We start from the raw sequence: 71,449 nt of genomic DNA, 5'->3' as shown, positions 1-71,449 counted from the left end.
TAAAAAAGAAATCAAGGCTTTGATGCTATGCTGTGGTTTTTCATTGGGTTAAAGGTTCAGTGGTGATTGTGCACGCTTGAAAGAAAGCAAAATATTGAGGTTGAATTACTGTACATGATTCTGCAATATAATACCAAACTACTCTTCTGATATTCCTCCCCCCCCCCCCCCATAGTCTTATTACTTTGACTGGGATGATGTTGCCCTGCGTCACTTTGCTGAGTTCTTCAAGGAGCAGTCACATGAGGAACGTGAGCATGCTGAGAAACTGATGGAATTCCAGAATCGGCGTGGAGGACGGATCATCTTGGCGGACATCAAGGTTGGATACAATAAAGGAGTGGCTTTCTGTCCGGCTCCCCTTAGACTGAATGTTCCAAATACATTGTAAAGCAATTATTTTCCATTTACAGGACTCTGGACATTTGGCCAAACTGGTCTTTGCTGCTGTTTATATTTCAGCGAGCCTCCTCCCATATTGCTTTATCTCACCCTCCTCTATCAGCATATTATTGTTCTGTTCCTTTCTCCCCATGCACCTGCCTAGCTTCCCTTTAAATACATCTATGCTTTTTACTTGACCAATATGATTCCAGTGGTTGTTAGCTTAACAGCAATTTTATATTCTAACACATAGATTCATGTTAATGTATACTTTTGATTGCATCCCTAATTTCAATGCTTTCTAATGTTTGCACTGACAACAGATTAAACAATGTTTGAATTTTTTTTCTCCAGAAACCAGAGCAGGATGAGTGGAGCAATGGTCTGGAGGTGATGCAGAAAGCTCTGCAGATGGAGAAGAATGTGAACCAGAGTCTGCTGGATCTGCACAAACTCTCCACTGGGAGCACCGACCCTCATGTAAGTTCCTAATGATTTAATGTGGGCTTTTGGTTAAGTTGGAGGTTTTGGAACCTTGCTGTTTTGGCGTCGACTTATAAGATCTCCCTGCTTAATAGCTTTGTGCAGGTGTCGTTTTTTTTGTTTGGGAAGGGACGGGGGAAGTTGGCCGACCGTGGACAGTGACTAGCAAATGTGTCCCAGTGATGCCAAGATCTGAGCACCAATTGTGCAGCATGTTTAATCTAATGATGCAGTAATTCCATCAATCTCAATTGCACCACTTGACTATCCTCCAGTTGAAAGGATTAAAATCCAAACTCTGAAGGGGAAGCTGACATTCCTTGATATCTGCTGCTGGACATAACTAGTTTCCCTCTTTCAGTTGTGTGACTTCCTGGAGACCCACTACTTGGATGAACAAGTGAAGATGATCAAGAAGCTTGGAGATCACATCACCAACCTGAAGAGACTGGGAGCCCCTGAGAATGGCCTGGGAGAGTACCTGTTTGACAAGCACACTCTGGGTGGGAGTGACTAAACTGTCTGACTGACTGGATCAAGATTATTGTGTTTAGTACTTGTATGTATAATAACTGGGACCCCTGTTCTGTAAGGAATGATGGCTTGTGATGTTGGACAAAGATCTGAGACTGAAGCTCTTGGTGTGAAATATAACATAACTGTAAATAAACTGTTCAACATTGGACTGGGTTTTGTCTCCTTGTATGTTTTGAGTGGTTGTTAAATTAAAAATAACATGACTGACATCAGACAAGAATTACACTGAGTTGTGCAACTGTGTTATGGGTTTCAGTTGTATGAAATTTGTTTTTCCTCTGGGGTTTGAGTTGTACATTCAGACACTTGTTACAGGGTGTGAAATGGATGAGGGTGTGTTCAGACCATTAACAGGCACATGAGATATTGATTGAGGGGGGGCAAATCATGGTCACAGGTAGGTTTTAGTGAGTGTCTTAAATAGGTTCAGAGAGGGAATGGCAGTGCATGGTATCTAGTTAGCAGATTAAAAATACCTGTTCCCACGAGTGTACATTCTCTCTGCCATTACATAATTGATAACTCCATACAACAAAATAAAGGTTGTTGTAACAAGTTAAACACCGGCAATGTTTCCCACTCAATCAGTCTTACCATTTCAGATCAGTAAAAGGAAAAAGTCCAGGATTAGCATCCTATTTAATAAGAATATTGGCCCTGGAATTAGCAGTTTGTATTCAGTCACTGCTGCCGATCCTGTTCAGTTATTATTGCAGGTTGTTTCGTAACTGAACTCACCACCGCTGCTGTAAACTTCCTGTTAAGCTTTGTAAGCAGACTAGCAACTGCTGTACAGACCATGAGTGTCCGAGTGCATTGAACCCTGGGGACAATTGGATGAGGGAAAGCAATAATTGGTATCCGCTTGCTGTCACAGCTTCATTGGTTAGTGTGGATACCCTCGTGTGGTGGTTCTGGGACAGCTTATCTTCTGCCCGCTCCGATCATGATCGAATAACTTAGCCTCCTGATCAATGCTCACATGAATAAGGTATTGAAGACCTGCCAGTGACGTTGGCCTCTATTTCCCACAGTTATACTCCAACCCCTTTCCCTCACTCGCAGATCCACGCTGCAGTTCCCCTTGTTCTCACCTTCCCTACCACGAGTGTCCACATTCAACGAATCATCCTCTGCCTTTTCTGCAACTTCGTGCAATCCTACTCGCTAACACATCTTCCCTTTCCCTCCCCTTTCAGCATTGTGAAGTGACCTGTCCGGCCGTGACACTCTGGTCCTCAATCACCCAAAAGACCTCCTTCCTTTCCCACGGTACATTCCTGTGAAAATGCAGGAGATGCAACACCTGTCCCTTTACCTCCTCTCTTCCCACTGTTCAGAGCACCAAACACTCCTAGTTCAAACAGCGAATTAATTGTACTCCATGCAATTTAGTATACTGTTTTTGCTGCTTGATGTCATGTATCTTACATTATTATATATAACTGTATCCTAACATGCTATACATGACTATAATAAGATATGACCTGTAACCACCAGCATACCTTACCACCAGGGGTGCACTTCCAAGAGACAGGTATATAAGGACAGATCTTGGGCAAGTGCAGCATTCCAGAGCTGTGAAATAAAGGTGCAGGTCCAGAGTGACCTTGACTTCACTATATGCCTCGTGTGAATCTGTACTGAGGGGACAGGACTTTACACTCACAATGCGGTCTCCGCTACATTGGGGAGACTAAATCCTCTTTTCTTCTTCGACAGTCCCTCGGAGTCGAGGATGACTTGCTTCCACACTCAAAATGAGTTCTCTGGTGACTGAAGAGTTCAACGTGATGTGTAAATTCTCTGTCACAGGTGGGGCAGATGGTGGTGTGGTGGAACGAGAGAGTGGGTTGCTGTGCGCTCCTTCCGCTGTCGATGATTGGCTTGAGCTTGCTCTCGGCAAGAGACTTGAGTTGTTCAGTGCCTTCCAGGATGTGTTTCCTCCACTTTGGGCGGTCTTGAGCCAGGGATTAGCAGGTGTCGATGAGGATGTTATACTTTTCAAGGAGACTTTGAAGCATTTCCTCTGCCCACCTGCGGCTCACTTGCCGTGTAGGAGCTCCAAGTGTTTTGGGAGTCTCGTGTCAGACATACGGACGATGTGGCCCGTCCAGCGGAGCTGATCAAGTGTAGTCAATGCTTCGATGCTGGGGATGTTGGCCTGAGTGAGGACACTGATGTTGGTGTGCCTATCCTGCCAATGGATTTGCAGAATCTCGCGCATTCAAGATTGGTGGTACTTCTCCAGTGTTTTGAGATGCCTGCTGTACATAGTCCATGTCTCTGAGCCATATAGAAGGGCGGTTATTACCACTGCTCTGTAGACCATGAGCTTGGTGCTGAGTTTGAGGTCCTGGTCTTGAAACACTCTCTTCCTCAGGCAACCGAAGACTGCACTGAAGGTGCGTTGGACCTCGTCGTCGATGTCTGCCCTTGTTGAGAGTAGGCATTGGGGAGACCAAATGCAGATTGGGTGACCGCTTTGCAAAACACCTCTGTTCAGTCTGCAAATTCCGGTCACCTGTCACTTTAATTCTCCGCTCCCTTCCCAGTCTGACCTCTCTGTTATCGGCCTCTTACACTGTTCCAACAAAGCTCAACATAAGCTCCTCAGCTTTCTATTAGGCACGTTATAGCCTTCTGGACTCAGCATCGAGTTCAACAATTTCAGACCAAAACCTCTGTTCCTATCTTTTTCAGCTGGTGGCTGTTGATGATCCTGCTGCACCCATTTACATCTCTTCTAGACCCAACTTTTGTTCCTTTACTTGTCCCATTGCATCTCCTTTTGCTTTGTACTTTCATACCTTTTGTCATTTAATCACTCCGGCCTTCCACCCGATCACAAACCTTCCCTTTTGTTCTTTCCTTCCCTCCCCCACCCCTTTCCCTCTTTCTGCACTTGCTTAAAATATGTTACATCTCCAACTTTTTCCAGTTCAGACAAAATGTCATCAACCTGAAATGTTAACTCTGTTTCTCTCTTCATAGATGCTGACTGACCTGTTGAGTATTTCCAGCATCTTCTGTTTTTCTTTCAGGTTTCCAGCCCCCGCCGTATTTTGCTTTTGTTCCTTTACTTCCTTTAAGTAACTGAGCACATTTTCAGATCAATGTCGTGTGACCTTGCATTAAACAAGAGCTACTTCTGCTGAGAAATAGGTTGTGATCTTGGTCAAACCTGATTTGCTTGGGCATTGTCATGTATCTTACTTTATTATATGTAACTTTATCCTAACATGCTATACATGACTGTAATAAGATATGACCTGTAACCACCAGCATACCTTATCACCAGGGGTGCACTTGCAAGAGACAGGTATATAAGGACAGGTCTCACGCAAGTGCAGCAGGCCAGAGCTGTGAAATGAAGGTGCAGGTCCAGAGTGACCTTGATTTTACTACATGCCTCATGTGAATCTGTACTGAGGGGACAGGACTTTACAGTGGCGACGAGTTACGGGATTACAGAATACACAAAATGGCGAACAATGGATCAGATGAAAAGTACAATGCGGGAGACAATTGGGAGGACTTTATAGAAAGGCTCCAGCAAAGCTTTGTAACCAAAGACTAGTTAGGCGACGATAAGGCAGACAAGAGAAGAGCCCATCTCTTGACCAGCTGTGGCTCGAAAACATCTGCTTTAAAGAAGGATCTGTTGGCACCCGAGAAACCAGCAAGCACGTCGTTTGAAGAATTGAGCACACTGGTAAGAGACCACTTGAAGCCAGCGAGCAGCCTACACATGGCCAGACACAGATTCTACAACTACAGACGCTGTGTGGGCCAGGGCATACCCGACTTCGTGGTGGAACTTTGGAGGTTGGCTAGTTTATGTGAGTTCTCCGATGAACTGAGGAGAGAAATGCTGAGAGACTTTTTCATTGAAGGAATAGGCCACGCAGGCATATTCCGAAAGCTCATAGAGACCAAGAACCTGACCTTAGAGGCAGCAGCACTGGTTGCACAGACATTCTTGGTAGAGGAAGAAGAAACGAGGTTGATTTCCAATGCAGGTACGACAACTAACAAAATATCAGAACAAGAAGTTCACAGCACTAAACAAGCTGCTACCCACACACACAGACAAAACCGGGAGAACAGGCTCTCGACAGCAGGCAGAAGCCATCAAGGGCCACAGGAACGGCCGTTCACATCTCATCAACCCACAATGCGAGCAATCAACTACAAACTGAAGAAGGTCAAGAGAGATCAGCCAGACGCAGAACAGGTCTGTGCTGGCGGTGTGGGGGTGGGCACTCATCAAGGGGATGTCGATTTCAGCAGGCTGTTTGCAGAAATTGTAAATATACAGGGCATTTGGTCCACATGTGCAAACAAATGGCAGCTCGGCTGGTATACGAATCAGATGGGTCAGAAAGCGGACCAGAAGATGGTGGGGTCAGTACCCGGGACACCGATGTACAGCGGGTCAACACGATCAATGGCCGCTGCTCCTACAATAGGATGCCTTCTATAATGATGAGGGTCCTACTCAACGGGATATCTGTTAACATGGAGCTGGATACGGGAGCGAGTCAGTCTCTCATGGGCGCTCAACAATTTGAACAACTGTGGCCGCATAAAAGAGACAGACCAAAACTCACAAGGGTCGACACCAAACTAAGGACCTATACCAAAGAAATCATACAGTCCTCGGCAGCGCCATGCTCTCTGTCACACACAAAGGGAGAGTGAACAGACTTCCCCTGTGGATTGTCCCCAGAGACCCCCCAGCACTGCTGGGGAGAAGCTGGCTGGCAAAACTAAACTGGAAAGGGATGATGTCCATGCTATGTCACGAGATGAACGGACCTCCTGCTCAACAGTTATAAAGCGATTTGAACATCTCTTTCAGCCAGGTGTGGGCTCTTTCAAAGGGGCCAAAGTCAAAATCTACATCACACAAGATGCTAGACCAGTCCATCACAAGGCCAGAGCTGTACCCTATGTGATGAGGGAAAAGATTGAACACGAACTAGACAGGCTTCTGCGGGAAGACATTATATCACCTGTGGAATTTAGCGACTGGGCAAGTCCCATCGTCCCAGTACGAATCTGTGGGGACTACAAATCTACCATAAACAGAGTCTCCCGACAGGACCAGTACCCGCTGCCCAGAGCGGAGGACTTATTTGCCACATTGGCTGGAGGTAAACTTTTCTCAAAATTAGACCTCACATCTGCGTATATGACGCAAGAATTGACCGAGGAATCCAAGCTACTCACCACCATCAACACACATCGAGGCCTTTTCATGTACAATCGATGCCCATTCCGCATCAGGTCGGCAGCTGCTATATTCCAGCGCAATATGGAGAGTGTGCTCAAGTCCATCCCGGGGACGGTTGTATTTCAAGACGACATACTTATCACGGTCAGGGATACCGACTCCCATCTCCGTAATTTGGAGGAAGTACTAAAGCGGTTGGATCGGGTAGGCCGACGAGTCAAGAAATCCAAATAAATGTTTCTCGCACCCGAGCTTGAATTTTTGGGCAGAAGGATTGCCGCTGATGGAATCCGCCCAACAGAGTCCAAAACAGAAGCAATTCGCCTGGCACCCAGGCCCTGGAATGTCTCAGAACGGCACGCCTTTTTCGGGCTACTCAATTACTTTGGGAACTTTATGCAGAACTTAAGCACGCTGCTGGAGCGTCTCCATGTGCTATTCAGGAAGGGGTGCGATTGGTTTTGGGGGGACGCCCAGGAACGCGCCTTCAATAAGGCACGCAACCTTCTGTGTTCCAACAGTGCTCTGACTTTCTTTGACCCAGGTAAAAAACTAGTTCTCACATGCGATGTTTCAGCGTATGGGGTCGGGTGCGTTTTGCAACATGTCAATAGTGCGGGCAAATTACAACCCGTAGCTTATGCCTCCAGGTCACTTTCGCGGGCAGAGCGCGGGTACGGAATGGTAGAGAAGGAAGTGCTTGCGTGCGTGTACGGTGTCAAAAAGATGCGCCAATACTTTTTCGGGGCCAAGTTTGCATTAGAAACCGACCACAAGCCCCTCACGTCCCTCCTATCTGAGAGCAAGGCAATAAATGCCAACGCCTCGGCGTGAATTTAACGGTGGGCACTCATTCTGGCATCCTACGCCATAAGGTACAGACCAGGCACTGTGCCGACGTGCTCAGCAGGCTACCCCTGGCGACCACGGAACGGTCTGACGAACAGGACTGTGAGATAGTCATGGCAATCAATGCCTTTGAGTCCACAGCTTCGCCCATGACGGCTCGCCAAATCAGAGCCTGGACGGCCAGTGACCCCACGTTATCCTTCGTAAAAAGATGTGTCCCAACCGATGACTGGGCAGAGGCTCGCGATGCCTGCCCCGAGGAATTAAAACCTTTTCACAGACGCATGCATGAGCTATCACTACAAGCAGACTGCCTGATGTGGGGCAGCCGAGTAGTCATGCCCCTGCGAGGCAGAGAGGCATTTGTCCGGGAGCTCCACTGCGAGCACCCGTAGATCGTTCTCATGAAGACCATGGCCAGATCCCACGTCTGGTGGCCTGGTATTGACGCGGACTTGGAGCTCTGCGTCCGAAGGTGCACCATTTGTGCCCAACTCAGCAATGCCCCCAGGGAGGCTCCACTGAGCCCCTGGCCCTGGTCTACCAAACCGTGGTCGAGGGTGCACGTAGACTATGTGGGCCCATTCATGGGCAAAATGTTCCTCGTAGTTGTAGATGCATTTTCAAAGTGGATCGAGTGCACCATTTTAAACTCTAGCACAACCTCCACCACTGTGGAGAGCCTCGCAACCATGTTTGCAAAGCACGGAATCCCTGACATATTGGTCAGTGACAATGGTCCGTGCTTCACCAGCGCAGTATTCCAAGACTTTATAATTGACCACGGCATAAATCACATCAAGACGGCACCGTTCAAGCCGGCCTCCAACGGTCAGGCGGAGAGAGCAGTGCAAATCATTAAACAAGTCATGCTTAAAATCCAAGGTCCCACGCTGCAGGGTCGCCTGTCACGACTGCTGCTGGCATACAGATCTCGTCCGCACTCACTGACTGGGATCCCGCCCGCGCAACTGTTGATGAAAAGGACTTTAAAAACAAGGCTCTCATTAATCCTCCCAGACATGCACAAAATCTTTGAGGCAAAGCGCCGTAAGCTGACTGAGTACCATGACAGAAATTCGAGGGGGAGATGGAATAGATAGGGGACAAAGTGTTTGTACTAAACTATGGCAGGGGTCCCAAATTGCTTGCAGGGACAGTAACGGGCAAGGAAGGAAACAGGCTACTGGTAGTACAAATGGACAATGGCAAAACCTGCCGGAGGCATGTAGACCAAGTCAAAAACAGATTTACCAACAACACTGCGGAACCAGAGGCAGACTACAATGTGGAACTCGCACCACACCTGGTGGACAGACAGAGGGGACAACCTGAGGAAAGGGCAATCCCAACAGACAGCCCAGGCGAGTCAACAACAATCACACCAATCGAAACAGACAGCCCAAGCGAGATACCAGCAACCACACCCAAAGAAAAACAGACACCAAGGCAAACAACTGAACCACAACTCAGACGCTCCAAGCAAGAGCGTAGACCACCTGAGAGACTGAACCTATAAAGACAATAAGACCTTGGGGGAGGGTGATGTCATGTATCTTACATTATTATATATAACTGTATCCTAACATGCTATACATGACTGTAATAAGATATGACCTGTAACCACCAGCATACCTTACCACCAGGGGTGCACTTGCAAGAGACAGGTATATAAGGACAGGTCTCAGGCAAGTGCAGCATTCCAGAGCTGTGAAATAAAGGTGCAGGTCCAGAGTGACCTTGACTTCACTATATGCCTCGTGTGAATCCGTACTGAGGGGACAGGACTTTACAGGCATGTGGCTATTTTAATCTCTTCCCCTCCAGAATACTGACTTTGGTTCAGTGGTGGCCTAAGATGGTCATAGCTGCAAGTCTAATCTTAGTGTTTAACTGGTTTTAAAGTTGGGTGTACTGGAGAAAGAGATTTAAATGTAATCTGGTTACGGTAAGACCTTGTCCCTCATGTTTGAACCTCTTTGCCAAGGGCGTGCTGTTACAGTACAGAGTCTGCACCTTCTGAATAGACAACCCCCAAGAATTACTGCTGAGAGTCTTTCACTTTTGGGAACACTAGGAACGTGTTCGCTGAAGCAGGTTCCGATCCAAAGCACAAGGAACGTCCGATGAGGCCTCACTAAATTTATCTATCGAGTGGAAAGGAAAAATTAGTAACGTAGTTGGGTATCTTAACATAACTGCTAATATATACACTGGACATAATTACCAGCCTCTGTGAACTAGGCCAATGTTCATGGAGAATAAAAAGAGGAGAGTCAGCTTTTTTTCAAGCTGTATGTTAGGGGTACAATAGTGCAGTGGTTATGTCACTGGACTAGTAATCCAGAGGCCTGGACCAATAATACATGGAATGTGAGTTCAAATCCCACCATCATTTGGATTCAGTTTAAAATTTAAAACAAACTAATATCAGTAACCATGGACTTTTAGGAATGTTGCCAAGATACAACTGGCTCACTAATTTCCTTTTCGGGAAGGAAACCTGTCGTCCTTACCCAGTCTGGCTTATATGTGACTCCATTTGCACAGTAATGTGGTTGATTCTTACCTGCCCTCTGAAGTGACCGGGCAAATTGAGCACCTCAATATAGTTCAAGAAGAAGTCTCACCAGCGCCTTCTCAGGGCAACTAGGGATAGGCAATAAATGTCAGCCTTGCCAGCGATATCCAAACTTGGGCATGTTCCAAACTCAGATGAAGTTCTAATCTCCAGTAGTTCCTCCTATAGTTACCTGGCTACTTTCTCCATCTCTTCAGTCTGTCTTCCCCTTGCTGTGCAGCACTTGGCTCAAGCTCCTGCTGTTTGTTTTAATTCTGTTTTGTAATTCCCAGCCTCTCTCTGCACTCAGCTCTAACACGTGTTCTAACATGGGAGATGAGTCTGGGAACACCGGAGGCAGATAACGTGGAGATTTCACAGATTATTGAGATAGATATTAGCGTAATGGGTAACAGAAAGCTTTTAGTTTCCAGGATCAGTCAGAGACTCAGTGGGTAGCATTCTATCTCTGAGTCAGAAGGTTGTGGGTTCAAGTCCTCACTCCAGAGACGTGAGCACAGAATCTCGGCTGACACTACAGTGCAGTAATGAGAGAGTGCTGCACTGTCAAGAGTTGTCTTTCGGATGAGATGTAAAACCGCTGCCCCGTCTGTCCTCCGAGCTGGACATAAATGATCCACTTTGAGGAAGAGCAGGGGAATTATCCCAGGTGACCTGGTCAATATTTATTCCTTAAACAATGTCACTGAAAACAGATAATGTGATCATGTTCACCTTGCTGTTTGTGGAGCCTTGCTGTGTGCAAATTGGCTGCCACACTTCCTATATTACAACAGTGACTGTGCTTCAAAAAGTACTTCATTGGCTGTAAAGTGCTCAGGGACATCCTGAGGTTGTGAAAGACGTGATATAAACACACGTCTTTCTTTTTGGCCTGCAGTCTATTTCATTGTTTCCAAAATTTCATGATAAAAGACATGAACTGAACATCCCATGGTCCCCTCCACAACTCTTTTTTGGGGGAGACAAAATAAACATTAGATCGAGTGCCCCCCGATCTGGGGGACACTCCATCCAGACACTTTTAACTGCCCTCATTTTTTATTTTTTTGTTTTTTGTTTTTTTTTTTGTGGGTTTTTTTGTGATTTTTTGGGGGGCATTAAAATCATATAATTTACAAGTGCCCCCTATAAAAGGGGAGGCGGACACTAAACATCCGGCAATTAAAGCAAATTAAACTTTAAAACATAAAATCAAATTAAAATTTGGTTGCCAGGGGATGACGATGCACTCCAGTCCCTACGGTGCCCACCTCTCGCGGAAGGCCGTGAGCGTACGGGTGGACATCGCGTGCTCAGGTCCCCTCCACAATTCTTTTGGAGTTAACAATGAACATTAAATCACAAACATTAAATCGTGCCCCCTGATCTGGGGGACACTCCAAACATTTCTCAAGGCCCTTTTTTTTTGTATTTTTGTAGGTTTTTTTTGTGGTTTTCTTTGTGCTCTAAAACCATAATTTACAAGTGCCCCCTATAAAAGGTGAGGGGGACACTAAAGACCCGGCAATTAAAACAAATTAAACTTTAAAACATAAAATCAAATGAAAATTTGGTTGCCAGGGGTGACGATGCACTCCAGTCCCTCCGGTGCCCACCTATCGCGGAAGGCCGTGAGCGTACCGGTGGACACCGCGTGCTCAGGTCCCCTCCACAACTCTTTTTGGAGAGTACAAAATAACATTAGATCGAGTGCCCCCCGATCTGGGGGACACTCCAGACACTTATACCTGCCCTCTTTTTTTATTGTTGTTTTTTTGGGGGTTTTTGTTGGTATTTTATTTGTGTTATTTTCCTTTTGTGATTTTTTTGGGGGGCATTAAAATCATATAATTTACAAGTGCCCCCTATAAAAGGGGAGGGGGACACCAAAGGTACCCTCCACAACTCTTTTTGAGGAAAACATAATCAATTAAATCAAGTGCCCCCCGATCTGGGGGACACACCAAACACTTTTCACGTGCCCTTTTTTTTTTTTTTTGGTGACTTTTGTGTTTTTTTGGGGGGTTTTTTGAGCACTAAAATCATAGTTTTTTTCCAATTGCCCCCTATAAAAGGGGAGGGGGACACTTAAAACCCGGCAATTAAAACAAATTTAACTTTAAAACATAAAATCAAATTAAAATTTGGTTGCCGGGGGTGACAATGCACTCCAGTCCCTCCGGTGCCCACCTCTCGCGGAAGGCCGTGAGCGTACGGGTGGACACCGTGTGCTCAGGTCCCCTCCACAACTCTTTTTGGGGAGTACCAAATAACATTAGATCGAGTGCCCCCCGATCTGGGAGACACTCTAGATACTTATACCTGCCCTCTTTTTTTGTTGTTGTTTTTTTGGGGGGGTTTCTTGGTATTTTTTTTGTGTTTTTTTCCTTTTGTGATTTTTTTTTGGGCAATAAAATCATATAATTTACAAGTGCCCCCTATAAAAGGGGAGGGGGACACTAAAGGTCCCCTCCACATTCTAGCTGATGTGTGTACAGGTGCTCACTAAACTTGGAAGTGATGGAGAATCTGAGTATTTGTGTTTGACACATTGATCACCAGCAATTTGCATTCATCTGACCCACTTTTGGTTGCTTTGCACACTCACTGATCTGTTTGGATGTTGCATCAAACCCGCAGGTACCTTCAAATGACCAACCCACAGAACCATCCAGAACTATTAAAAAGACACTGACTCGCAAACAACAGAGAATTCAATTAACCTTTCAAGGTGGCCATTAACTGGTCCAGGCAGAGCACGGTCGATGGGGTGTTCTCTCAGTCTGCCTGTCTCTCTTCCGCGGCTATATCCGTGCCCGGGTATCCCTGGAGAGGGAGCACGCGGTGTCTCCCGGTAAGCTGGAGGCTTTCCATGACTGGTGGGCACCAGAGGGACTGGAGTGCAGCGTGGATACAGGGAACTTAATTATAAATTGAAAAGTGCTTATGTTAGTTTTGTCATGTTTGGAACATATTGTTTATTCCCCCTTATAAAGGGGACACTTATGGTTTAAGTTTTTCCCAATGCCGAAAGAATAGAGGATTCATTTAAACCTGTGATTCATTTAAACCTGTGATTCTGGATATCTGAACTGTGTTTGAGGAAAGTTTGCACAATTCAGATCCTCATTAAGTTGTCAGCCAATGATGTTCCTTCTTCAAAGATCTGACTGGCTCTGGGAACCATCTCCCCTCCTCCCATTCCTTGATTGGTGCTCTGAGAGGCTGCAAGTTCTGATTGGGTATTGAGGACTGTCACTCATCCTGCAGTGTGCCACACCCTGGGTTGTTCAGCAGTATAAATACTGGCATTTGTGGTTGGTTGAATTTCTACAGGTGTTTGAGGTTGGCTACGTTTCAGTTTGTTGCTTCTACAAAGTTTAGATATGTGAAAAATAATCTAGATGGCTTCCCAAGTACATCAGAACTACCACCAGGACTGTGAGGATGCTGTCAATAAGCAGATCAACATGGAGCTCTATTCCTTCTATGTTTATCTCTCTATGGTGAGTTTTGCATTTTAGAGCACTTCACAATGGAGACTATGTAATGTGAATTTACTTAATTCTGTGCTTCATCCAGCCCACCTATTCTGAGCATCTTGAATGTTCATGACTCACTTTCCTGGGCTCTTTTGAGCTTGAAGTTTATTTGGAATACATTCTGCAGTCAATGCATGGAATTCAGAATTTGTATCCTCATTCTAAATCACTCCATGGACTTTCTCTACCTTGCCTTTTTGCAATGAGCGGGTGTAATAAAATTAGTCAAGCCATTTAGGAGGGAAGTCGGGAAGTATTCTTTCATACAAGGGTGTTAGAAGTCTGGAACACTTTTTTTTTCTCTCTCCTCCACCACACCCAAAGACACGAAGGCTTTGATGCTGAGCCAAGATTTTTCTTTGGGTAAGGCTATCAAAAGATTGTTTCCATGAAAATGTCCATCAAAGGCAGTCCCTTAGAATAGAGGAAGACTTGCTTCCACTCTTAAAATGAGCCCTTGGGTGGCTGAACAGTCCAATATGAGAACCATGAACTGTCACAGGTGGGACATAGTTGTTGAGGGAAAGGGTTGCTGTACACTTTTTTTTTTTTGTTGCCTGCTCTTGGTGGTGAGACTGTAGGTGCTCAGCACTCTCTTGGATGCACCACTTCCACTTGGGGCAATCTCTGGCCAGGGACTCCCAAGTGTCAGTGGGATATTACAATTTGTCAGGGAGGCTTTGATGGTGTCCCTGTAATGTTTCCTCGGCCCATCTTTGGCTTGTTTGCCATTAAGGAGTTCCATGTTCAGTAAGGTTTTAAACCCTTGAAAGAAAGCAAAATATTGAGGTTGAAGTTATGTGTTTTACACATGATGGGTTTGTGATATAGTACTCTTCTGATCTCTCCGTAGTCCTTCTACTTCGATGGGGATGATGTTTCCCTGTGTCACTTAGCTGAGTTCTTCAAGGAGCAATCACATGAGGAATGTGTGCATGCTGAGAAACTGATGAAATTCCAGAATTGATGTGGAGGCTGAATAATCATGGTGGACATCAAGGTTTGGTTCAATAAAAGTGACCTTTTGTCTGGCTCCCCTTAGTCTGAATGTTCCCATATGTGATAAAGCCATTATTTCAAATTTATAGCACACAGGCCATTTGGCCAAGCTGGACTTTGCTGGTGTTTATACTCCACATGAGATTCCTCACATTTTGCTTTATCTCTCCGTCATCATATCATTCTATTCTCTTCCCCCCATGCACTTGCATTGCTTCCCTTCAAATACATCTACGCTATTTGCCTTATCAATATAACTCTAGTAGTTGTAATAGCTTAATAGCAATTTTTTTATTGTAACAAATGGATTCTTGGTAAAGTAGACTTTTGATTGCACCCCAATTTCCTTTAATACTTTCTAATGTTTGTTTAATCCATTGTAAGAGAACTGTTAGAACTTTCTTTCCAGAAACCAGAGCAGGATGAGTGGAGCAATGGTCTGGAGGTGATGCAGAGAGCTCTGCAGATGGATAGGAATGTGAACCAGAGTCTGCTGGATCTGCACAAACACTCCTGAGGACAGAACCTCATGTAAGTTCTTAATAATTTAATGTGGGCTTTTGGGTAAGTTGGAGTTTGTGCAACCTTGCTGTCCTTGGGCCTAATTAAAAGATCTCCATACCTAATAGCTTTGTATTCGTGTCTGTTTTTGTTTGGTAAGCAGTGGGAAGGGAAGGGAGGTTGGCCGACTGTGGACAGTAACTTGTAAAGTTGTCCCAGTGATTTCAGGATCTGAGCACTTATTGTGCAGTAAATTTAATCTAATACAGTAATTCCATCAATCTCCATTGTACCACTTGATTATCCTCCACTTTGAAGATTAAAATCCAAATTCTCAAGGGACAGCTGCCATTCCATGATATCTGGTGCTGGACATAACTAGTTTCCCCCTTTCAGTTGTGTGACTTCTGGAGACCCACTACTTGGATGAACAATTGAAGATGATCAAGAAGTTGGGAGATCATATCACCAACCTGAAGAGACTGGGAGCCCCTGAGAATGGCCTGGGAGAGTACCTGTTTGACAAGCACACCCTGGGGGAGAGTGATTAAACTGACTGGTTCAAGCTTATTGTATTTGCCTACAGGAGTGGGGTCCTTATTATATAATGATGGCTTATGACTTTGTACAAACTGTAAATAAACTGTTCAATATTGGACTGGGTTTTGTCTCCTTGTATGGATGAGTGGTTGTTTATCTTTCAATTAAGCAGAATTACAATGAGTTATGGAACAATGTTATGTGATCAGGCAAATTAAATTTGGTTTCCTCTGATATATTGAAGTATTGAGTTTGATTATTCAGAAACGTGTTGCAAGGCCTAAAAATGTTCAAGGGGGGATGTTAATGGTCTGAACACATTCATGAGATATTGACTGAGGGATAAAGCATGGTCAGAAGTAAGTTTTAGGGAGTGTCTTGGGTTTAGAGGGGGAATGGCCGAGCTTAAGCTTCAGAGAGGTAAAAAAATAGCTGTTCCCTCTAGTGAACATTCTCTGGGCTATTAAATATATTTAATTTTTAATTTAACAAAATCCAAGTTGTTTTAACACATTAAACAGTGGCAGCATTTTCCAGTAAATCAGTTTCACAATTTCAGTCTATGGAAGAAAATGACCTGGATTAACATCCTCTTTAATATTAGCCCTGGAATTAGCAGTTTGTATTCAGTATTTGTAGCAGATCCTATTCAGTTATTATTGCAGTTTGTTTAGTAACTGAACTGACTTCTGCTGTTGACTTTGTTAGGCTTTGTATGCAAAGCAGCAATTACTGTATAGACCAGTAATGTTTGAGTGCATTGAATGTTGGGAACTACAATTTGGGTGAACAGGGAAAGCAACAGCTGGCATCAGCTTGATGTCATAGCTTCATTGTTTAGTGTGGATACCCGAGCATGGTGGTTCTGGGACAGATTCTCTTCTGCCTGCTCCCAGCGTGATCGCATAACTTGCCAACATGATCTATGCTCACGTGAATAAGGTACTGAAGGATTCGGCTGGAAGAAACAGTAAATGTATTTCCTTAAATGCACAAGGCAAGAGGCCCAAGATTTTAAACAAGGCTCTGGGAAAAACATCCTGAGCCCCAATGCCAAATATCTGAATTCAGCAACCCAATGTATCCAGTTGCATTTGCTCCCATTATGCATTTCATACCGAATAGCAATCATCCTGTCCAAATCCCAGTGGACCTCCATTTCATTGCTTCACCCCTGAGAATGGATTCAAATGTTAATGCTGAACTCCAAGCCATCGTCAACACCCTCACCGAGGCGTACAAAAACATGAGCCTTAAGCTAACCATCCGTAAGATATAGATCACACAGCATTCCCCCTGGTCATCAAAATCGACAACATGGACCATTTTCCATATCTCAGGAGCCTACTGTCAGCAAGGGCAGACATTGATGATGAGGTCAACACCGGCTCCAGTGCGCCAGCGCATCCTTCGGTCGTCTGAGGAAAGGAATATTTGAAGATCAGGACTTCAAAACTGGCATCAAGCTTGTGGTCTGCAGGGCTGTAATGAAGGCAGCCCTCCTATGTGGCTCAGAGATGTGGACTACATACAGAAACCAGCTCAAAACACTGGAGAAGTCCCACCAGCACTGCCTCAGCAAGATCCTGCAAATCCATTTGGAGCAAAGACGCACCAAAATCTCTGTTCATGCTTCGGCCAACACCCCTCCGCATTGAACATGGTCAGTGCTTCGATCAGCTCCGTTGGGTGGGTCACATTGTCCGCATGCGTGACACGAGACTCCCAAAGCAAGCGCTCTACTCGGAGCTTCGTCACAGCAGGTTAGCTCTAGGTGGGCAGAGGAAACACTTCAAGGACACCCTCAGAGCCTACTTGATAAAGTGCAACATCCCCACCGGCACCTGGGAGTCCCTGGCCTAAGACAACCCAAAGTGGAGGAACAGCATCCGGGAGAGCGCTGAGCACCTCGAGTCTCATTGCTGAGAGCAAGCAGAAACCAAGCGCAGACAGCAGAAGGAGCGTGTCTCAACCCAGGCTCCCCAGCCCTGCTTTCCTTCAATTACTTTCTGCCCGACTTGTGACAGGTCCCACATTGGTCTCTTCAGCCACCTGAGAACTCACTTTTAGAGTGGAAGCAAGTCACCCTCATTTTTGACTCTGGATCATTAGTCCAGGCCTCTGGATTACTTGTATAAGAACATATGAAATAAGAGCAGGAGTAGCTCATTTGGCCCCTCGAGTCTGCTCTGCCATTCAATAAGATCATGGTTGATCTGATCATGGCCTCAACTCCACTTCCCTGCCCTCTCCTCATAACCCTGGCCTCCCTTATCGTTCAGAAATCTGTCGATCTCCACCTTACATTATTCAGGCTCCCGAGATATGGCAAGTGGTCCACATTGTCCAGAGCCGCGCCGTGGATGTTGATAACATGGGGGCAGTGCTGTGCGGTGAGGACAGCATATCTTGGGAGCCTCCTATCATCAAGAGCAGGCATTGATGATGAGATCCAACACCGCCTCCAGTGTGCCAGTGCAGCCTTCGGCCGCCTGACGAAAAGAGTGTTTGAAGACCAGGCCCTCAGAACTGCCACCAAGCTCATGGTCTACAGGGCTGTAGTAATACGTGCCCTCCTGTATGGCTCAGAGATATGGACCATGTACTGTAGACACCTCAAGTCGCTGGAGAAATATCACCAACGATGTCTCCGCAAGATCCTACAAATCCCCTGGGAGGACAGATGCACCAACACTAGCGTTCTCAACCAGACCAACATCCCCAACATTGAAGCACTGACCACAGTTGATCAGCTCCACTGGACAGGCCACATAGTTCGCATGCCAGACACGAGACTCCCAAAGCAAGTAGTCTATTCGAAACTCCTTAAGGGCAAATGAGCAAAGGTGAACAGCAGAAGCGTTACACGGACACCCTCAAAGCAACCTGATAAAGTGAGACAACCCTACTGACACCTGTCCAAAGATCACCCTAAGTGGAGGAAGTGCATCCGGGAGGGCGCTGAGCATGCAGAAATCAAGCGCAGGCAGCGGAAGGAGCGTGCGGCAAACCTGTCCCACCCACCCCTTCCCTCAACGACTATCTGTCCCACCTGTGACAGAGTCTGTGGCTCTCGAATTCGAATGCATCCACCCAAGAACTCATTTTAAGAGTGGAAGCAAGTATTCCTCGATTCCGAATGACTGCCTATGATGATGATGATGACATATATTCAGTGACCCAGTCTCCACAGATATCTGGGGTAGAGAATTCCAAAGATTCACAACCCTCTGAGAGAAGAAATTCTTCCTCATTTCTGTTTTAAATGTGCATCCCCTTATTCTGAAACTATGCCCCCTAGGTCTAGTTTCCCCCATGAGGGAAACATCCTCTTTGCATCTACCCTGTCAAGACACCTCAGGATCTTATACGTTTCAATAAGATCACCTTTCAGTCTTCTAAACTCCAATGAGTATAGGCCCAACCTGCTTATCCTTTCTCCATGTGACAACACCTTCATCTCAGGAATCGACCTCGTGGACCTTCTCTGAACTGCCTCCATTGCAAGTATATCCCTCCTTAAATAAGGAAACCAAAGCTGTACGTCGTACTCCAGGTGTGGTCTCACCAACATCCTGTATAGTTGTAGCAGGACTTGCTTACTTTTATATTCTGTCCCCTTTGAAATCAAAGACTACATTCCATTGCTTTCCCAATTAAATGCTGTACCTGCATACTAACTTTGTAAGTTTCATTTACAAGGACCCCCAGATTCCTCTGTATTGCAGCATTTTGTAATCCCTCCCTATTTAAATAATAGTTTGCTTTTTTATTTTTCCTACCTATTTATCCAGTAGCATATCCACTATTCTACCATATCCCACATAGGTATCCTATTGTTCTTGGTGCTGGGACCCATCCCACCCCACCTCATGGTTGACTAATCTGCCAACACTCACTGACTAGGCTCCCACATGTATAAGGAATTAGGCATGGATTAAATGCATTAAATGCATAAAGGAAAACACCCAAATTAAATAGATACTTCTCCTGAAAGCCTTCCCCCTGTTGTCCCCACCCATGCCTATTCCATCAATTTATAACCCAATATCAGCAGCTCCACCATAAATGTATCCATTTGTATCTCATCCTGTTGTGCATTTCATACCATAAGCAATCATCCTTTCCAAATCCTACTGGATCTCCATTTGTCCCCTTCTCATCCATGAATGGATTCAGATGTTGTTGATGCTGGAGCTGCAATAATCCAGTGTTTACAAATTAATTTAGGAACTTTACTGAGAACTCACTGGGTGCAATAAAATTGTCTCCTTTAGTCTTTCCATGTTAATGTCTTTTTTATTCATTGCAGAATGTGGGCATCACTGGCAAGGCCAGCTTTTATTGCTCATCACTAATTGCCATTGAGAAGGTTGTGGTGAGCTGCCTTCTTGAACCGCTGCAGTTCTTGTGGTGAAGGTACTCCTACAGTGCTGTTAGGGAGAGAGTTCCATGATTTTGTACCAGCAACGATGAAGGAATGGCAATATATTTCCAAGTCAGGATGGTTTGTAACTTGGATGGGAATATGGTGTTCCCATGTGCCTGCTGCCCTTGTCCTTCTAGTTGCTAGAGTTCGCGGGTTGGCAGGTGGTGCTGAAGAAACCTTGGTGATTCCTGCATTGTATCTTGTAGATGATGCAGCCATGGTACGCTGGTGGTGGAGGCAGTGAATGTTGAATGTGCCAATCAAGTTGGCTACTTTGTCCTGGATGGTGTCGAGCTTCTTGAGTTTTATAGTAGCTACAATCATCCAGGCAAGTGGAGAGTATTCCATCACACTCCTGACTTGTGCCTTGTAGATGATGGAAAGGCTTTGGGGAGTCAGGAGGTGAGACATTTGCCATAAAATTCACACCCTCTGAACCGCTCTTGTTACCACAGTATTTATGTGACTGGTCCAGGTACATTTCTGGTCAATGGTGACTCCCAGGTGTTGATGGTGGGCGATTCTGTGATAGTAATGCTCTTGAATGTTAAGGGCAGATGGTTAGACTCTCGCTTGTTGGAGATAGTCATTGCCTGAACCTTGTGTGGTGCAAATGTTACTTGACATTTATCAGCCTCACACTAAATCTCATCCAGATTGCTGCATTTGCCATGGACTGCTTCATTTTCTGAGGAGTTGCGAATGTAACTGAACACTGCAATCATCAACAAACATCCCCACTTCTGACCTTATGAAGGAGGGATGGTCATTGATGAAGCAGTTGCAGATGGGTGGGCCTAGGACACTGCCCTGAGGAACTCCTGCAGCGATGTCCTGTGGCTGAGATAATTGACAACCATCTTCCTTGGTGTTAGATATGACTCCAGCCAGTGGAGAGTTTTCGCCCTGATTCCCATTGACTTCAATTTTACCAGCGCTCTTTGATGCCACACACGGTCAAATGCTGCCTTGATGTCAAGGACCGTCACTCTCACATCACATAGAATTCTGCTCTTTTGTCTATGTTTGAACCAAGGCTGTAATGAGTACTGCAGATGAGTGGTCCTGGGCGAACCTAAACTGAGCATCAGTGTACAGAATATTGGTGAGTAAGTACTGCTTGATAACACTGTCGACTACACCTTCCATCACTTTGCTGATGAGTGAGAGTAGACTGATGGGGCAGTAATTGGCTGGATTAGATTTGTCCTGGCTTTTGTGGGCAAGACATACCTGGGCAGTTTTACACATTGTCGGGTAGATGTCAGTGTTGTAGCTGTACTTGGAACAGCTTGGCTAGAGGCACGGTTAGTTCTTGCTGCATCCAGTGAGCTCAGCCGTTTCTTGATATCGCATGAAGTGAATTGAATTGTCTGAAGATTGGCTTCTGTGATGGTGGGGACATCAGCAGGAGGCTGAAATGGATCATTCATGAGGCACTTCCGGCTGAAGGTCGTCGCAAGTGCTTCAGGCTTGGCTTTTGCACTCGTGTGCTGGGCTCCGCCATCATTGAGGATGGGGATATTAATGAAGCTTCTTCCTCCAGTTAGTTATTTAATTATCCACCATCATTCATGACTGGATGTGGCAGGACTGCAAAGCTTTGATCTGATCTGTTGATTGTGGGATCACTTAGCTCTGTCAATCAGCAGAAACTATTTCCAATAGCTGAAGGGTCAATTATTAGAGGGCACAGAATTAAGGTGATTCGCAAAAGAACCAGAGGCGACATGAAGAAACATTTTTTAACTCAACGAGTGATTAGGATTTGGAATGCTCTGCCTGATAGGGTGGTGGAAACAGATTCAATAGTTGAATGAGCTGACACGATTCGATGGGCCGAATGGCTTCTCCCTGGAATTTAGCTCTTTTGTCCATGTTTGGACCAATGCTGTAATGAGGTCTGGAGCTGAGTGGTCCTGGCAGAACCCAAATGAGCATCAGTGATCGGGTTATTGGTGAGTAAGTAACACTTTGTTAGCACAATTGATGATACCTTACATCACTTTGCTGATAATTGGGAGCAGACTGATCGGGGAAGTATTTGGCCGAATTTGCTTTGTCCTGATTTTTGTGGACAGGACATACCTGGGCAGTTTTCCACTTAGTCGGGTAAATGCCAGTGTTGTAGCTGTACTGGAACAGCTTGGCTCGAGGCACGGCTAGTTCTGGAACACAAGTCTTCAGCACGACAACCGGAATGTTGTCGCAGCCCATAATCTTTTCTATCTCCAGTGCACTCAGCCATTTCTTGATATCACGTGACGTGAATTGAATTGGCTGTAGACTGACCTCGATGATGGTGGGGACCACAGCAGGAGGCTGAGATGGATCATCCATGAGGCAATTCTGGCTGATGATGATTGCAAACGCTTCAGCCTTGTCTTTTGCACTGACGAGCTGGGCTCCTCCATCATTGAGGACAGTGATATCCATGGAGCCTCCTCCTCCCGTTAGTTGTTTAATGGTCCATCAATATTCACGACTGGATGTGGCAGGACTGCAGAGTTTTGATTTGAGCCATTGATTGTGGGATTGTTTAGCTCTGTCTATAGCATGCTGCTTCTGTTGTTTAGCATGCATATATTCCTGTGTTGCAACTTCCCCAGATTGGCACCTCTATTTAGGTACCACTGGTGTTGTTCCTGGCAATCTCTTCTGCACTCCTCCTTGAACCAGGTTTGGTCCCTTGCCTTGGTGGTAATGAGTGAACGATATGCCGACCATAAGGTTACAGATTGTGGTGGAATACAATTCTGCGGCTGCTGATGGCCCACAGCACCTCCTGGATGCCCAGTTTTGAGATGCTAGATCTGTTCAGAATTGATTCCATTTAGCACGGAGGTAGTGCCACACAGCAAGATGGGGAGTGTCCTCAGTGTCAAGACCGGACTTCATCTCCATAAGAACAGTCTGGTGGTCACCACTACCAATGCTGTAATGGACAGGTGCATCTGCGACAGGTAGATTGAGGAAGACAAGTTCAAATAGCTTTTTACCTTCTGTTGGTTCTCTCACCACCTGTCGCAGGCCCAATCTGGCAGCTATGTCTCTCAGCTATGCTCATGCTTGATCTGAACCCATGAGACTTCATGCGATATAGAGTCAATGTTGAGGACTCCCAGGGCAACTCCTTACCGATTGTATACCACTTTACCACAACCTCTGGTGTTTCTGCCCTGATAGTGGGACAGGACATACCCAGGGATGGTGATGGAGGTATCTGGGACATTGGCTGAAATGTATGATACTGTGAGTATGACTATGTCAGGCTGTTGCTTGACTAGTCTGTAGGACAGCTCTCCCAATTTTGACACAATTCGCCAGACAGTAGTGAGGAGGACTTTGCAGGATCGACTGGGCTGGGTGTACCGTGGTCGATGCCAGGTGCTCGTCCTGTTTTATTCTTATTATTGTTTCTCATAGCGGTTTGTAAAAACTGAGTGGCTTGCTAGGCCATTTCAGAGGGCAATTAAGAATCAACCACATTGCTGTGGGTTTGGAGTCATATACAGGCCAGACCGGGGAAGGGTGGCAGATTTCCTTCCCTAAAGGACATTAGTGAACCAGATGGGATTTTATGAAAATCCGATAGCTCCCTGGTCAACATTACTGATACCAGCTTTTTATTCCAGATTTTTATTTAATTAATTGAATTTAAATTCCGCAGCTGCTGTGGTGGGATTAAACATTAGTCCAGGTCTCTGGATTATTAGTCCAGTAACATAGGACTCAATTTTACCCAACCCGTTTTTTGGCACACTTACCTTAAATGCGGCGACTTTGCACGCTGGAAACGGCGCCGGAAAAAATTTGCCCCATCCTGGCCGCTCTTCCGAGTCCCCGGAGTCCCAGCGTGGCGTGCATTGTGCAGTGGGGGGCGGACCAACAGGCCAGCGCAGAAAGCATTGCCGGCAGCTGCGCGCATGCGCACTGAAGTCTGCACGCATGCTCCTGCCCTCCCAGCGTGTCCTGCTGGCTGTGAGCTGGACCTGATGTTCGCAGCCCCTATCCCCGGCCAAAGGGACGGCCTGATCTCGTCGCACCCTATCCCCGGCCGAGTGGCCTCCCACACCGGCCGGCCGGCCCGCTTTGTTCGCGGGCGAGGTAGGACTTGGTTTTATTTTTTATTTATTGATAGTTGTGCTTGAGAGTTTTGATTGGTGGGAGGGGGAAGAGGAGGAGAGTTTTTTTGGCGGGGGGGGGCGGAGAAAGAACGTTTGGGGGCAGGGGGAGAAAGCGTGTTTTGATGCGGGGCTGTGGGGGAGAAAGAGTGTTTTGATGGGGGGGGCGGAGAGAAAGAGGATTTTGATGTGGGAGGTGGGGGAGATGGGGGAGGTGGGAGGTGGGGAGAGAAAGAGTGTTTTGATAGGGGCGCAGAAAGGGAGAAAGAGTGTTTTGATGGGGGAGGGGAGAGAAAGAGTGTTGTGATCGGGGCGCAGAAAGGGAGTAAGAGTGTTTTGATGGGGGAGGGAAGAGAAAGAGTGTTTTGATCGGGGCGCAGAAAGGGAGAAAGAGTGTTTTGATGGGGGGGTGGGCGGGGGTGGAGAAAGAGTGTTTAGATGGCGGGGGGGAGAAGAAAGAGTGTTTTGATGAGGGCGGGGTGGACTTTAAAAAAAACTTGATTCTGTCATAAAGGCATAAAAATTTCTTGTTGATTGATTGCTTATTACTTTTTGTGATTTGTTTAGTGCTTTGTAAGTCTTGGTGCTTTAAATGTACTAACCTGCGCCGATTTCTTAACTGCCCGCAATGTTTTTCAGAGCTGGCCACATATGCTGACCGAAGTCGATTTGGAGTAAGTTTTTGCTGGCCAAAGTGGAATAAATGGTGTAAGTGTCTGGGAACACCAACTTTAGAAAAAAAAACTGAACTCAAAAAAATCGCACCTAACTGACTTACTCTGGAGCAAATTTTGGGGGGAAAATGGCATGTTTTAACTTACGCCAGAAAAAACTTACTCCAAAAAAATTGATGCAAATCATTGTCAAAATTGGGCCCACAACCACTATGTTTAGATGTTACAACAAACCCACAGATACCTGCACATGACCAACCCAATGAACGATGGTGATCCTCATACACGCACTGAAGCATCCAGAACTATTAAAAAGACACTGACTCATAAACAACAGAGGATTCAATTAACCTTTCAAGGTGGCCATTACCTGGTCCAGGCAGAGCACGGTCGATGGGGAGTTCGCTCCGTCTGCCTGCCTCTCTTCACAGCTATGTCCATGCCCCGGCTGTCCCTGGAGCGTTGTCTGCTGGTATGTTGGAGGCTTTCCATGACAGGTGCGCACCAGAGGGACTGGAGTGCAGGGTGTATACAGGGAACTAAATTATAATTTGAAAAGTTTTTATGTTACTTTTGTCACATTTGAACTTATTGTTCATTCCCCTTTATAAAGGGGACACTTATGGTTTAAGATTTTCCCAATTGATTTGCCTAAAGAGTAGCGGATTTATTTTAACCTGTGATTCTGGATATCTGAACTCTGTTTGAGGAAAGTTAGGACAATTTAGATCCTCATTGAGTTGTCAGCCAATGATGCTCGTTCTTCAAAGATCTGAGAGTCCATCTCCCCTATCCCTTTAGTTGATTGGTGCTCTGAGAGGCTGCAACTTCTGATTGGGTATTGAGGGCTGTCACTCATGATCTCGACTGCCACACCCTGGATTATACCGAAGCATAAATACAGGCATTTAAGGTAAGTTACATCCCAGTTTGTTGTTTCAACAAAGTTTAGATTTGTATTAAAGAATCAAGATGGCTTCTCAAGTGCGTCAGAACTACCACCAGGATTGTGAGGATGCTGTCAACAAGCAGATCAACATGGAGCTCTATTCCTCCTATGTTTATCTCTCGATGGTGAGTGTTGTACATTTGACCACTTCAAAATGGAGACTATGTAATGTGAATTTATTAAATTCGGTGCTGTATCCAGCCCACCTATTCTGAGTATCTTGAATCTTAATGACTCACTTTCTTGGGCTCTTTTGAGCTTGTGGTTAAGTTATTTGGAATACATTCTGCACTCTGCATGTATTTCAGAACTTGTATCCTTTATAATAAAGCACTCCATGGACTTTCATTACCTTGCTTTTTTTTTAGTGGAGGATGTCATCTTTTAAAATTTAGAGCTTGGACATTTAGAAAGGAAGTTCAGAAGTATTCTTTCCTGTAAGGGTGGTGGAAATCTGGAACCCTTTCTTTCCCATCCTCCTACAGCACACAAAAAATGGCTTTGATTCTGGGCCAAACTTTATTATTGGGTAAGGGTATAAAAATATTGTTTCTGTGACAATATACATACAAGTTCAGTGAGCCTTTGAACCCTTCAAAAAAAGCAACATTTTGAGATTGAATTTATGTACAGCACACATAATAGGCCTGTGAAATAATGCACAAAAATACTTTTCTGATTTCTCCACAGTCCTTCTACTTTGACCGGGATGATGTTGCCCTGCGTCACTTTGCTGAGTTCTTCAAGGAGCAGTCACATGAGGAACGTGAGCATGCTGAGAAACTGATGGAATTCCAGAATCGCCGTGGAGGATGGATCATCTTGTCTGACATCAAGGTTGGATTTAATAAATGAGTGGCTTTCTGTATGGCTCCTCTTAGACTAAATGTTCCCATATGTGCTAAAGCAATTGGTTCCAATTTACAGCACACAGGCCATTTGGCCAAACTGGTCTTTGCTGGTGTTTATAACTCCACACGAGCCTTCTCCCACCTTGTGTCATCTCACCCCATCAGCATATTGTTCTATTCCTTTCACCCCATGCACTTCCCCTTAAATACATCTCTGCTATTTGCCTTATCAATATGGCTCCAGTTGTTGTGATTGCATCATGGCAAATTTTAAATTCTAATATATGTTCATGTTAAAATAGAATTTGGTTGGACTCCTAATTTCCTTCAATACTTTCTAATGATTGTATCATCAATTGTAAATAAACTGTGGAATTTTCTCTCCAGAAACCAGAGCAGGATGAGTGGAGCAATGGTCTGGAGGCAATGCAGAGAGCTCTGCAGATGGAGAAGGACGTGAACCAGAGTCTACTAGATCTGCACAAACTCTCCACTGGGAGCACTGACCCTCATGTAAGTTGTTAATGATTTAATGTGGGCTTTTAGGTCCCACAGTCTCCAATTTACCTGACTGTCATTGGGCCTAATTAAAAGATCTCTATGCATAATAGCTTTGTGTAAGTCTCCCCCTTTTTTTTTTTTGTTGGTGAGCAGTGGGAAAGGATGGGGGAGGTTGGCCTACTGTGGACTGTGACTAGTAAATGTGTCCCAGTGATCCCAGGATCTGAGCACCTACCTATTGTGCAGTAAATTTAATCTAATGCAGTAATTCTATCTATCTCAATTGCACCACTTGACTATCCTCCAGTTCGAGGATTAAAATACAAACTCCTGAAGGGGAAGCTGACATTCCTTGATATCTACTGCTGGACATAACTAGCTTCCTTCTTTCAGTTATGTGACTTCCTGGAGACCCACTACTTGGATGAACAAGTGAAGATGATCAAGAAGCTTGGAGATCACATCACCAACCTGAAGAGACTGGGAGCCCTTGAGACTGGCCTGGGAGAGTACCTGTTTGACAAGCACACACTGGGGGAGAGTGACTAAACTGACTGATGGGATTTGTTTAGTACTTTGTATTCCTAAAATTTAAACTCCTTTCCTGTTGGCAATTAGGGCTTATGACTTTGTACAAAGAGCTGTGTGACCTGTGTGCTTGATGTGAAATGTAACATAGCTGTCAATAAAATGTTCAACATTAGACTGGATTTTGTCATCTTGTATATTTGAGGTGGTTGCTTATTTTTCAATTAACATAACGTGGTTTACATCAAACAAGAATTACACTGAGTTGTGTAACAGGTTTTTTTTTATAGATTAAGTCCTATGAAATTTATTTTTCCTCTGGTGTATATCCATGTGTTGAGTTGGATATTCCGACATGTGTTCCTCACTCTGAACTGAGGACTGTGCTAATGGTTAACTGTTTATCTACATAATCACCTAAATATATTGGGTCAATGTTCACCCCACTCCATGCTAATACCTAAAAACAGAAGTAGGAGCATGCCCAATTGCACCTTGAGCCTGTTCCACCATTCCATAAGATCATAGTTGACTGACAACTGCAGAGACAAGTGTGTGAGTGCCTGAGTCAAGGTTAATCAAATTTTGCCTTGATTTGATGCCTTTCATACAGGACAGCCCAAAGGACGTCATAGCCCTTGAAGTTCTTTTGCTGTTCAGGCAATGAGTTTTTTTTTAAGTGGTCAATTTACACACACAAATGTCCCCCATCAGTCTGTTTGCAATGGGGCAATCTGGATTTGGATGAAAGTACACAGGTGGATTTGCAACACTGCTCAACTATAGGAAACACTCTGCACTACTCACAGGTATGTATGTATGGAAGCTCAAATTATAATTCCCCTTCCAAATGTATTCATTCATAATACAAGGAGGAACAAGCAATGAAGGGCTGCAGCAACTGAGGAATGTGCCCACAGCCCGTCAGTGGAGAGTGAAAACTAAATTTAAGAGGCATCTCATTTGTAAATTTCCAAACCCTTGCATCAAATTTTTTTTTTTTTTTTTTTAAAAGTCAAAATAATTCCTGTCCTGTTCAAAGATGCAGCCTGGATTTTAGCCTGCTGTCCACGGCAAGGGGATCCATTTCTCCTCCTCCACGGAGAAATACTATTAAAGCTCATCCTGGATAAGAGCATCATTTTCCAGTCCTCTCTGGCTACAGGTGTGATGACAAAGGACTGGAAGACTGCTAATGTACATCTGTTTAAAAGGAAAGAAATGGATTGACTGAGTAATTACAGGCCAGTCAGCCTAATCTCTGTGGTATCTTCTCTACAACATTACAAACACATACTTAGAAGATGGCTTCAACACAGCAACTTGTCTGGTGACCTGTCACCTGTTGCTTTTATTGTATTTCCAGCAATGGCTGCATTACCACAGTAGTCCACTAGATGGAGCTCTTTATTACATTTCCCCCTCCTTAATGAAGAAGTAATTACAACTAAATAATCATCATACATAACTTGCATTGTTATACATAACAAAAGATATTGACTTATTTTGCCATATTTACAAATCGAACTTCACTTGTTCTCGGTTTCGAAGAGGATACCTGTTTCTCGAAAGGAACTTAGCAAACATGATGTCGAACTTAGATTCATTCTAGGCTGAGCCTGAGGAAAGTTTTCCTCCAAGGGATGCCCTTGATCTACATTTGAACTCGACAACTTCAGACTGTTTGTCTGCCTGACTCAGATTCTGATTTTCTCTTGGGCTTGTTTCCAGTACATCTGATGTGGGATTTGCTATTGGTATTCTACTTGTAACAAAACTATCTGATGAGTCGGAATTAATCAAAATCATTCCAACTTTCAACTGCTTCCATATCTGTAGGTACAATACGATCAAGGTGAAAAAACCTAACCTTTCCATAATCAAAAATCTTTATCAAATATGTGCGAGGACCACATATCTTCACCACTCTTTCTGGTAACCACTTTAACCATTTATGGTGATGGTTCTTCACTCTCACCTTCTGATTTAATTTCACACTTCTCTCTCCTATTCTACCTCTATCATGATACTCTTTCTGTCTCAATTGTTTCTCTTCTACTGACTGTACCAAGTTTGGCTTTAACAACGAGAACCTGGTTCTTTGTTGTCATTTGAGAAACAACTTTTTGGTGTTCTACCAGTAGTTGGATGAGGAGTATTACAGTAAGTAATGAGAAAATTAGCCAATTTGTGGTCCAACGACAGCTACTGTTTGTTTGGATTTGAATAAAACATTTGTTTGATGAGGGCACATTTTACAATTTGTAATGTGCGCTCTGCTGCACCATTTGAAGCACGGTGGTATGGTGGAACATTGATATATTTCGCACCATTTCTGCTCGTGCACTCTGCAAATTCTTCTAAACAAAATTGTGGTGCATTATCAGACACAATTTCTTCTGGGAGGCCATAAGAAGAAAATTATATTTGCAAATTGTCTACTGTTTTATTGTTATTTTACACATTGGAAATACCTCGACCCACTTCGAATGGCTTTCAATCACAATGAACAATTGCTCTCCTTCTAGCTCAGCAAAATCGATATGTAACCTTTGCCACACCCTGGGAGGCCATTTCCTTCGCTGTAATAGTACTGATGGTGGTTTCATGCTTACCGATTGACATGTTGTAAACTGACTAATGATGTACTCTATATCTTTATCTAGATCTGGCCACCATAAATAACTGCGTGCAAAACTCTTGGTCAAGCACATTCCCAGGTGCTGATCATGAAGATCTCCTAATGATCTGGACCTGAATTTATTTGGTATATTCGCTCTTGTGCCCCACATGATACAATCTTTATCCACTGATAATACATTCCTACAAACGAAGTATGGATGAATACTTGGTTTGGCCAGCCATTTGCGATGTAATCATACAACTTTGACATAACTGGGACACGTTTGGTTGCTCTACCAGTTTCTTCAGCTGTGAATTTCACTTCATCAATGTATGAAATATAGAACACTTCTTCCCTATTGGCTGTAACTTCTGATGGGGAAGGCAATCTAGACATAGAATCAGCACTATTGTGATCAGCTGATCGTCTGTATTCAATGTCATACATATCTGCTGACAGAATAAAAGCCCATCTCTGCATTCGGGCTGCAGCTAAGGTTGGAATTGGGGACTTTTGATGGAGGATCACTATCAGAGGCTTATGGTTTGTAACAATGCTAAACTTACAAACATACAAATATTTGTGGCGCTTCTTGACACCAGAAATTAATGCCAAAACTTCCCTTTCGATTTAGCGCATATTTACGCTCACTGGCACAAAGAATGCATGAAGCAAAAGCAATTGGTCTCTCCGCCCCACTGTGTAGTACATGAGAGATCACTGTCCAAACTCCATACTGAGAGGCATCACATGCCCATTTGATCTCCTTAGATACGGCATAGTGAGCTAACAGCTAATTCAGTGGATGTAACACTGTAGCCAAATTTGGTACGAACTTCCCATAATAGTTCAAAAGACCCAAAAATGATCGCAGTTCAGTGACATTCTTGGGAGTGGGTGCATTTTTAATTGCATCCAGCTTTCCCTTGGTTTCATACAAACCATCTTTGTCGACTCTGTGCCCTAAGTGCGCCACTGAGTTTTTAAATAACTCACACTTGTGCACAGTCACTGGTACTCTGTGCTTCTCTTGCCATTTGAGCACTTCATTCAATACGTTATTATAGATTTGCCTGTTTGTTGCTGAAATGAGTATGTCATCTTAATAGCATACTACCTCTTCAAAGCCTTGCAAAATCTGGTTCATCACTCCTTGGAATGTGGTGGGGGCAGAAGACATTCCAAATGGTAGCCTATTAAATTGATCTAGGCCTAGATGAGTATTTATATTCAACTATGACTTGGACTCCTCATCGAGTTCACGTTGTATGTAGGCATTTGTGAGATCTAACTTTGAGAAGATCTGATCATCTGTCAGCATTGTGAACAAATGTTCTACATTTGGCAATGAATTTGGGAGCTTACCCTCGAGAACCTGGTTTACGGTTACTTTATAATCACCACACAACCTTACCTTACCATCTGACTTAGGTAGAACAACAATGGTGTAGCCCAATTACATAGATCTACCTTAGAGATAATGGTCTCAATTTCTTGTCTTTTGAGTTCTTGCTCAACTTTCTCCTTGAGTGCGTATGGTACGGGACATAGTTTGCAGTAAACTGGTCTCGTGTCCTTCTGTACCCTGACACTTGCCTTGAGATCATGGATCGGACTGCCTGTTTCACAAAACACCTTCCTTGAATGCAAATCTCGTTTCAACAAGAAAAATCTCATTCCAATCCAGCTTCAGTGATCCCAACCAATTTCTACCTCGTAAGGCAGGCTTGTCTCCTGCCTCTACAAATAGAGGGAAGCTCTGAAATTGATCCTTGTATTTCACCGATATGTTGATACATCTTACCACAGGGATTTTCTCTCCTGATTAGCCTTGCAGCTCTATCTTTGACTGTGGAAAATCACTCAACTTGTCAAGATTTAGTGATTCCGGTACTACACTCACGGATTCACCAGTGTCGATTTCCATGTGTATCCTGGTTCCTGCAATGTCTACTTGGATGACGATACTTCACGAATCGCTGTTAGATATCCTCGTGCCCCTGATGACATGTATCTCTTCATCCTGTTGCTTTTCTTCAATTCTCTGTCGTCTGTGGGGATTTTTACTTATAGCCTTGAAAGTTGGTTTACTCTTCAGTCAGCATGCCTTTGCAAGATGCACAGTTTTCTTGCAGAAAAAACACTCTGCCTTCACATACAGACAACTTTGATCAATGTGTTGTCCCAGGCACCGATAGCACGATTTCAATGCTCTGTTAACTTGGCCATTTGCTGAGGCGTTGGGGCCCAACTGCCTTTCACTTTTAACCTGTAAGTGTTTCACCCTCAGTTGTCCGACGACTGGAAATGGTACAAAATTCTCGTGAATATTGGCTGGCCATATCCATTGACATAGCTGTCTGACAAGTTAGGGGTTGTCAACAACTTTCTTCTGATCACTTCATTTTTCATCCCACAAACAAAGTGGTAACGTAATGCTCGGTCCTGAAAGTTTCTGAAATGACAGTAATGGATAGCTTTTTTAATACTACAATGTACTCACTGATACTTTCGTGAATAAATTGATCTTGTTTCCCAAAACGGTAACTTTCAGCAATTTCCAGTGGCTCTGGACTGTAGTGCTAATCTCCGTAATTGATACGTCCTATGGCTTGACGGGAAGAAGCAAAATTTTCAGGGTTTCATACACCTCGGGGCTTGCTTCAGTCAGGAAAATATCCCGTTTTCTTTCTAAAACAACCCGGTTATGGTTTTCAAACTCGGGGACTTAGATGATACTATTTGCAGTAAAAAAAACATTTCTAGCCGCTCCACATACACTCCAAAAGTCTCTTGGTCTTAATGAAATTCACCCAAGTCCTATAGGCGCAGCCATCTGGACTCTTCATTTCATCCAAGTGTGCTTGTAATTTACCTTGTATGTTTAGCTGTTAACACAAAGGACCTCTCTAGTCTCTCTGCTGTTTGGCTGAAATCATCCACCAACAAAAATTTCAGCTGGGGTATCCAGGAATCTGATCCTTCATCGCCAATGTGGTATATTCTCTACAACATCACAAACACACACTTACAAGATGGTTCAACACAGGTATTTTTCAGGTGACCTGTCACCTGATGCTTTTATTGTAGTTCCAGCAATGGCTGCATTACCACAGTAGTCCACTAGGTGGAGCAGTAGTCCACCAGATGAAGCTCTTTATTCCAACTTCAGTGGTGGGAAAGTTATTGGAAAAACTCCTGATGGACAGGATAAATCTTCACTTGGAAAGACATGGATTAATCAAGGGCAGTCAGCATGGATTTTTTAAGGGAAGGTCGTGTCTGTAACTTGATTCAATTTTTCGAGGAGATAACCAGGAGGGTCGATGAGGGTAGTACATATTATTTGGTGCATATGGATTTTAGCAAAGTTTTTGATAAGGTCCCACATGACAGATTGGTCATAAAAGTAAAAACCCATGTGATCCAGGGCAAAGAGGCAAGTTGGATCCAAAATTGGTTCAGGAACAGGAAGCAAAGGTTGATGGTTGTAAGGTTACTAATCTTCAAAAAAACACAGACCATGAACTAAAAATTGATTGATCCAAGCTTTTTGAATTAAGCTGGACAATTAAGGTAATTCTGTGATCAAGGCCATAAAACTAACTTCATGCATAACAACAATGGAGTTGTTACGTGATGCTTTGAACTTGATTGACCTTGGGTGGGGAAAACAGCCACTGGAGACATCGAGTCTGTAAAAAGACCGGACAACAAAGGACCCCAAGGAATGCCAATTTTTGGATTACAGCATTCAGCATAAGGAAATATATTTTGCATTGTCGACTCCGTGTGCAAATTAGTAGCCATTCAAACACATCACCACAAACAGTTAAACAGATCACCATATCGATAATCAGATCTCGGCCCAGTGGCGAAACTTATTCAAAACCTGGAAAAATATGCGAGCAAAAAGCAGCTCACAAGAAGGAGGACAGACAACTGAAGAAGGACAGGCAACAGAAGACGGACAGGCAACACAAGAAGAAGCAGCAGAAAAGGAACAGAAACTGCAGAGAAAAGCTGGAAGAAGAAACAGCAGGCCACGGATTCAAGGACCACGAATCTTTGGTGATTGTATATCTAGTTCTGTAGTTTTAGTTAGTTTTTGTTGCATAAGAAAACTGACACTGGGTTAAGCCTAAAATGTTGTACTATGTGTTGTCCTTTCCCACTATAAGTTCCGAGGTCTAGGAATCAGGATAGAGTGAAAAAACAAACATCCTACATGGTTGATGGGTGTTTTTGTGACTGGAAAGCTGTATCCAGTGAGGTTCCGCAGGGCTCAGTGCTGGGTCCCTTGCTTTTTGTGATATATATCAGTAACTTGGACTTGAATGTTTGAGGCCTTGAGACTTTTGGTAGTGGCGCGGGGCCTATTGGTCCCCCGTGGAACTTAGGCCGTAGTATGGGGGCTCCGGACCACCGACTGTGTGTAGCCACCCTGCCTTACTTTGCAACGTTGGGATGGGTCTTTCTTCTCTGTTCTGTTTGGAGAAAGAGTCAGACTGAACACTGTGAGCTTAAAGTAAAGTGTGAACTTAGTTTTTTATTGCAGGTCTCCAGAGTGCCTCCCCAACCTGTGAGGCCTCCTAAATACCTGTGCTCCCAAGGGATTATGGGATCCAGGGGATGAGCCCTCTGGTGGCTGCACAGAGCATATGCAAGTATACATATATAACAACACTCTCCCCCAAAGCCAACAGTGTAACTATTTACAATGTGAGTCGATCTGGGGCTCTTCTTGCCCTGGTTGATCGTCTCAGTGTGAAAGCTGGTGTTAGAGAATCAATTGTTGGGCCCTCGCTGGTCTGCCATGCAGCTGGCCTTGCTGGGCTGCCTATTGTGGTGGGTCCTGCTGGGCTGCTCTGGATGATGGGTTCTGCTTCGTGGTCAACCGTGGTGCTGGTTGGCACTGGCGTGTATGTTGGGGGGTCAAAGAAGGTAGGGTCCAAAGTGTATTGCTCAGGATAGTCCGTGAATCTGAGTTTGATTTGGTCCAAGTGTTTCCGATGAATGAGTCCATTTGAAAGTTTGACCCGAAACACCCTGCTTCCCTCTTTGACCACAACAGTGCCGAGAAGCCACTTGGGATCTTGTCTATAATTCCATACAAATACAGGACCATTGAATTCAATTTCGCGTGACACATTGGCGCTATCATGGTATGCACTTTGTTGAAGCCGCCTGCTCTCTACCTGTTCATGCAGATCAGGGTGAACTAACGAGAGCCATGTCTTAAGTGCTCTTTTCTTGAGCAGTTCAGCAGGTGGGAACCCAGTGAGTGAATGGGGTCTCTGGCACTAACTAAGCAGGACTCGGGATAGGCGAGTCTGCAGTGAGTCTTCCATTACCCTCTTCAAGCCCTGCTTGACGGTTTGCACTGCTCTCTCTGCCTGATCATTGGACATTGGTTTAAACGCGGCAGATGTGACATGTTTGATCCCTTGCGGGTCATGAATTCTTTGAACTCAGCACTGGTAAAACATGGCCCGTTGTAGCTCACCAGGACATCGGGTAGGCCGTGTGTGGCAAACATGATGCGCGGGCTTTCATTCGTGGCAGCGGACGTGCTAGCCGACAGTTTTCTCACATTCAATCCATTTGGAGTACGCATCTACAACGACAAGGATCATTTCAGCCAAGAACGGGTCTGCATAGTCGACATGTACCCGAGACCACGGTTTGCTGGGACAAAACCATAAACTTAGCGACACCTCCCCAGGTACTTTGCTTAACTGCGACCATGTATTACATCTGTGCACGCAGGACTCAAGTCCGCATCAATACCGGCCCACCACACATGGGATCTGGCTGTCGCTTTCATCATTACAATGCTTGGGTGGGTACTGTGCAGGTAACTGGTGAAGGTGTCTCTGCACTTCTTAGGTACCACTACATGATCGCCCCACAGAAGGCAGTCTGCCTGTATAGACATTTCATCTTTGCGCCGCTGGAATGGCTTTATTTCTTCTTGCATTTCTACAGGGACACTGGACCTGCTCCCATGAAGCACACAGTTTTTGACGAGGAATAATAGGGGGTCCTGGCTCATGCAGGTTTTGATCTGCCGGGCAGTGACGAGTGAATGCTCACTCTCAACTGCTTCCATAACCATGGCTAAATCTGCGGGCCGCGCCATTTCCATCCCCGTGGTGGGCAATGGCAGTCTGCTGAGAGCATCAGTGCATTTGTCTTTGCCTTGCCTATGGCGGATGGCGTAGTTTTATGTGGACAATATGAGCGCCCATCGCTGGACGCAGGCCGATGCAATCGTATTTATCCCTTACTCTAGGAAAACAGGGATATGGTCAGTTTCCAATTCGAATTTTAGCCCAAACAGATATTGATACATTTTCTTTATCCCATAGACACACGCTAACGCTTCTTTTTCAATCATGCTATAGGCTCTCTCAGCCTTAGACAGACTCCTGGATGTGTAAGCAACCAGTTGCAGTTTCCCAAAATCATTAGCTTATTGCAATACACACTCAACGCCTTATGACGACGCATCACATGCTAGTACCAAACGCTTACATGGAATATACAACACAAGCAATTTGTTTGAGCATAACAATTTTCTAGTTTTTACGAAGACATTTTCTTGGCTTTTGCCACATGCCCATTAATCCACTTTTCACAGTAAGACATACATTGGTTCTAACAGTGTGCTGAGACCCGAAAAGAAGTTACCAAAGTAGTTCAGGAGTCCTAGAAACGACCGCAGCTCTGTCATGTTCTGTGGCCTCAGTCCTTCTCGATTGCCCCCTTCTTCGAGTTGCTGGGCCTGAAGCCATCTGCCGCAATCCTCCTTCCCAAGAACTCCACTTCAGGCTCCAGGAAAATGCACTTCTAGCGTTTTAACCTGAGCCCACGCGGTTGAGTTGACTAAGAACCTCCTACAGATTCTGCAGATGCTCGACTGTGTCCCGACCTGTGACCAAGATGTCATCCTGGACGACCACGATGTGCAGGACCGACTTCAGTAAGCTTTTCATGTTTCTCTGGAATATCGCCGCCACTGATCGAATTCCAAACGGGCATCTGTTATAAATAAAAAGACCATTGTGCGTGTAGATGCAGGTGATGCCCTTAGATGATTCCTCCAGTTCCTACATCATGTAGGCTGAAGTCAGATCCAGCTTTGTGAACACCTTTCCTCCCGCCAGCGTTGCAAAGAGGTCGTCGGACTTTGGTAGTGGGTATTAGTCCTGCGGGGAGAAATAATTAATAGTTACTTTGTAATCGCCACAGATTCTGACTGTGCCGTCTCCCTTGAGGACTGGGACAATCGGACTGGCCCACTCGTTGAACTCGATTGGTGAAATAACACCCTCTCTTTGCAGCCGGTCTAGTTCAATCTCTCCCCTTTCTCTCATCATGTACGGTACTGCACTCGCCTTGTGATGGATGGGTTGCGCCCCCGAAATTAGGTGGATCTGCACTTTTGTTCCTTGGAATTTCCCAATGCCTGGTTCGAACAGCGAAGGAAATTTGTTCAAGACCTGGGCACACGAAGTATCATCAGCGGGCAATAGCGCTCGGACGTTGTCCCAGTTCCAGCATATCTTTCCCAGCCATCTCCTGCCGAGCAGCGTGGGACCATCGCCCCGTTACCACCCACAGTGGTAGCTTATGCACCACTCCACCATAGGAGACCTTTATGGGAGCACTGCCTATTACAGGAATCAGTTCTTAGTTTCGTGCAAACTGGAATTGAGACTGGCCTTGAGACCTTACTGCACCACAATCTTTCGAAAGTCTTTTTTCCCATGTGGGACTGGCTCGCGCCAGTGTCCAGCTCCATTGACACCGGGAGTCCATTTAGTTCAACATTCAGCATTTGCGGGGGACACTTTGTAGTGAATGTGTGCACCCCATGTACCTCTGTCTCCTCGGTCTGGGGCTCTGGTTCGTCGTGATCCTCCGTGGATCTGTCCTTATCTACAACATGATGGTTTGCAGGATTAACAGGATTTGCAGCTCTCTTGCACATACGTTGGAGATGTCCCATTGTTCCACAGCCCATGAAAACGTACCCTATGAATTGGCATGAATGGAAATGATGATCACCCCCGCAGCACCAACAAGGTGTTAATGGACTAGCATTCATCACCCTTGATGGTGGAGACATCTGCGGACGTGCAGCTGCAAGCATGTGTGACATGCCCTGTATGTTGCGATTTGAAAACAGCATCACTTTGTTCACAGTACTTGTAGCAGCACTCATGTGCTGAGAGATTTGCTTAGTATTGTCACTGGTGGTAATTAACGCCTGGGCTATCGCTATGGCCTTGCTCAAGGTTGGGGTCTCTACAGTCAAAAGTTTGCGAAGTATGGTTTCGTGGCCAATGCCAAGTACAAAAAAGTTTCTGAGCGTGTGCTCCAAATGTCCTTCAAATTCGCAATGTCCTGCAAGACGTCTTAGCTCGGCGGCATAACTCAGCACTTCCTGACGTTCAGACCATTTGTCGGTGTTGAACTGGTACCTCGCCATTAGAACGCTTTCCTTCGGGTTCAAATGCTCTCAGACCAGTGTGCACAAATCATCTTATGATTTCTCCATGTGTTTCGCTGGAGTAAGCAAATTTTTCATGAGGCCATATGTTGGTGTCCCACAGACGGTGAGGAGGATCACCCTTCATTTGGCAGTGTTCTCATCTCCATCTAGCTCGTTGGCTACGAATTATTGGTCGAGTCGCTCCACATAAGTTTCCCAATCATGTCCCTCCGAGAATTTCTCCAGGATGCCCACTGTTCTCTGCATCTTTGGGTTCGCTATCTGTATCTCATCGCCAGTTGTTATGTCTGGAGAAAGTGTCAGACTGAACACTGTGAGCTTAAAAATGAAGTGCAACCTTCGTCTCCTATTTCAGGTCTCCAGAGTGCCTCTCGAACCTGTGAGGCCTCCTTAAATACCTGTGCTCCCAAGGGATTATGGGATCCCTTTGGACTCCAGGGGATGAGCCCTCTAGTGGTTGTATAGAGCATATACAAGTATACCTATATAACAGTCTCTGCGATGGCTAGGTTGCCACATCCCATCTAGCAGTTCACCTTTGGCAACTGGTAACGTGGGATCCTGGCATGTCCAGGTCCTAGACTGGGGGGCCGTTATGGTTGACCCCTTGCTTTCTCGGACTTCCACGACCATGAGTGGGTCTGCAGGCTGTGCTGTTTCCACCCTGGTTGTGGGCAACAGTAGCCAACTGAGGGCATTAGTGCCACTCTCAGTGTCTGGCCCGTGGCGGATCATGTTACAGTGCACAGACAGAGTTAGACATTCTTGAAGCAATGCATCGATAATGGTGCCTCTGCTTCCCAAGCTTGTGGGATGAGCAGCTTGTCTGACTCGAGCACATATTGGGACACTCTTTGCTACATCTCTTTAGTCCCGTGAATACAGGCTGATGCTTTATTTAACTTATTGAATACATGTTCAATCGTTTGGGGCTCGCCCGCTACTTTTGCTTGCTGCACAACACTCCCGACCCCGTGTGGTAACATCTCACTTGCTATGAATACTTTGTTAGATACATGTACAACTGGTTGGGGTTTGCCCACTACTTTGTCTTGCTGCACAACACACCCGACCCCGTGTATTAACACATCACTTGTTATGAGTACTTTGTCAGATACATATATGACCGGTTGGCTACTTTGGCTTGTTATAAGGTACCCCCAACCCTATATAATGGTACATCATTGACCGCGAAAGACCGCTCACAAGGGTTACATAGTGCACCCAATTTATTGGAGCAGAGTGGGTCCTGGCCTTCACAGTGGCCGCCCCTTTACCTTTGCCCCAAACCCATTCGTCTTCCTTGCTGGGCGACACATTCTTCCATTCCGTTGTGGCGAACTTCCGTGGTCTGGACACTCTATCGTCCTGTGGTCTGGATGCTCTATCGTCCCATGGTCTGGATGTGCTCTCATCCCATGGTCTTGAAGCAATCTCGTCCAGTGGTCTGGATGCATTCTCATCCGTGTCCGTGATATCGACTGCCGTGATCTTCCTCCCCAGGTATTTTGCCTCTGGCGTCGGGAAGACGCATTCGGATCGTTTCGGCCGGAGTCCCACTCCGCATGGTCGACCTGGAGCCTCTTCCATCATCGCGAAGAGGTCGTCGGCTTTGGGTGGTGGGTACCGCTGCTCGGTTGAACTTTACCTCCTTGTGGTTGTGAGGAGCGGCCTGTGCCTTTGGGATCTGCAAATGGATCTGCACTTCAATGCCTGGTTCAGCTGAAGGTGGGGGTTTGCTCTGCCTTTGAGAAGGGGAGACTCCATTCGCCGGAGAAGGTAGGCAGAGGTCTTCCCAGTTCCATCGAATCTTCCCCATCCACCTCCTGCCAAGCAGTGTTGGCCCATCACCTGAAACAATCCACAGTGGTAAATCGTGCACTGCTCCCTCATGGAATACCCTTATGTCTGCACTACCAATAACTGGTATCAGTTCCTTGGTGTCGTTGCGCAGCTTTGCCTGAATCGGGATCAGCTTGGGTCGCTGTGCTTTGTCGCCCCACAGCCTCTTGAATGCCTTCTGGCTCATAACTGATTGACTCGCCCCCGTGTCTAGTTTCATTGAGACTGGAGTGCCGTTAAGTTGAACTTCTAACATTATCGGAAGGCTTTTGGTGGTGAAGGTGTGTGTCCCATATACTTCCTCTTCATCCTCAGGTTGCCTCTCCTGCTTGTTCATCGTAATCCTTGCTGGATCCATCGTCCTCTCCTGACTCTGCCACGTGGTGAGTCAGAGATCGTTTGCACATTCGCTGGAGGTGCCCCATTGTTCCACAGCCCTTGCACACATAGGGTTTGAATCGACATTGATGATCTCTATGGCTGCCCCCGCAGCGCCAACATGGTGCAAATGGATACACATTCACGCCACACGGCGGACTCTGAGTCACTCTAGGCCTAGGTCTGGCATCTGCAATTGTGTGGATCCTGCCCTGTGCCGTTCTGCCTGCTGAAAACATTATTTTATGCACGGTGCTTGCCGGTGAGCTTCGATTCGGTGAAGATATCTGTTTCGTGTTATCGCTCGTGGATATGAAGTCTTGGGCTATCGTAATGGCCGTGCTCAGATCTAGGGATTCGGCAGACAGCAGTTTGCAAAGGATGACCTCATGGCCAATTCCAAGCACGAAAAAGTCCCGCAACATTTCCCCCCAAGGATCCTGCAAGTTGCACTGCCCCGCAAGGTGTCTTAGGTCGGTGACAGACCTCGCCACGTTCTGGTCCTCAGAGCGACGGTGCGTCTAAAAGCGGTACCTGACCATCAGGATGTTCTCCTTTCGCTTGAGGTGTCCCTTAGACAGCGTACACAGCTCTGCGTAAGATTTGTCCGTTAGTTTGACTGGTGGCAGCAAATTTTTAAGGAGGCCATATATCGATGACCCACATACGGTGAGGAGAATCGCCCTGCATTTGATCTCTTTTCAGTCGTGTCCAATTCATTGGCCACAAAGTACTGGTCGAGGCCCTCAACAAAGGCTTCCCAATCACCACCCTCAACAAATCACTCAAGAATATCAACGGCAACCATTACCACATGAAAGTTCGTGATCCGTTACTCGTCGCTAATTTGTTATGTTCAGAATAAATCCAAAGGACTATATCACAAGCTCAAACTGTTGTGACCTTGGCCTCTTTATTCAGACTCCTGAGTGAGGATGCAGCAAGGTGGATCCCTTTTTATACCTGCTTGGGCCAGGGTGCACAGGTGACCCTTAGGTCTCCCACAGGTGTGCCCTCTAATGGCAAATCTTACATTTTGGTAAGGTTTACATACATAAATAGCAACAATCGTTCCCTTTTGCTCTTTCCTCCCCTCCCCCAACACATTCCGTGCCCTGCACTTGCTTAAAATCAGTTACATCACTAACTTTTTCCGTTCTGACACAAGGTCATTGACCTGAAACGTTAACTCTGTTTCTCTCTACATTGATGCTGCCTGACCTGTTGAGTATTTCCAGCATTTTCTGTTTTTATTTCAGATTTCCAGCACCCGCAGTATTTTGCTTTTGTTCCTTTTCTTCTTTTAAGTAACTGAGCACATTTTCAGATCAATGTCGTGTGACCTTGCATTGAACAAGAACTACTTCTGCTGAGAAATTGGTTGTGATCTTGATCAAACCTGATTTGCTTGGGCATGTGGCTGTTTTAATCTCTTCCCCTCCAGACTAATGACTTTGGTTCAATGGTAGCCTAAGATGGTCATAGCTACAAGTCTAATCTTAGTCTTTAACTGGTTTTCAATTTGGATGAACTGGAGAAAGAGATTTCAGTGTAATCTGGTCACGGTAAGACCTCGCCCCTCATGTTTGAACCACTTTACCAAGGGTGTGCTGTTACATTACAGAGTCTGCACCTTCTGAATAGACAACCCCCAAGAATTACTGCTGAAAGTCTTTCTGTTTTGGGAACACAGGAAAGTGTTCGCTGAAGCAGGTATTGATCCAAAGCACAAGGAACATCGGATAAGGCCTTACTAAATTTGCGTGTGGAAAGGAAAAATTGGTAACATAGTTGGGTATCTTAATGTAAACTGCTAATATATACACTGAACATAACTACCAGCGTCTGTGAACTAGGCCAATTTCCATAGAGAATGAATAAAGGAGATTCAGCCTTTTTTCAAGCTGTATGCTAGGGGTACAATAGTGCAGTGGTTATGTTTCTGGACTAGTAATGCAGAGGCTTGGACCAATAATACACGGAATGTGAGTTCAAATCCCACCATCATTTGCTTTCAGTTTAAAATTTAAAACAAATTGATATCAGTAACCATGGACTTTTAGGATTGTTGTAAAAATCCAATTGGCTCACTAATTTCCTTTTAGGGAAGGAAACCTGCCATCCTTACCTCGTCTGGCTTAAATGTGACTCTATTTGCACAGTAATGTGGTTGATTCTTACCTGCCCTCTGAATTGACCGAGCAAATCGTCTCAACCATTGAGCACCTGAACATGGTTCAAGAAGGAGTCTCACCAGTGGTTTCTCAGGGCCACTAGGGATGGGCAATAAATGTCGGCCTTGCCAGTGACATCCAAACTTGGGCATGTTGCAAACTCAGATGAAGCGCTGAGCAATGAGACCAAATCTCCAGCAGTTCCTCCTGTAGTTACCTGGCTGCTTTCTCCATCTCTTCAGCCTGTCTTCCCCTTGCTGTGCAGCACTTGGCTCAAGTTCCTGCTGTTTGTTTCAATCTTGTTTTATATTTCCCAGCCTCTCTCTGCGCTCAGCTCTAACACGTGTTCTAACACAGGAGCTGAGTCTGGGAATACCGGAGGCTGATAACGTGGAGATTTCACAGATGATTGAGATAGATATTGGCGTTGTGGGTAACTGAGAGTTTTAAGTTTCGGAGAGCAGTCAAATGAACTCAGTGGGTAGCACTCTCGCCTCTCAGTCAGAAGGTAGTGGGTTCAAGTCCCCATGACAGAGACATGAGCACGGAATCTCGGCTGACACTACAGTGCAGTTATGAGGGGGTGCTGCACTGTCGCAGTTGTCATCTTTAGGATGCGATGGTCAACCGTGGTGCTGACTGCCCTCTGAGTTGGACATAAAAGATCTCAGAGCACTACTTTGAAGAAGAACAGGGGAGTTATCCCCTGTGATCTTGCCAATTTTTATTCCTCAACCAATGTCACTGAAAACAAATAATGTGGTCATGTTCACCTTGCTGTTTCTGGAGTTTTGCCATGTGCAAATTGGCGGCCACATTTCCTACATTACAAAAGTGACTGCACTTTAAAAAGTACCTTATTGGCTGTAAAATTCTCAGGGATTTCCTGAGGTTGTGAAAGGCGCTATGTAAATGCTTGTCTTTCTTTTTGGACTGCAGTCTGTTTCATTGTTTCCAAAATGTCATGATAAAAAACAAGAACTGAACATCGCATGGTCCTCTCTACATTTGAGCTAAACTTGTAAGTGATGGAGTATCTGAGTATTTGTGTTTGACACATTGATCACAAGCAATTTGCATTCATCTGACCCACTTTTGTTTGCTTTGCATACTCACCGATCTTTTTGGATGTTGCATCAAACCCGCAGATACCTGCAAATGACCCCACTGAACAATCCAGAACTATTAAAAAGATACTGACTCGCAAACAACAGAGGATTTAATGAACCTTTCAAGGTGGCCATTAACTGGTCCAGGCAGGGCACAGTCGATGGGGTGTTTTCTCTACGGCTGCGTGCCTCTCTTCCGCAACTATGTCCGTGTCCGGGTGTCCCTGCAGAGGGAGCACACAGTGTCTGCCGGTATGCTTGAGGCCTCCAATGACCGGTGGGCGCCAGAGGGACTGGAATGCAGCGTGGATACAGGGAACTAAACTATAAATTGATAAGTGTTCAGGTTAGTTTTGTCATGTTTGGAAGGGAGCACTTATATTTTAAGTTTTTCCCAATTGATTAGCCTAAATAATAGAGGATTCATTTTAACCTGTGATTCTGGATATTTGAACTGTGTTTGAGGAAAGTTAGGACAATTGAGATCCTCATTGAGTTGTCAGCCAATGATGCTCATTCTTCAAAGATCTGACTGGCTCTGGGAATCCATCTCCCCTCCTCCCATTACCTGATTGATGCTCTGAGATGCTGCAACTTCTGATTGGTTATTGAGGACTGTCAATCATCCTGCAGACTGCCACACCCTGGATTATCCAGCAGTATAAATACAGGCATATGTGGTTGGTTGAATCTTTACAGGAGTTTGTTGCTTCCACAAAGTTTTGATTTGTGAAAAAGAATCTAGATGGCTTCTCAAGTGCGTCAGAACTACCACCAGGACTGTGAGGATGCTGTCAACAAGCAGATCAACATGGAGCTCTATTCCTCCTATGTTTATCTCTCTATGGTGAGTTTTGTATTTTAGAGCACTTCACAATGGAGACAATGTAATGTGAATTTACTAAATTCTGTGCTGTACCCAGTCTATCTATTCTGCCTATCTTTAATAATGACTTTTATTCTGGAACTCTTTTGAGCTTGAAGTTTATTCTGAATACATTCTGCATTCAATGCATGGAATTCAGAATTTGTATCCTCATTCTCAATCACTCCATGGACTTCCTCCACCTTGCCTTTTTCAATGAGGGGATGGAATCTTAAAATTAGAGTCAGGCCATTTAGGAGGGAAGTCAGGAAGTCTTTCCTGCAAAGGTGGTGAAAATCTAATGCCTTTATTCTTTTCTCCAACCACTGCACCACCATACACACACCTTGGCTCAACATCAAAGCCTTGATTTCTCATTGGGTAAGGGTATCAAAAGATTGTTTTCATGAAAATGTCCATCAAAGGCAGGCCCTCTGAATCAAGCAAGACTTGCTTCCACTCTGAGTCCTTGGGTGGCTGAACAGTCCAATATGAGAACCACAGTCTAAAACTGGTAGGGCATATAGTTGTTGAGGGAAAGGATGGGTGGGACTAGTTTGCTGAATGCTTTTGTTGCCTGTGCTTGATTTCTACTTGCTCTTAGTGATGAGACTCTAGGTGCTCAGTACCCTCCATGGTAAACATCCACTTGGGTCGATCTCTAGCCAGGGACTCCCAGGTGTCAGTGGGGATGTTACAATTTTTCAGGGTGATTGAGGGTGTCCCTGTAATGTTTTGTCTGCCATTAAGGAGTTCCACATTCAGTGAGGTTTTGAAACCTTGCAAGAAAGCAAAATATTGAGGTTGAAGTTTTGTGCTGTACACATGATGGGTCTGTGATATAATACTCTTCTGATCTCTCCATAGTCCTTCTACTTTGACCGGGATGATGTTGCCCTGCATCACTTTGCTGAGTTCTTCAAGGAGCAGTCACATGAGGAACGTGAGCATGCTGAGAAACTGATGGAATTCCAGAATCGGCGTGGAGGCCGAATTATCTTGGCGGACATCAAGGTTTGGTTCAATAAAGGAGTGGCTTTCTGTCTAGCTCCTCTTAGACTGAATCTTCACAATACATTCTAAAGCAATTAAAGCACACAGGACATTCAGTCAAGTTGGTGTTTATACTCCATGAGCCTCCTCTTATTTTGCTTTATCTCGCCCTGTCAGCAAAGCATTCTTTTCTTTAATCCCCATGCACTTGCATTGCTTCCCTTTAAATACATCTAGGCTATTTGCCTTATCAATATAACTCCAGTAGCTGTGATAGTGTAATGGCAATTTTATATTCTAACAAATAGGTTCATGGTAAAGTAGACTTTTGATTGCACCCCAATTTCCTTTAGTACTTACAATGAATTAAACAAACATTAGAAAGCGAACTGTTAGAACTTTCTTTCCAGAAACCAGAGCTGGATGAGTGGAGCAATGGTCTGGAGGTGATGCAGAGAGCTCTGCAGATGGAGAAGAATGTGAACCAGAGTCTGCTGGATCTGCACAAACTCTCCACTGGGAGCACGGACCCTGATGTAAGTTCTTAATCATTTAATGTGGGCTTTTGGGTAAGTTGGAGGTTGTGCAAACTTGCTACAGGGGCCTAATTAAAAGGTCTCCACACATAACAAATTTGTGTTGGTGTCTCGTTTGGGCAGCAGTGGGAAGGGATGGGGGAATGTTGGCGGACTGGACAATGACTAGTAAATGTGTCCCAGTGATCCCAGGATCTCCGTACATAAAGTGCAATAAATTTAATCTAATAATGCAGTAATTCCATCAATCTCAATTGCACCACTTGACTATCCTCCAGTTCAATATAATTGAAATCCCAATTCTGAAGGGGAAGCTGACATTCTTTGATATCTGCTGCTGGCCATAACTTGCTTCTCCCTCTTTCAGTTGTGTGACTTCCTGGAGACCCACTACTTGGATAAACAAGTGAAGATGATCAAGAAGCTTGGAGATCACATCACCAACCTGAAGAGACTGGGAGCCCCTGAGAATGGCCTGGGAGAGTATCTGTTTGACAAGCACACCCTGGGGGAGAGTGACTAAACTGACTGATAGGTTCAAGCTTATTGTATTTATATAATTAGGACCCCTATCCTGTAGGGAACTATGGCTTCTGCTTTGTACAAAGAGCTAAAATGTGACATGTAACATAACTAAATAAACTGTTCAACAATGGACTGGTTTTGTCTCCTTGTGAGTGGTTGCTTTATCTTACAATTAATATAACCAGAATTACACTACCCTCTGCAACAGTGTTATGGGATTTGGTTTGACTCTGATGTATATTTACGTAAAGCTCTGGAACTAGCTGTTTTTTATTCAGTATTTGTTGTAGATCTTGTCGACTTATTATTGCAGGGAGTTCAGTAACTAAATTCACCACTACTGCTGTAGCCATTGTTAAACTTTGTAGGTAGAGCAACACCTGCTGTACACACCAGTCATGTCTGAGAGCATGGAACCCTGGGGACTGTAATTGGGTAAAGCAGGAAAGCAACAGGTGGCATCAGCTTGCTGTCACAGCTTCATTGGTTAGTATGGATACCCAAGTGTGCTGGTTCTGGGACAGATTCTCTTCTGCCTGCTCCCATTGCGATTGAATAACTTGCCAATATAATCGATGCTTACATAAATAAGGTATCGAAGGAATACCTGTGCACCTACACTCCAACAAACTATAATCTTGCTGGAAGGTGGAGTAAATGCACAAAGCAAGAGATCCAAGATTTTAAACACAAGGCTCTGGAAAAACATTTGCCCCAATGCCAAATTTATCAACCCAATGTATCCAGTTGTATTTGCTTCCCATTGTGCATTTCATACCAAATATCAATCATTCTGTCCAAATTCCAGTGGGTCTCCATTTCTTTGCTTCACCCATTTGAATAGATTCACATGTTAATGCTGAACTCCAAGCCAGCGTCAACACACTCTCCGAGGTATACAAAAGCATAGGCCTTACACTAAATATCTGTAAGACAAAGGTCTTCCACCAACCTGACCCCACCACGCAGCACTGGCACGGATCATCAAAATCCAAGGCGTGGCCTTGGACAACATGGGCCATTTTCCATATCTCAGGAGCCAACTGTCAGCAAGGGCAGACATCAATGATGAGGTCCAACAACGGCTCCAGTGCACCAGCGCAGCCTTCGATCGCCTGAGGAATGGAATGATCAAAACTGGCACCAAGATTATGATCTACATGGCAGTAGTGATAACTGCCCTCCTAAATGGCAACAGCTCAAAACACTGGAGAAGTACCACGAGCACTGCCTCTGCAAGATCCTGCAAATCCATTTGGAGCAAAGACGCTCCAACGTTAGTGTTCTCGCTTAGGCCAACGTTGCCCCGCATCTAAGCACTGATCACGCTCGATCAGCTCCATTGGGCGGGTCACATCGTCCGCATGCCCGACACGAGACTCCCAAAGCCTTCGTCACGGCAGGTAAGCTCCAGTTGGCAGAGGAAACGCTTCAAGGACACACTCAAAGCCTTGTTGATAAAATGCAACATCCCCACCGGTACCTGGGAGTCCCTGGCCGAAGACCGCCCAAAATGGAGGAACAGCATCCAAGAGAGCGCTGAGCACCTCAAGTCTCATCATTGAGAGCAAGCAGAAACCAAGCACAGACAGCAGAAGGAGCATGTGTCAACCCAGCCCCGCTTTCCTTCAACCACTGTCCGCCCTACCTGTGACACAGACTGTAAGTCCCACATTGGTCTCTTCAGCTACCTGGGAACTCACTTTTAGAGAGGAAACAAGTCATCCTCGTTTTTGACTCTGGATCATTAGTCCAGGCCCCTGGATTACTTATATAAGAACATATGAAATAAGAGCAGGAGTTTGTAATTTGGCCCCGCGAGTCTGCTCCGCCTTTCAATAAGATCATGGCTGATCTAATCATGGCCTCAGCTCCACTTCCATGCCCACTCCTCATAATCCTTGACTCCCTTATTGTTCAGAAATTGGTCGATCTCCACCTGACATATATTTAGGCTCCCGAAATATGGGAAGTGGTCCACATTGTCCAGGGCTGCGGCGTGGATGTTGATGACATGGGGGCAGTGCTGTGCGGCGAGGACAGCATATCTTTAGAGCCTCCTATCAACAAGAGCAGGCATTGATGACGAGATCCAACATCGCCTCCAGTGTGCCAGTGCAGCCTTCAGCAGCCTGAGGAAAAGAGTGTTTGAAGACCAGGCCCTCAGAACTGCCACCAAGCTCATAATCTACAGAGCTGTAGGAATACCCGCCCTCCTGTATGGCTCAGAGACATGGCCATGTACAATAGACACCCCTCAAGTCGCTGGAGAAATACCACCGACGATGTCTTCGCAAGATCCTACAAATTCCCTGGGAGGAGAGATGCACCAACATTAGCGTCCTCGACCAGACCAACATCCCCAGCATTGAAGCACTGACCACACTTGATCAGCCCCGCTGAACAGGCCACATAGTTCGCATGCCAGACACGAGACTCCCAAAGCAAGTGGTCCACTCGGAACTCCTTCACGGCAAACGAGCCAAAGATGGGCAGCAGAAGCATTACAAGGACACTCTCAAATCCTCACTGATAAAGTGCGACATCCCCACTGACACCTGGGAGTCCCTGGCCGAAGACTGCCCTAAGTGGAGGAATTGCATCAGGGAGGGCGCTGAGCACCTGGAGTCTCATCGCCGAAAGCATGCAGAAATCAAGCGCTGGCAGCGGAAAGTGCGTGCGGCAAACCTGTCCCACCCACCCCTTCCCTCAATGTCAATCTGTCCCACCTGTGACAGAGTCTGTGGCTCTCATATTGGACTGCTCAGCCACCTAAGAACTCATTATAAGAGTGGAAGCAAGCGATTCCGAGGGACTGCCTATGATGATGATGATGACATATATTCAGTGACCCAGTCTCCACAGATCTGTGGGGGAGCGAATTCGAAAGATTCACAACCCTCTGAGAGAAGAAATTCTTCCTCATTTCTGTTTTAAATGGGCATTCCCATATTCTGAATCAATGTCCCCTAGGTCGAGATTCCCCCACGAGGGGAAATATCCTCTCTGAATCGACCCTGTCAAGACACCTCAGAATCTTATTCGCTTCAATAAGATCATCTTTCAATCTTTTAAACTCCAATGAGTCCAACCTGCTTATCCTTTCTCCATATGACAACATCTTCATCTCAGGAATCAACCTCATGAACCTTCTCTGAACTGCCTCCATTGCAAGTATATCCCTCCTTAAATAAGGCGACCAAAGCTGTATGTAGTACTCCAGGTGTGGTCTCACCAACGTCCTGTACAGTTGTACCAGGACTTGCTTACTTTTATACACCATTCCCGTTGAAATCAAGAACAATATTTCATTTGCTTTCCTATTTAAATGTTGTACCTGCATACTAACTTTTTGAGTTTCATGTACAAGGACCCCCAGATCCCTCTGTACCGCAGCATTTTGTAATGCCTCCCCATTTAAATAATAATTCGCTTTTATATTTATCCTACCTATTTATCCAGTAGCATCACCACTATTCTACCTTACCCCACATAGGTACGCTATTGGGCTTGGGGCTGGGACCCCACCCACCTCAACTCATGGTTGATTAATCTGCCAACAATCCCTGACTAGGCTGCCACATGAATAAGGAATTGGGCAAGGATTAAATGCATTGAATGCATAAAGGAAAACACTAAAGTTAAATAGATACTTGTCTGAAACTCTTCCCTCTGTTGTCCCCACCCATGCCTGTTGCATCAATTTATAACCCAATACCAGCAGCTCCACCATAAATGTATCCATTTATATTTCAACCTGTTGTGCATTTCACATCAAATAGCCAGCATCCTTTCCAAATCCTACTGGATCTCCATTTTTCCCCTTCTCGTCCATGAATGGATTCAAATGTTGTTGATGCTGGAGCTGCAATAATCCAGTGTTTACAAGTTAATTAAGGACTTTTCTGAGAACTGCACTGGGTGCAATTAAATTATCTCCTTTAGTCTTTCCATGTTAATGTCGTTTTTATTCATTGCGGAATGTGGGCGCCACTGGCAAGGCCAGCATTTGTTGCACATCACTAATTGCCCTTGAGAAGGTTGTGGTGAGCTGCCTTCTTGAACCGCTGCAGTTCTTGTGGTGAAGATACTCCTACAGTGCTGTTAGGGAGGGAGTTCCATGATTTTGTCCCAGCAACGATGAAGGAATGGCGTTACATTTCCAAGTCAGGATGGTGTGTAACTTGGATGGGAACACGGTGTTCCCATGTGCCTGCTGCCGTTGACCTTTTAGTTAGTAGAACTCATGGGTTGGCAGGTGCTGCTGAAGAAACCTTGGCGAGTTGCTGCTGTACATCTTGTAGATGGTACACACTGTAGCCATGGTATGCTGATGGTGGAGGCAGTCAATGTTGAATGAGTTGTATGAGATACCAGTCAAGTGGGCTACTTTGTCATGGATGGTGTCGAGCTTTTTGAGTTTTGTAGGAGCTATACTCATCCAGGTAATTGGAGAGTATTCCATCACATTCTTGACTTGTGCCTTCTAGATGGTGGAAAGGCTTTGGAGAGTCAGAAGGTGAGACACGCCGCAGAATTCCCAGCCTCTGACCCGCTCTTGTTACCACAGTATTTATATGACTGGTCCAGTTAAGTTTCTGGACAATGGTGACTCCCAGGTGTTGATGATGTGCGATTCTGTGACTGTAATGCTCTTCAATGTTAAGGGCAGGCGGTTAGACTCTCGCTTGTTGGAGATAGTCATTGCCTGAACCTTGTGTGACGCAAATGATACTTTCCACTCATCAGCCCCACACTGAATGTCATCCAGGTCTTGCTGCATTTCCATGGACTGCTTCATTTTCTGAGGAGTTGGGAATGGAACTGAATACTATGCAATCATCAGCAAACATCCCACTTCTGACCTTATGAAGGAGGAAAGTTCATTAATGAAGCAGTTGAAGCTGGTTGGGCCTAGCACACTGCCCCGTGGAACACCTGAAGCGATGTGTTGTGGCTGAGATAATTGACCTCCAACAACCACAACCATCTTCCGTGCAGCTAGATATGACTCCAGCCTGTGGAGAGTTTTCTCCCTGATTCCCATTGACTTCAATTTTACCAGGGCTCTTTGATGCCAAACATGATCAAATGCTGTCTTGATGTCAAGGACATTCACTCTCACCTCACCTGGAATTCTGCTCTTTTGTCCATGTTTGAACCAAAGCTGTAATGAGTTCTGCAGATGAGTATTCCTGGCCGAACACAAACTGAACATCTGTGAGTGGGTTATTGGAGAGTAAGTCGCACTTGTTAGCACAGTCTATGACACCTTGCATCACTTTGCTGATGATTGGGACGGTAATTGGCCAGATTTGCTTTGTTCTGATTTTTGTGGACAGGACATACCTGGGCAGTTTTCCACTTTGTCGGGTGGATGTCAGTGTTGTAGCTGTAGTGGAACAGCATGACAAGAGGCAAGGTTAGTTCTGGAGCACAAGTCTTCAGCACGGCAACCGGAATGTTGTCGGGGTCCATAGTCTTTTTTATATCCAGTGCACTCAGCCCTTTCTGGATATCATGTGATGCGAATTGAATTGGCTGAAGACTGGCTTCTGTGATGTTGGGGACTGTAGGAGGAGGCTGAGATGGATCATCCATGAGGCAATTCTGTCTGAAGATGGCTGCAAACACTTCAGCTGTGTCTTTTGCACTGACGACATTGAGGACAGGAATATTCATGGAGCCTCCTCCGCCCGTTAGTTGTTTAATGGTCCACCACTATTCATGACTGGATGTGGCAGGACTGCAGAACTTTGCTCTGATCTGTTGATTGTGGGATTGCTTAGCTCTGTCTATTGGATGCTGCTTCTGTTGTTTAGCATGCAGTCCTGTGTTGCAGCTTCCCCAGGTTGGCATCTCTATTTAGGTACAACTTGTGCTGTTCCTGGCATTCTCTTCTGCACTCCTCCTTGAACCACCTTAGGTCCATTGGCTTGATGGTAATGAGTGAACGACAGGCCGGGCCATTATGTTACAGATTGCGGTGCAATACAATTCTGCGGCTGCTGATGACCCACGTTGCCTCATGGATTTTGAGCCGCTCGATCTACTCTGAATTTATCACATTCAGCACGTTGGTAGTGCCACACAGAATGATGGGGGGGTGTCCTCAGTGTGAAGATGGAACTTCTTCTCCACAAGTACTGTCTGTATGGACCGTTACCAATACTGTAATGGACAGATGCATCTGCGAAAGGTAGATTGGTGAGCACGACGTCAAATAGGTTTTTCCCTTCTGTTGGTTCTCTCACCACCTGTCGCAGGCCCAATCTGGGAGCTATGTCTCTCAGCTATGCCCATGCTTGACCTGAACACATGAGACTTCATGCCATCCAGAGTCAATGTTGAGGACTACCAGGGCCACCCATTCCTGATTGTATACCACTGTGTCACCACCTCTGGTAGGTCTGTCCTGCCGGTAGGATAGGACATACCCAGGGATGGTGATGGAGGAATCTGGGACATTGGTGAAAGGTATGATTCTGTGAGTATGACTATGTCACGTTGTTGCTTGACTAGTCTGTGGGGCTCATCTCCCAATTTTGGCATAATTCCCCAGAGGTTCGTGCAGAGGACTTTGCAGGGTCGACTGGGCTGGGTATGTCGAGGTGGATGCCGGGGGGCTTGTCCTGTTTTATTCTTATTATTGTTTCTCATAGCGGTTTGTTAAAACTGAGTGGCTTGCTACGCCATTTCGGAGGGCAGTTAATAGTCAACCACGTTGCTGTGGGTTTGGAGTCATATATAGGCCAGACCAGGTAAGGACGGCAGATTTCCTTCCCTAAAGGACATTAGTGAACCAGATGGGATTTTACAACATTCCGATAGCTCCCTGGTCAACATTACGGATTTTATTACTGCTTTTTATCACGGATTTTTATTTAATTAACTGAATTTAAATTCCCCAGCTGCCATGGTGGGACTTTTACTCATGTTTCTGGATCATTAGTCCAGGCCTCTGGATTACTAGTCCTATAACATAACCACTATGTTTAGATGTTACATCAAACCCACAGATGCCTGCACATGACCAACCCAAGGAACGATGGTGATCCTCATACACACACTGAACCATCCAGAACTATTAAAAAGACACTGAGTCGCAAACAAAAAGAGGATTCAATGAACCTTTCAAGGTGGCCATTAACTGGTCCAGACAGAGCACGGTCGATGGGGTGTTCTCTCCATCTGCCTGCCTCTCTTCTGCGGCTATGTCCCTGCCCCGGTGTCCCTGGAGAGGGAGCACGCGATGTCTGCTGGTATGCTTGAGGCTTTCTGTGACTGGTGGGCCAGAGGGACTGGACTGCAGTGTGGATACAGGGAACTAAATTATAATTTGGAAAAGTGTTTATGTTAGTTTTGTCACATTTAAATGTCTTGCTTATTCTGCTTTATAAAGGGGGTACTTGTAGTTTAAGTTTTTCCCAATTGATTGGTCGAAAGAGTAGAGGATCCAACTCTGAACCTGTGATTCTGAATATCTGAACTGTGTTTGAGGAAAGTTAGGACAATTGAGATCCTCATTGAGTTGTTAGCCAATGATGCTCATTCTTCAAAGATCTGAATGGCTCTGGGAGTGCATCCCCCTCCTCCCATTACTTGATTGGTGCTCTGAGAGGCTGCAACTTCTGATTGGATATTGAGGACCGTCACTCATTATCTAGGTTGCCACGCCCTGGAGTATCCAGCAGTATAAATACAGGAGTTGAGGTTGGTTCAATCTCAGTTTGCTGTTTCAACAAATATTTGATTTGTATTAAAGAATCCAGATGCCTTTTCAAGTGCGTCAGAACTACCACCAGGACTGTGAGGATGCTGTCAACAAGCAGATCAACATGGAGCTCTATTCCTCCTATGTTTATCTCTCTATGGTGAATTTTGTATTTTAGTCTCCATTGTGAAGTGGTCTATGTAATGTGAATTTACTAAATTCTGTGTTGTATGTAGCCCACCTCTTCTGAGTATCTTAAATGACTCACTTTCCTGGGCTTTTTTGAGCTTGTTGTTGAAGTTTATTTGGAATACATTCTGCACTCAATACATGGATTTCAGAATTTGTATCCTCATTCTAAATCACTCCATGGACTTTCCCTACTTGCCTTTGCAATGAGGGGATGTAATGGGACATTTTAGGGGGAAATCAAGAAGTATCTTTTTCCTGCAAGTGTGGAAGAAATCTGCAACACTGTTTCCCATTTCACCACCCCCCACCCTCCACTTGAATAGTTTAATAAAAAAACTCAATGCTGTGCCAAGGTTACCTGGAATACATTATTTCCCCCACCCACCTACCTCCTCAGGAAAATCAAGGCTTTGATGCTGGTCTATTGTTTTCCATTGGGTAAAGGAATCAAAAGATTGTCTCCATAACAATGTATGTACAGGCAACTCTCGCTTTATCCGCACACGGATGCAATGGGAAACCGTTGTAACGGCATTTAAAATTCCATGTGTGCGCTCTGCCGACATCACTTTGGAATGCTGATGTTCCTTTCAAATGTTGCCTGTTGAGCCTCGCTTTTAAGCGCTCCACCCTGCCTCGGCTCCCACTACTACTCCCACATCGTTCCATTGCCTCTCATAATTCATTAAAATGCCATGAGCAGTTACAGGAAGTAATCAACAAGCCTAATGCTCTTTAGATCTCGAGGACTAGAATTCAAGCATTAGAAGAGATGTTACAGCTATTGATTAGAGCACACCTGCAGTACTGTAAGCATTAACTGTAATGTCAACTTGCTCGAAGGCGAAATCGTTTAACTGGCATAGACCAATCCCCAAGGGACCCGGATAATTGAGAGATGCCTGTATATTCAGGTTCAGTGAGACTTTGAACCCTTGAAAGAAAGCAAGCAAAATTGAGCTTGAAGTTATGTACTGCGCACATGATGCTGGGTCTGCCATGCATTACCCAACTACTGTACTGATCTCTCCATAGTCCTTCTACTTTGACCGGGATGATGTTGCCCTGCGTCACTCTGTGGAGTTTTTCAAGGAGCAGTCACATGAGGAACGTGAGCATGCTGAGAAACTGATGGAATTCCAGAATCGGCGTGGAGTATGGATCATCATGTCTGACATTAAGGTTGGATTCAATAAAGGAGTGGCCTTCTGTCTGGCTCCCAATAGATTGATTGTTCCTATTTGCAGCACACAGGCCATTTGGCCAAACTGGTCTTTGCCGGTGTTTATACTCCAGGCGAGCCTCCTCCCACCTGGCTTCATCTCACCCCCTCAGCATATCATCCGATTCCTTTCTCTCCATACACTTGCCCAGCTTCCTCTTAAATACATCTATGCAATTTGCCTCATCAATATCACTCTAGTGGTTGTGATAGCTCAATGTCAATTTTATATTCTAACACACCGGTTCATGGTAAAGTAGACTTTTGCACCACTAATTTCCTTCAATACTTTCTAATTTGTTTAATCTATTGTAAGTGAACTGTGAGCATGTACTTTCTTTCCAGAAACCAGAGCAGAATGAGTGGAGCAATGGTCTGGAGGCGATGCAGAGAGCTCTGCAGCTGGAGAAGAATGTGAACCAGAGTCTGCTGGATCTGCACAAACTCTCCACTGGGAGCACTGACCGTTATGTAAGTTGTTAATGATTTTAATGTGGCTGTTGGGTAAGTTGGATGGTGTGGTACCTTGGTCTCCTCGGGCCTAATTAAAAGCTCTCCACGCCTAATAGCTTTGTGTTGGTCTCATCGGTCTGTATTTGGGAGCAGTGACAAAGGACGAGGGAAGTTAGCCTACTGTGGATAGTGACTAGATATGTCTATGATCCCAGGATCTGAGCATCTATTGTGCAGTAAGTTTAATCTAATGGTGCAGTAATTTCATCAATCTCAATTGTACCACTTGACTATCCTCTTTTTCAAAAGGATTAAAATCCAAACTCTGAAGGGGAAGCTGACATTCCTTGGTATCTGCTGCTGGACATAACTAGTTTCCCTCTTTCAGTTGTGTGACTTCCTGGAGTCCCACTACTTGGATGAACAAGTGAAGATGATCAAGAAGCTTGGAGATCACATCACCAACCTGAAGAGACTGGGAGCCCCTGAGAATGGCCTGGGAGAGTACCTGTTTGACCAGCACACTCTGGGGGAGAGCAACTAAACTGACTGATGGGATCAAGCATTTTGTTTGTTACTCTTATTTATATAAGTTAGCCCCCTGTCTTGTAAGGAATGATGGCTTGTGACTTTGTACAAAGAGCTGAGACCTGGAAGCAAAATGTCACATCTGTAAATAAACAGTTGAACATTGGGGTTGTTTCTTTCTATAGTTGAGTCATTGCTTATTTTTCAATGAATATAACGTAGTTTAAATCAAACAAGAATTACACGGCGTTGGGCAATAGTGTTATGGAATTCAGTCCTATGAAAGTGTTTTTTCCTCTAGTATAATAGCAATGTATTGCGTTGGATATTCAGAAACCTGTTGCAAGGTCTAAATTTTTCAAATGTAAATTCAGGCCATTACTGACTGAGACAAAGCATGGTCACAGGTTGGTTTTAGGGAGTGTATTAAATAGGTTTAGAGAGGGAATGTTAGAACTTGGGATCTAAACAGTGGAATAAAAATACCTGTTCCTGCTCGTGAAAATTCTGTCTGCTTAAACAGAAATTACATCTTAATGCAACAAAATACAAATTGCTGTAAAATGTGTTGTTGGAGAGAAATTTCTTAACCTATAACCTTTTGTAACTTTTATAATGTGTAGCCAGCTCCCCGGTCTTTCTCTGATGAATTATGGGACAGTGAGAGTGGTCAAGTAACAAATGTATACTTAAGCAGAAGGCAGATGTAGTCTCCAGTCCGGTGACTGAGTCATGGAGATAGGGGAAGTAACACAATGGGCAGTTGGAAAGGCAAACAGATGTATATCGCTTGTACTAATAACAGGAAGATAGTTCCTTGTTTTTCTGCTGATGCAAAGCGAAAGGCCCAAGAAGTTAAACACAGACCTTTGGAAAAACATTTCCCCCACCCCGTGCCTCAATTCACAAACCCAATGCATCCATTTGTATTTAATCCCATTTTACATTTTATATCAAATAGCAATCATCCTGTCAAAATCCTACTGGATCTGCATTTCTCCCCTATGAATGGATTCAAATGTTAATGCTACAGCTGTAATAATCCAGTGTTTACAAGTTAGTTTTAGAAATTTAGCTGAAAACTATTGTTTGCAATTAAACTGCCATCTTCAGCCATTCCATGTTAATGTCTTTGCAACTCTCAAAGGCACTTTTCGGGTATTGATATTACAAAATTTCATATATTGATGAGCTGCAATTCAACGAGTCGGCCTGGGTTTGCAGCTGATGGATTTGACAACTTCCCGTTCCTGACAAAATCTTCAGCTCACTTGATTTGAAAAACGTCACAGGTGCCCGTGTTAATTATATCAAATTTACAGCACCGAAAAAGACCATTCAGGCCAACTGGGCTATGCTGTGGTTTATGCTCCATGTGAGCCTTCTCCCACCCCACTTCATCTAGACCTATCAGCATATCCTTCTATACCTTTCTGCCTCATGTGTTTATATAGCTTCCCCTTAAATACATCTGTGCTCTTTGCATTCAGAGTTATTACTGCGGGTAGCTCAGTAAACTAAACACACCACTGCTGCTACAGACTTCCTGTTGAGCAATGTGGGCAAAGAAACAATTAACTGCCATACAGACCAGTAATGTCTGAGCTCAAGGCCAGCATTTATTGTCCATCTCTAATTGCCCTTGAAGGTGAACAGCCTTGTAGCACTGAGTGCCTTGCTGGGCCATTTCAGAGAGCAGTTGATAGTCAACCACTTTGCTGTGGACCTGGATTCACATATAGGCCAGACTGGGTAAGCACAGCAGGTTTCTTGCCCTGAAGGAGATTTAAGAAACACATGGGTTTTTATGACAGTCTGCCCATTTAATGATCACCAGTACTGACACTAGCTTTTTATTCCAGATTTATTTAATTAATTAGCTGAATTAATACTTCTCTTGAAACTTTTCCTCCTGTTTTCCCCTCCCCCATGTCTGTTCCATCAATTTATAAACCCAATACCAGCAGCTCCTCCATAAATGTATCCATTTGTATTTTGTCCCATTGTGCATTTCATACCAAATGGCAATCATCCTTTCCAATCCTACTGGATATCTGTTTGTCCCCCTTCTCATCTATGAATGGATTCAAATGTTGTCGATAGAAACATAGAAAATAGGTACAGGAGTAGGCCATTCAGCCCTTTGAGCCTGCATCACCATTCAATAAGACCGTGGCTGATCATTCACCTCAGTACCCCTTTCCTGCTTTCTCTCCATACTCCTTGATTCCTTTAGCCATAAGGGCCATATCTAACTCCCTCTTGAATATAATTAACTGGCATCAACAACTCTGTGGTAGAGAATTCCACAGGTTCACAACTCAGTGAAGAAGAAGTTTCTCCTCATCTCAGTCCTAAATGGCTTACGCCTTATCCTTAGACTATGTCCCCTGGTTCTGGACTTCCCCAACTTCGGGAACGTTTTTCCTGCATCTAACCTGTCCAGTCTTGTCAGAATTTTATATGTTTCTATGAGATCCTCTCATTCTTCCAAACTCCAGTCTCCTCATATGTCAGTCCTGCCATCCCGGCAATCAGTCTGGTAAACCTTCGCTGCACTCCCTCAGTAGCAAGAACGTCCTTCCTCAGATTAGGAGACCAAAACTGAACACAATACTCCATGTGAGGCCTCACTAAGGCCCTGTACAACTGCAGTAAGACCTCACTGCTCCTATACTCAAATCCCCTAGCTATGAAGGCCAACATGCCATTTGCCTTCACCACCTGCTGTACTTGCATGCCAGCTTTCAATGACTGATGTACCAGGTCTCGTTGCACCTCCGCTTTTCCTAATCTGCTGCCATTCAGATAATATTCTGCCTTCACGTTTTTGCCACCAAAGTGAATAACCTCACATTTAGCCACATTATATTGCATCTGCCATGCATTTGCCCACTCACCTAACCTGTCCAAGGCACCCTGCAGCCTCTTAGCATCCTACTCACAGCTCACACCGCCACCCAACTTGGTGTCATCTGCAAACTTGGATATATTACACTCAATTCCTTCTTCAAAATCATTGATGTATATTGTAAATAGCTGGGGTCCCAGCACTGAGTCACTGCCTGCTATTCTGAAAAAGGACCTGTTTATCCCAACTCTCTGCCAACCAGTTCTCTATCCATGTCAATACGTTACCCCGAATACCATGTGCTTTAATTTTGCACAACAATCTCATGTGGGACATTGTCAAAAGCTTTTTGAAAGTCCAAATATATCACATCCACTGGTTCTCCCTTGTCCACTCTACAAATTACATTCTCAAAAAATTCTAGAAGATTTGTCAAGCATGATTTTCCTTTCATAAATCCATGCTGACTTCGACCGATCCTGTGACTGCTTTCCAAATGCGCTGCTATTTCATCTTTAATAATTGATTCCAACATTTTCCCCACTACCGATGTCAGGCTAACCAATCTATAATTCCCTGTTTTCTCTCCTTCCTTTTTTAAAAAGTGGTGTTACATTAGCTACCCTCCAGTCCATAGGAACTGATCCAGAGTTGATAGACTGTTGGAAAATGATCACCAATGCATCCACTATTTCTAGGGCCACTTCCTTAAGTACTCTGGGATGCAGACTATTTTTGTCAGGGGATAAAAAAAAACAAACAGTCACTAGAGTGGAGACAGACCAATGGTCACGAAAGTGGATATTGAAGATCGTAAAATGGTCCAGATTAAATGGGCTTATCATTATTAGGAGGTTCTGAGGAATCAGCAGTTCCTCAGTATTGCGGTTGGGATTGTGATTGACCGATTATGTATGTAAAGCATGATTATACACTCGTTTACATTGGGTTAAGAAGAGGGAAGCAGCAATGAACCATTTGTTGTATTAATCTTAATTCAGACTCATGGAAGTGTACATATTCAGTACAGAATAAAGGACACACATTTTTGGGAACATAGATTATTATAGCATGGGACCAAGATGGTAATGGCTGGTAGTTTTGACTAGAGTTCTTGGGGGAGGGTTAACAAGGCACCACCCTGGAAAACAAAGTTAATCTATACATCATGAGAAACTGAGGCAAAGATGGTACCATTGAATAACACATTCCAGAAGGGTGACATGTTTTGGGAGATGGACAGGGGTGGGGGGAAGAACCACTCAGAGCTATTCTGATAAGAGTCAACAAATCAATGTAACTTCGTTGATAGCAGTAGGCTAATCAATGGTTTTGTAAGAGAGTCACACACCTCAGAAAATAAAAACTGTCATTGCAAACTGTTCTTCTGGGAAGTGGTCATGGGAACCCTTCCCCTGCATGCTGGAATAAAGCTGGTTAACCGAGGTTTCGTTTGAGTGATTCTGTGGTCGCTATACCAAAACGGCAGGTGTCCATCTTGAGGAAGAGAAGTCTTCCTTTTACCCAATGCTGGAGCTCCAATAATCCAGTGTTTACAAGTTAATTAAGGAACTTTGCTGAGAACTGCACAGGGTGCAATTAAATTGTCTCGTTTAGTCTTTCCATGTTAATGTCTTTTATTCTTTCTGGGCTGCAGGTGTCACTGGCAAGGATGGCATTTATCCCCAATTTCACTTGAGAAGATGGTGGTAGGCTGCTTTCTTGAACTGCTGCAGTCCTTATAGTGTACAGTGCTGTTAGAGGAAGTTTCATGATTTGACCCAGTGCCGATGAAGGAATGGCGATATATTTCCAAATGAGGATGGTGCGTATCTTGAAGGGGAAATTGCAGGTGATGGTGTTCCCATGCACCTGCTGCCCTTTTCCTTCCAGTTGGTGGAGGTCGCGGGTTAACAAATGCTGCTAAAAAAAGCCTTGGTCAGTTGCTGCAGTGCATCTTATAGATGGTACACACTGAAGCCACAGTGAAGGCAGTGACTGTTGAAGGTGGTGGATGGGATGCCAATCAAGTGGGCTCCTTTGTCCTGGATGCTGTCGAGCTTCCTGGAAGCTGCAACACAACTCGAGGGCAAGAAAACAGCTCTACAGTCTGAAGGCCGAGGTCCAACAGAAAACCCGTGACCTAAAGAACAGATGGTGGGTGGAAAAAGCACAAGAAATCCAGCAGCTAGCCGACAACCACGACTTGAGGATTCTTCAACGCAGTCAAGATGACCTAGGGCCCAAGCACACAAGGTTCTACCCCACTGCTGGCCAAGAACATGGAGAGCTGCTCATCAAGGACAGAGAGGCAGTCAGTGCCTGCTGGGAAGAGCACTCGAGGATCTCCTTAAACGAGACTCTGTCTTCGATGTGAGTGTCCTCGACTCCATCCCACCCACCATCTCAGCACAACCCCAGCCCGGCACGAGGTTGAAAAGACCATCCGACAACTGAAGAACAACAAGACATCAGGATCAGATGGAATCCCCGCCGAAGCATTAAACATTGTGGAGAAGCACTACTGGCGTGGATTCATGATCTCATCTCTCTTATCTGGAAGGAGGAGATCATGCCAGGAGATCTCAGATGCTGTAATCCTGACCATTTTCAGGAAAGGTCAAAAGTCCGACTGCGGTAACTACAGAGGAATCTCCCTGCTGTCGACCAACAGGAAAGTCAAAGCAAGAATCCTCCTCAATCGCCTTCTCCCTGTGGCTGATGAGCTCCTCCAAGTCGCAAAGCGGATTCCACCCACTAAGGGGCACAATGGACATGATCTTCACTGCGCGGCAGATACAAGAGAAATGCAGGAAACAGCACCAACTCTTGTACGTGGCCTTCTTTGATCTCAAAAGTTTCAGTTGCAATCTTGGAATCCCCATAGGTCTCCCTTGCTGATTTCTAGTCTTTCACTAGAATGTTCTTGCTCTGCACCCCATGACCTCCTCAATACTCTCTTCATGGAGTCCCATTGGCCTGGAACAATATTGCACTAGATCCCAACTTCCAAAACTGTCACTTATTGGTCTAATGAAGAGTTGGATAATAGAGACAAGTATCTATCGGATAAACAATTGGAGACTTGGTCACAGTGTTTTGAGCTTCATCTGAGTTTTGTCCACACTGAAATTCAGAGGTTATTCTCAACTTGCCTGCAACACATGAACACGGGCGTGTCAGTCCATCTTTTCCTTACTTCTTCCTTCAATAGTGTTCCACATTTGATGTGCTTTCTTAGCCTGTTGATCCCACAGTGTTCTGATCCAATGAGGAATGGAAGATATCCATGGAGCCCCAGCACCATCCTTCCCTGACCAGATTTGTGGAAACATCTAACTCAGCTCAGAAATATTTACTGGACATCGTGTTCCAACAGAAAACATTCACCACTCTCCTCGCCTCTTTCCAGTTGTGCTTTTCCCCATGGACAGTCAAACATCAAGAGAAATTACCAAACACAGGAAAAAACAGATATTCCCTTCACACCAGTGGGACAATGTCTACACAACCAACACTACACAGTGTTTCTCTCCCTCTTCCCACCATTCCCCCAATCCTTCAGCTTGACAAACGTCCTGCACTTTAACCTCTGCGGATAGACCAGATTACCACATGGAATGTACCTCATGTGCAAATAGATACCTCCTCAGATTTTTAATACATTAAAGAAAACTCTCAGTTAACCATCATTTCAAGTTTGCATGAATCTAATAGGGGTGAGGCAAAACCAATATAAAAGGGACCTGGATAGGTGTGCTCCTGGTGGAAAATGGCATTTAATGTGGGGAAAAGCAAGAGAATGAGACTAGGGAATGGAAATCAATAGTGGGATTATAAACTTTAGTTCTAGGCCACAAGCCACCAACACAGTAGCTGAGTCTGGGGATCCCGGAAGTGGATAGCGTGGAGATTTTACACATGATTGACATAGATATTGGTGGACTGGGTGACTGAGAACTTTTAGTATCAGGGATCAGTCAGATGGACTCAGTGGGTAGCACTCATCTCAGTCAGAAAATTATGGGTTTGAGTACCCACTCCAGAGAATTGAGCACAAAATCTCGGCTGTCACTACAGTGCAGAAATGAAGGCGTGCTGCACTGTCGGAGATGCCATCTTTTGGATGAGATGTTCAATCGAGGCTCTGTCTGTCCTCTCAGGTGGACAGAAAAGATCCCATGGTCCCATGGCACTATATCGAGGAAGAGCAGGGGAGTTATCCCCGATGTCCTGGCCAATATTTATTCCTCAACCAACATCACTGAAAACAGATTGTGTATTCATGATCACATTGCTGTTTGTGGGACCTTGTGGTGTGCAAATTAGCTCCACATTTCATACAACAGTGACCGCTTCAAAAAGTACTTCATTGGCTGTAAAGCACATTGGGACATCCTGAGATCATGAATGGCGCTATATAAATGCAAGGCTTTCTTTCTGGACTGCAGTCTATCTCATTGCTTCTACAATTTCATGGTAACAAAATATGAACTGTACATCCCATGGTCCCCTCCACATTCTAGCTGATGTGTGTATAGGTACACAATAAACTTAGAAGTGATGGTGTATCTGAGAACTTGTGTTTGATACATTGATCACGAGCACTTTCCATTCACCTGACTCACTGAAGCACGGTTTTAGGTGGCAGGCGGACAACAGGGCTGTGATTGGCAAGGTGAGCAGGGACCTACTGGATGGCGGAGCGGGCTGGATGGCACCAGATGAGCATGCATGGTGCCTATCCTGGGCCAACGTCTGGCCCGCGGCCAATGCCATCGAGTCGCTAAAAGCAGCACTGCATCCTGACTCCGTGAGGTGTGTCGAGGAGGCCCAAGCACGTGGGGCGATCCCATCCAAACTGACCCCCGTTCTGACGGTGGGGGAAATGTTTTTTCAAAGGTCTGTGTTTAACTTCTTGGTCCTTTTACTTGGCGCATGTAAGGAAATACATATACTCCTTCCAGAATAATGTGTTGGGAGTACAGTTACACAGGTATCCCTTCAATACCTTATCCATGCGAGCCCAGAGCACGTTGGCAAATTATTCAAACATGAGGTGGGATTAGGTACACGAGAATCTGTCCCAGAACCACTACACGTGGGTATCCACACTAACCAATGAAGCTGTGACAGCAAGCTGCTGCCACCTGTTGCTTTCCTTCCTCACCCAATTGTAGTCCCCATGGTTCAATGCACTCAGACATTGCTGGTCTGTACAGCAGTTGCTGCTCGGCCTACAAAGCTTAACAACGTCGACAACAGCAGTGGTCAGTTCGGTGACTGAACAAGCTGCAATAATAACTGAACAGGATCTACAGCAGCTAATTCCAGGGCCAAACACAAAATAGGATATTAATCCAGGACTTTTTCTGCACTCGTCTGAACTGGTACTCTCCCAGGCCATTCTCAGGGGCTCCCAGTCTCTTCAGGTTGGTGATGTGATCTCCAAGCTTCTTGATCATCTTCACTTGTTCATCCAAGTAGTGGGTCTCCAGGAAGTCACACAACTGAAAGAGGGAAACTAGTTATGTCCAGCAGCAGATATCAAGGAATGTCAGCTTCCCCTTCAGGAGTTTGGATTTTAATCCTTTTGAACAAGAGGATAGTCAAGTGGTACAATGGAGATTGATGGAATTACTGCATCATTCGATTAAACTTACTGCACAATAGATGCTCAGATCCTGGGATCAGACATATCTAGTCACTGTCCACAGTAGGCTCACTTCCCCCGTCCCTCCTCTCTGCTCCCAAATACAGACCAATGAGACCAACAGAAAGCTATTAGACATGGAGAGCTTTTAATTAGGCTCAAGGTCAGCAAGGTAGCACAATATCCAACTAACCCAACAACCAACATTAAATTATTCACAACTTACATGAGGGTCAGTGCTCCCAGTGGAGAGTTTGTGCAGATCCAGCAGACTCTGGTTCACATTCTTATCCATCTGCAGAGCTCTCCATCACAACCAGACCATTGCTCCACTCATCCTGCTCTGGTTTCTGGAAAGAAATTACATGCTCACAGTTCACTTACAATAGATTAAACAAATTAGAAAGTATTGAAGGAAATTAGTGGTGCAAAAGTCTACTTTACCATGAACCGGTGTGTTAGAATATAAAATTGACATTGAGCTATCACAACCACTGGAGTGATATTGATGAGGCAAATTGCATAGATGTATTTTTGGGAAGCTGGGCAAGTGCATGGAGAAAGGAATAGGATGATATGCTGAGGGGGTGAGATGAAGCAAGGAGAGGAGGCTTACTGCACTATAAACACCAGCAAAGACCAGCTTGGCTGAATGGCCTGTGTGCTGTAAATTGGAAGTAATTGCTTTAGCATGTATTGGGAACAATCAGTCGAAGGGGAGCTAGACAGAAGGCCACTCCTTTACTGAATCCAACCTTGATGTCAGACAAGATGACGATCTGTCCTCCTCGCCAATTCTGGAATTCCATTAGTTTCTCAGCATGCTCATGGTTCGCATGTGACTGCTCCTTGAAGAACTCAGCAAAGTGACACAGGGCAACATCATCCCGGTCAAAGTAGATGGACTATGGAGAGATCAGCACAGTAGTTGGGTGAGGCATGGCAGACCCAGCATCGTGTGCAGTACATAACTTCAAGCTCAATTTTGCTTGCTTTCTTTCAAGGGTTCAAAGTCTCACTGAACTTGTATATACAGGCATCTCGATTATCCAGGTCCCTTGGGGATTGGTCTATGCCAGTTAAATGATTTCTCCATTAGAGCGAGTTGACATTTGTTAATGCTTACAGTACTGCAGGTTTGCTCTAACCAATAGCTGAAGCATCTCTTCTAATCCTTGAATTCTAGTCCTCTAGATCTAAAGAGCATTAGGCTTGTTGATTACTTCCTATAACTGCTCATGCCATTTTAATGAATTATGAGAGGCAATGGAACTGTGTGGGTGTAGCAGCAGGAGCTGAGGCAGGGTGGAGTGCTTAAAAGCAAGGCTCAACAGGCAACATTCAAAAGGAACATCAGCATTTCAAAGTGATGTCGGCAGAGCGCACAAGTGGAATGTTAAATGCCGTTACAACGGTTTCCTGTTGCATCCGTGTGCAGATAAAGAGAGTTGCTTGTCCATACATTATGCAGATAATCTTTTGATACCCTTACCCAATGAAAAACCAGAGTCCAGCATCAAAACCTTGATTTTCCTGAGGAGATTGGTGGGTGGGGGAAATAAAGTATTCCAGATAACCTTGGCACAGCATCAAACCCAGTTTTTTATTAAATAATTTTAGTGGGGAGGGGTGGTGAAATGGGAAGCAGTGTTGCAGATTTCGTCCACACATACAGGAAAGGGTACTTCTTGATTTCCCCCTAAAATGTTCTAGCTCTAATTTTATTACATCCCCTCATTGCAAAGGCAAGTAGGGAAATGCCATGGAGTGATTTAGAATGAGGATACAAATTCTGAAATCCATGTATTGAGTGCAGAATGTATTCCAAATAAACTTCAACAACAAGCTCAAAAAAGCCCAGGAAAGTGAGTCATTCAAAATACTCAGAATAGGTGGGCTGGATTAGTAAATTCACATTACATAGACCACTTCACAATGGAGACTAAAATACAAAACTCACCATAGAGAGATAAACATAGGAGGTATAGAACTCCATGTTGATCTGCTTGTTGACAGCATCCTCACAGTCCTGGTGGCAGTTCTGACGCACTTGGGAAGCCATCTAGATTCTTTTTCTTTTTTTTAATTTCAAAATATACTTTATTCATAAAAAAATCTGTACAGTGCATTCAAAGGCATTTTCACAAATCTAAACTTTGTGGAAGCAACAAACTCCTGTAAAAATTCAATCAACCACATATGTCTGTATTTATACTGCTGGACAATCCAGGGTGTGGCAGCCTGCAGATCAATCAGAAGTTGCAGCCTCTCAGAGCACCAATCAAGTAATGGGAGGAGGGGAGATGGATTCCCAGAGCCAGTCAGATCTTTGAAGAATGAGCATCATTGGCTGACAACTCAATGAGGATCTCAATTGTCCTAACTTTCCTCAAACACAGTTCAAATATACAGAATCACAGATTTAAATGAATCCTCTATTATTTAGGCTAATCAATTGGGAAAAATTTAAACATAAGTGCCCCCTTTATAAGTGGGAATAAAAAATACGTTCCAAACATGACAAAACTAACCTAAACACTTATCAATTTATAATTTAGTTCCCTGTATCCACGATGCACTCCAGTCCCTCTGGTGCCCACCGGTCATGGAAGGCCTCAAGCACACCGGCAGACACTGTGTGCTCCCTCTGCAGGTACACCTGGACACGGACATAGTCGCGGAAGAGAGGCAGGCAGCCGGAAATGAACACCGCATCGACTGTGCTCTGCCTGGACCAGTTAATGGCCAACCCAAAAGGCTCATTGAATCCTATGTTGTTTGCGAGTCAGTGTCTTTTTAATAGTTCTGGATTGTTCAGTGGGTTGGTCATTTGCAGGTATCTGCGGTTTTGATGCAACATCCAAAAAGATCGGTGAGCGATCAAAAGTGAGTCAGATGAATGCAAATTGCTTGTGATCAATGTGTCAAACACAAATACTCAGATACTCCATCACTTCCAAGTTTAGCTCAAATGTGGAGTGGACCATGCGATGTTCAGTTCTTGTTTTTTATCATGACATTTTGGAAACAATGAAACAGACTGCAGTCCAAAAAGAAAGACATGTATTTATATAGCGCCTTTCACAACCTCAGGAAATCCCTGAGCATTTTACAGCAATTGAGGTACTTTTTGAAGCGCAGTCACTTTTGTAATGTAGGAAATGTGGCAGTCAATTTGCACACTGCAAAACTCCAGAAACAGCAAGGTGAACATGACCATATAATCTGTTTTCAGTGACATTGGTTGAGGAATAAATATTGGCCAGGTCACAGGGGTAACTCTCTGTTCTTCTTCAAAGTAGTGCCATGGGATCTTTTATGTCCAGCTCAGAGGGCAGTCAGCACCATGGTTGAACGTCTCATCCGAAAGATGACAATTCCGACAGTGCAGCACCCCCTCATTACTCAGTCGAGATTCTGTGCTCATGTCTCTGGAGTGGGGACTTGAACCCACAACCTTCTGAGTCACAGACGAGAATGCTACCCACTGAGTCCATCTGACTGATCACCGAAACTGAAAGCTCTCAGTTACCCACTACGCCAATATCTATCTCAATCATTGTGTAAAATCTCCACGTTACCTGCCTCCGGTGTTCCCAGACTCAGCTCCTGTGTTAGAACACGTGTTAGAGTTGAGTGCAGAGAGAGGCTGGGAAATATAAAACAAGATTGAAACAAACAGCAGGAGCTTGAGCCAAGTGCTGCACAGCAAGGGGAAGACAGGCTGAAGAGATGGAGAAAGCAGCCAGGTAACTATAGGAGGAACTACTGGAGATTTGGTCTCATTGCTTAGAGCTTTGTCTGAGTTTGGAACATGCCCAAGTTTGGATGTCGCTGGCAAGGCCGACATTTATTGCCTATCCCTAGTTGCCCTGAGAAACCGCTGGTGAGACTCCTTCTTGAACCATATTCAGGTGCTCAATGGTTGAGAGACGCCTTGCTCGGTCACTTCAGAGAGCAGATAGAGTCACATGTAAGGCCAGGCTAGGTAAGGATGTCAGGTTTCCTTCCCTAAAAGGAAATTAGTGAGCCAATTGGATTTTTACAACAATCCGAAAAGTCCATGGTTACTGATATTAGTTTGTTTTAAATTTTAAACTGAATCCAAATGAAGGTGGGATTTGAACTCACATTCCGTGTATTATTGGTCCAGGCCTCTGGATTACTAGTCCAGTAACATAACCACTGCACTATTGTACCCCTAACATACAGCTTGAAAAAAGGCTGAATCTCCTTTTTTCAGTCGCTATGGAAATTGGTCTAGTTCACAAAGGCTGGCAGTTATGTTCAGTGTATATATTAGCAGTTTATGTTAGCTGTTTAAAAAAGGGGGCAGACAAAAGGCAGGCAACTATAGGCCGGTTAGTTTAACATCTGTAGTGGGGAAAATGCTTGAAACTATCATTAAGGAAGAAATAGCGAGACATCTAGATAGGAATAGTGCAATCAAGCAGACGCAGCATGGATTCATGAAGGGGAAATCATGTTTAACTAATTTGCTGGAATTCTTTGAGGATATAACGAGCATGGTGGATAGAGGTGTACCGATGGATGTGGTGTATTTAGATTTCCAAAAGGCATTCGATAAGGTGCCACACAAAAGGTTACTGCAGAAGATAAACATACGCGGAGTCAGAGGAAATGTATTAGCCTGGATAGAGAATTGGCTGGCTAACAGAAAGCAGAGAGTCGGGATGAATGGGTCCTTTTCGGGTTGGAAATCGGTGGTTAGTGGTGTGCCACAGGGATCGGTGCTGGGACCACAACTGTTTACAATATACATGGATGACGTGGAAGAGGGTACAGAGTGTAGTGCAACAAAATTTGCAGATGACACAAAGATTAGTGGGAAAGCAGGTTGTGTAGAGGACACAGAGAGGCTGCAAAGAGATTTAGATAGGTTAAGCGAATGGGCTAAGGTTTGGCAGATGGAATACAATGTTGGAAAGTGTGAGGTCATCCACCTTGAGAAAAAAAACAGTAAAAGGGAATATTATTTGAATGGGGAGAAATTACAACATGCTGCGGTGCAGAGGGACCTGGGGGTCCTTGTGCATGAAACTCTTTTGGAGTTTACCTGAAAAACATAAACATTAATCCGTGCCCCCCGACCTGGATGACACACCAGACATTTACAAGGCCCTTTTTTTGGTTTTTTTTTGTGTTATTCTTTTTTTTTTGGGCACTAATATCACATTTTTTTTCCTTCCAGTGCCCCCTATAAAACAGGAGGGGGACACTAAAAGCACCGGCAATTAAAACAAATTAAACTTTAAAATGTAAAATCAAATTAAAATTTGGTTGCCGGACGTGATGATGCACTCCAGTCCCTCCGGTGCCCACCTCTCGCGGAAGGCCGCGAGCATACCGGTGGACACCGCGTGCTCGATCTCCAAGGACACCCTGGACTGGATGTAAGAGCGGAAGAGAGGCAGGCAGTCAGGTTGAACGACCCCCTCGACCGCCCGCTGCCTGGACCGGCTGATGGCACCCTTGGCCGTGCCCAGGAGCAGTCCTACGAGGAGGCCCTCGGATCTACCCGCTCCCCTCTGCACAGGGTGCCCAAAGATCAGGAGA

The 71,449-nt window shown here is 44.8% G+C and overlaps 4 protein-coding genes and 2 pseudogenes across 4 annotated transcripts in view; 5 read left to right on the top strand and 1 right to left on the bottom strand.

Annotated features, from left to right (window-relative positions):
• Positions 1–1,384, top strand: part of LOC139262179 (ferritin heavy chain B-like) — a 2,732-nt gene extending 1,348 nt beyond the window's left edge. The window contains exons 2-4 of the mRNA XM_070877324.1: positions 176–322; positions 739–864; positions 1,229–1,384. Of these exons, the coding sequence (XP_070733425.1) occupies positions 176–322; positions 739–864; positions 1,229–1,384 (429 nt within the window). The remainder of the gene's footprint in view (positions 1–175; positions 323–738; positions 865–1,228) is intronic.
• A 12,075-nt stretch (positions 1,385–13,459) lies between these two features.
• Positions 13,460–15,648, top strand: LOC139262509 (ferritin, higher subunit-like; annotated as a pseudogene).
• A 10,188-nt stretch (positions 15,649–25,836) lies between these two features.
• On the top strand, positions 25,837–43,672 carry LOC139262508 (ferritin heavy chain B-like). The gene is made up of 8 exons (XM_070877686.1): positions 25,837–25,938; positions 26,504–26,650; positions 27,052–27,177; positions 27,559–27,706; positions 34,149–34,387; positions 37,231–37,301; positions 41,763–41,877; positions 43,589–43,672. Exons 1-8 carry the CDS (start codon positions 25,837–25,839, stop codon positions 43,670–43,672), a joined length of 1,032 nt encoding a protein of 343 aa, XP_070733787.1.
• Positions 43,673–45,085: 1,413 nt separating this feature from the next.
• Positions 45,086–47,257, top strand: LOC139262178 (ferritin heavy chain B-like). Its single transcript, XM_070877323.1, has 4 exons — positions 45,086–45,187; positions 46,073–46,219; positions 46,609–46,734; positions 47,102–47,257. Exons 1-4 carry the CDS (start codon positions 45,086–45,088, stop codon positions 47,255–47,257), a joined length of 531 nt encoding a protein of 176 aa, XP_070733424.1.
• A 7,774-nt stretch (positions 47,258–55,031) lies between these two features.
• On the top strand, positions 55,032–57,384 carry LOC139262177 (ferritin heavy chain A-like). The gene is made up of 4 exons (XM_070877322.1): positions 55,032–55,133; positions 56,201–56,347; positions 56,733–56,858; positions 57,229–57,384. Exons 1-4 carry the CDS (start codon positions 55,032–55,034, stop codon positions 57,382–57,384), a joined length of 531 nt encoding a protein of 176 aa, XP_070733423.1.
• A 5,420-nt stretch (positions 57,385–62,804) lies between these two features.
• Positions 62,805–67,934, bottom strand: LOC139262507 (ferritin heavy chain, oocyte isoform-like; annotated as a pseudogene).
• Positions 67,935–71,449: the final 3,515 nt, after the last annotated feature.

This window comes from Pristiophorus japonicus, chromosome 4 (genome assembly GCF_044704955.1).
Source record: "Pristiophorus japonicus isolate sPriJap1 chromosome 4, sPriJap1.hap1, whole genome shotgun sequence".
Lineage (NCBI taxonomy): Eukaryota > Metazoa > Chordata > Chondrichthyes > Pristiophoridae > Pristiophorus > Pristiophorus japonicus.
The sequence above is the reverse complement of the archived record's forward strand: the minus strand, read 5'-3'. Positions and strand labels throughout refer to the sequence as shown.

What these genes read in the sequence shown, in the direction of transcription:
- LOC139262178 (XM_070877323.1), top strand. Translation starts at nt 45,086, where the DNA reads ATGGCTTCTCAAGTGCGTCAGAACTACCACCAGGACTGTGAGGATGCT. An exon ending in CCTATGTTTATCTCTCTATG is followed by an intron (nt 45,188 to 46,072) that starts GTGAGTTTTGTA and finishes ATCTCTCCATAG; the next exon opens with TCCTTCTACTTTGACCGGGA. An exon ending in CTGGGAGCACGGACCCTGAT is followed by an intron (nt 46,735 to 47,101) that starts GTAAGTTCTTAA and finishes TCCCTCTTTCAG; the next exon opens with TTGTGTGACTTCCTGGAGAC.
- LOC139262177 (XM_070877322.1), top strand. Translation starts at nt 55,032, where the DNA reads ATGCCTTTTCAAGTGCGTCAGAACTACCACCAGGACTGTGAGGATGCT. An exon ending in TCATCATGTCTGACATTAAG is followed by an intron (nt 56,348 to 56,732) that starts GTTGGATTCAAT and finishes CTTTCTTTCCAG; the next exon opens with AAACCAGAGCAGAATGAGTG. An exon ending in CTGGGAGCACTGACCGTTAT is followed by an intron (nt 56,859 to 57,228) that starts GTAAGTTGTTAA and finishes TCCCTCTTTCAG; the next exon opens with TTGTGTGACTTCCTGGAGTC.
- LOC139262508 (XM_070877686.1), top strand. Translation starts at nt 25,837, where the DNA reads ATGGCTTCTCAAGTGCGTCAGAACTACCACCAGGATTGTGAGGATGCT. An exon ending in CCTATGTTTATCTCTCGATG is followed by an intron (nt 25,939 to 26,503) that starts GTGAGTGTTGTA and finishes ATTTCTCCACAG; the next exon opens with TCCTTCTACTTTGACCGGGA. An exon ending in TCATCTTGTCTGACATCAAG is followed by an intron (nt 26,651 to 27,051) that starts GTTGGATTTAAT and finishes TTTTCTCTCCAG; the next exon opens with AAACCAGAGCAGGATGAGTG.